Source organism: Aulonocara sp. 'chitande type north' Nkhata Bay, linkage group LG3 (assembly GCF_057382095.1).
Source record: "Aulonocara sp. 'chitande type north' Nkhata Bay isolate Kocher_YH1m ecotype deep benthic linkage group LG3, A_spYH_male_GT1.1, whole genome shotgun sequence".
NCBI lineage: Eukaryota > Metazoa > Chordata > Actinopteri > Cichliformes > Cichlidae > Aulonocara > Aulonocara sp. 'chitande type north' Nkhata Bay.
The window spans coordinates 26658133-26729862 of record NC_141346.1 but is presented as its reverse complement, the minus strand read 5'-3'; the positions used below and the strand labels follow the sequence as shown (position 1 = coordinate 26729862).

General features: G+C 40.5%; 6 protein-coding genes and 1 long non-coding RNA gene across 7 annotated transcripts in view; 1 reads left to right on the top strand and 6 right to left on the bottom strand.

Moving 5' to 3' along the window:
- Positions 1 to 3722, bottom strand: part of LOC147334886 (tripartite motif-containing protein 16-like) — a 4129-nt gene extending 407 nt beyond the window's left edge. The window contains exon 1 of the mRNA XM_086286878.1: positions 1 to 3722. This exon is cut by the window's left edge and continues 407 nt beyond it. Within this exon, the coding sequence (XP_086143004.1) occupies positions 1926 to 3602 (1677 nt within the window). The 5' untranslated portion in view covers positions 3603 to 3722 and the 3' untranslated portion in view covers positions 1 to 1925.
- Positions 3723 to 5854: 2132 nt separating this feature from the next.
- Positions 5855 to 9103, bottom strand: LOC147334885 (uncharacterized). Its single transcript, XR_015128507.1, has 3 exons — positions 8982 to 9103; positions 8640 to 8896; positions 5855 to 8119 (listed from the first exon to the last, which is right to left on the bottom strand). It is a non-coding gene; the product is annotated as an uncharacterized LOC147334885 (long non-coding RNA).
- An 8595-nt stretch (positions 9104 to 17698) lies between these two features.
- Positions 17699 to 20253, bottom strand: LOC147334884 (tripartite motif-containing protein 16-like). The gene has a single exon (XM_086286942.1). It carries the CDS (start codon positions 20251 to 20253, stop codon positions 18850 to 18852), a length of 1404 nt encoding a protein of 467 aa, XP_086143068.1. The 3' UTR covers positions 17699 to 18849.
- An 11032-nt stretch (positions 20254 to 31285) lies between these two features.
- On the bottom strand, positions 31286 to 32816 carry LOC147334883 (tripartite motif-containing protein 16-like). Its single transcript, XM_086286933.1, has 2 exons — positions 32501 to 32816; positions 31286 to 32428 (listed from the first exon to the last, which is right to left on the bottom strand). Exons 1-2 carry the CDS (start codon positions 32814 to 32816, stop codon positions 31293 to 31295), a joined length of 1452 nt encoding a protein of 483 aa, XP_086143059.1. The 3' UTR covers positions 31286 to 31292.
- A 2260-nt stretch (positions 32817 to 35076) lies between these two features.
- LOC147334882 (uncharacterized) lies at positions 35077 to 47361 on the bottom strand. The gene is made up of 3 exons (XM_086286940.1): positions 47041 to 47361; positions 45052 to 45282; positions 35077 to 39400 (listed from the first exon to the last, which is right to left on the bottom strand). Exons 1-3 carry the CDS (start codon positions 47249 to 47251, stop codon positions 38370 to 38372), a joined length of 1473 nt encoding a protein of 490 aa, XP_086143066.1. The 5' UTR covers positions 47252 to 47361; the 3' UTR covers positions 35077 to 38369.
- Positions 47362 to 49767: 2406 nt separating this feature from the next.
- Positions 49768 to 51798, bottom strand: LOC147334881 (tripartite motif-containing protein 16-like). Its single transcript, XM_086286903.1, is given in 2 exon segments — positions 49768 to 49811; positions 50169 to 51798. Coding segments are annotated over 2 exon segments (1674 nt in total).
- Positions 51799 to 68647: 16849 nt separating this feature from the next.
- The window catches only part of LOC147334880 (protein NLRC3-like), a 12112-nt gene continuing 9029 nt past the window's right edge, over positions 68648 to 71730 (top strand). Inside the window, exons 1-4 of the mRNA XM_086286012.1 lie at positions 68648 to 68787; positions 70161 to 70283; positions 70669 to 70735; positions 71601 to 71730. The exon at positions 71601 to 71730 is cut by the window's right edge and continues 90 nt beyond it. Coding sequence (XP_086142138.1) covers positions 68648 to 68787; positions 70161 to 70283; positions 70669 to 70735; positions 71601 to 71730 — 460 coding nt within the window. The remainder of the gene's footprint in view (positions 68788 to 70160; positions 70284 to 70668; positions 70736 to 71600) is intronic.

Below are 71730 nucleotides of genomic sequence, written 5' to 3'. Positions count from 1 at the left end.
GTGTGATGATCTGGGGCTGTGTTGCTGGATCCAGGGTCGATGACTTGTACAGAGTGAGAGGAACCCTGAACCAAAACATAAGTCCAAGCTATGCCAGAACTATTTCAGGAAAAAAGAACAAGTTGGTAAGCTTGAAAATATGCAGTGTCCAGCACAGTATCCAGACTTACCCCACTGAGCAGGTTTGGGATGAACTGGACAGAAGAGAGAAAGCAAAGCAACCTACAAGTGCCACACATTTATCGGAACTTTTGCAACAGATATGGGAAGAACTTTCTGAAGAATGTTTAATTTCTGTTGTAGAAAGAATGCCACAAGTGTGCTCGCCTGTTATGTCTGCTAAAGGTGGCTACTTTTGGCTGGTAGTGTATATATGAGGACACTTTTTGCTACAGCATCAAAAACTACAGCAGATTCTTATGGATATTTTGAATTTGTCCACAAATTCTTTGTATGATAATAAAAACATTATAATAGATGTCCTTATTGTTCCATATTAGGTATATATTAATATACTAGTAATACTAATATATACATATTAGGTATGTATGTGGGGAGAAAACCGTTCAATGAGGTGCCTGAATATTATTCATTTACATTATTCATAATCCAGTAAAAAAAAAAAAAGATAAATGAAATAGACATAAATTACATGTTTATTCTTGTGGGAAAAAATGAAATGTGTTACAGACATACATTGCACAAATTAAAATACATTAAATACATTAAAAACATTAAATATATTAAAATACATTAAAATCACTAGTGTCTTATAATTCTTTTCAAAAACATTCCTGATGACATGATGCACAGTAATATGTGTTTAATACACTGTTAATGTTCTGATTTGATGACAGATTTCACCAGGTGCAGGACAGACACATTTCTGAAATTCTGATGCAGATTACCATGATTAATGACACAATGCACTTTATTATTTAAGCTTTAATCAGCCTGAAAACATAGCAGAATGCAAAACATGTGGACAATCTGAGCTGAGCTACCACTCCATCCCTTTTAGCAGGGTGAAGACACATCTCTTGTGTTATTAATCAGATTTCAGGTTCATCGTGACTTGCTGAACACAGAAATGCATTATTAAAGTCCATTTGTCAATTTTATGGTCAAGGTCAGTTTTGGGATTTTTATGGTCATTCCATTGTATAATTCTATCACATGTTTGCTACACATTTTACTTTTGTATCTTCCCTCATTTCAAACACCACGAAGTCAAAAGCTACTATTTCCACGCAGAAAGAGTCAAAATTGTGTGAGTGCACGATAAATATTTCCATGTACAGCCAAACATTCCAACTTTTAAAACAGAAACTGTTCAAACTTAACCCACTCTGTCTCTGTACAGCAGCTGCACATTCAGTCAGATTAAACTATTTAAAGGACTCAGCTTAGGGCAAATAAACATTTCTATTCTCCACAATATACAGGTCCGTATAATTTGTTTTTATATTTAAAAAGTTTAACTATACTTTGTTTACATTATATAGTTTCCCTTACGCAGTATGATTGGGAGGCATGTCATATTTTCATTGCTATGCAGATGTAACCCATCTTTATCTATCCATAGCACTAGATGGCAAAAACAATTAATTAACTGCAGGAATGCCTTAAAGACATAAAGACATGGATGACCTTGAATTTCTTGGTTCTGAATTGAGATGAAACAGATCTGGCACAATGTCTCAACTTTATTGGAATTGAGGTTGTGCCATGGTTATCAGCCATAAGAACAAATTCAGATTTATATTGATGTAAGGTATATAAATGTAAGTACAGTTTGAATCAGTGCAATATTATTTTCACACATCAATGGACCACTGAACTTCTCAGCTTCTAAAATGTAAAGCCTCATTTAGAAACTACACAAGTACATATAATGGTCAGGGATCAACATGAACCTGTCTTCTCTATTTGACTTTAATCAACTCTGCAGTGTCTCCATCAGAGTGACAAAACCGAATTCCAGCATAGAGCGGCTGAGTGAATGTGGTCTGGACTCTGTGGAGGAGAGTCATGGTTTCAGAGACGCTGTAGAAAGACAGAATACCTGCTCTGTGATCCAGGTACACTCCTACTCTGGAGGACCGAGGACCTGAGAGGACAGTTGGGACTTTGTTGTGCCAAAATTTATAGCTGTTTGTGTCACAACGTAATGCCCAAGATTTGTCATTGTATCCAAGAAAACATTCATTTAGGCCCGTTTTTCTGCTGATATTCTTCAATGTGACTGCTACACAAACTCCTCTCCCTCTCCACTCCACCTCCCAGTAACAACATTCAGTCAGACTCTCTCTACTCAAAACCTGATAACATCCAGTGAATCTGTCTGGATGATCAAAATAAAATTGTTGTTGGTTCATAAATGTTGCTTTTCTGTTCCCCTCAGATAATAACAGATGTGTGTATGCTGTGTTTGGATCCAGTGTGATTTCATGTGAATGTTTTAAGAATCCAGCTCTGGTCTTTGGCTCAGGTGGTGACAGTAAAACATCCTCTTCAGTGACTGTCAGTGAGATGTTTGTCCATTCCTCTCTCAGAATGTCCTGTAGTTTATCTCTGGTCTCTGACACAGCTGCTGTCACATCCTCAAAGTAGCTCAGAGGACGAATATTGATGCTGGATGAGTGTGTAGACTCACTGAGTGCTGACAGTGAGGGGTAGTTGTGTAGAAACTGGTTGTGATCCTCTGTGTGTGAGAGCTGCTCCAGCTCGCCGTCTTTCCTCTTCAGCTCAGCGATCTCCTGCTCCAGCTTCTCCTGAAGCTCTTTGACTCGACTCACTTCAGTTTCCTGCTGGGATCTGACCTGCTGCTTCACATCAGAGCTTCTTTTCTGGATGAGACGGATCAGCTCAGTGAACATCTTCTCACTGTCCTCCACTGCTTTATCAGCAGAGCCATTGATGGCCTCCACCTCCTGTTGAAGCAGCTTCACATCTTTCTCTCGCTCCTGGATTCTCTGCTGGATGTTTAGTCGTCTCACCTCGAGCTCCTTCTGCTTCTCAGTCCTTTCTGCTGCAGCTGGGACTGTTTCATGGCCTTTATGTTCATCCATTGTGCAGAGATAACAGATACTCTGCTGATCAGTACGACAGAAAATCTTCATCACCTCATCATGACGAGAGCAGATGTTCTCCTGGAGCTTCTTGGAGGGGGACACCAGCTTGTGTTTCTTTAATGGAGCTGCATCATAGTGAGGTTGGAGGTGTTTCTCACAGTACGAGATAACACAGACTAAACAGGACTTGATGGCTTTCAGCTTCCTCCCAGTGCAGACATCACAGGCCACATCTTCAGGTCCAGCATAGCAGAGATTAGCTGGAGCAGCTTGGAGTCCAGTCTTCTTCAGCTCCTCCACCAACTCTGCTAACATGATGCTTTTCTCCAGGACAGGCCTCGGTGTGAAAGTCTTCCTGCACTGAGGGCAGCTGTGGATTCCCTTCCTGTCCTCTTCATCAAAGTGGGCTTTAATACAGTTCATGCAGTAGCTGTGTCCACAGGGAATAGTCACCGGATCCTTCAGTAGATCCAAACAGATGGAACAAGAGAAGATTTCTTCATCCAGCTGAACTCCTTTCTGCGCCATTTCTCCTCTCAGTGTCAGTGACTGTGTGAGTTTCACTTCCTTATAACTGAAACTAGTCTGAGCTCTGATCTCAACAACATGTTTCTGCAGTGAATGGAGCCTGTCAGCTCTTACACGTCACCACATGTTGGTTACACCCATCTTCAAAGTGCAGATCTGAGGGGGAGGGAACGAGGAAACACGTGGACAGAGAGGAGGTGCTGTGTTTAAGAGCAGGAAGAAGAGGGAGGGTTATCAGGCTGTGCTTCACTCCAGGAAGAGGAGCAGTTAGAGAGTGAAACTGTGTGTTTAACCATTTTTTATTTACTGCTCACATCAACGTTTAAGCTTGTTAACACTTTCTTCTATATAAATAAACTTCAGTTTAGAAATGTCAGAGTTCTCACTGAAGTTAACAAACAGTCCTTCAGTTTCAGTCAATGCAGGAGGATAATGATCCTAAACATACAGATAAGGCAGCCACTGACATGATGCTTATGTTGCATTTAAGTTTATGTTCATTTCAGTTGTTTCTCTCCCTCAAATACCATCAGAGGTGAAAGGGTGCAGCAGGTGTAGTAGTTGGTATATGAGTCAGTAAACAAATTAAAGTGTTTTCAAACACATTCATCTCCATAAAAATGTGATAAATGTTTGACAGGAATAATAAAAAGAAACCCTGACTCCTTTAAAAATATTTTTCTGTTGTTACAGTTGAGTTGATCACAACTTCTACAATCATTTTTAACAGGAACGTGGCTAAATACAGGTATGTGAGAACCAGTCAAAAGTGGCAAAAGTCTAGACATTCTGTACTTAAGCAGAAGTACAGACACTAGTGTTAAAAAACACTTTACTACAGTAAAAGTTGAAGTACTGGTTCAACTTTTTTACTCAAGTAAAAGTAATTAAGTATAGGCTTTGAAATGTACTCAAAGTAAAAAAAAAGTAAAAAGCAGTTCTTTGCAGGACATTTCTCCCACCTATTTTTTTTTTATAAAGCTAACTGAACCTTGTGCTATAGTAATGTAATAATTCTAATCGTATTCAACTTGAGTCAAAAGAAAAAGAAGGATTTTTTTTTTAAATTGCAATTTTTTTAATGCCATTATTGTACAAAGTGCCTTTGCCTCTTAACAGGAAAATGAGCACAGTCAGAGGTTAAAGTGAGATTCAGCAGGTGGAGAAACCAAAAAGTCAGTTTTAATCGCTCAGTGGTGGGGAAAAAAATCACAAGTTTGCCCGGCCCATCGGAGCCATCCGTGGGGAGGAAGCAACGATCGCGCCGCCGGCCCGGCACCCCATAGCCAGATGTTTGGACTAGTTTACAACTGTTGAGAATACAGGGAGTACAGAATTATTAGGCAAATGAGTGTTTTGTCCACATCATCCTCTACATGCATGTTGTCTTACTCCAAGCTGTATAGGCTCGAAAGCCTACTACCAATTAAGCATATTAGGTGATGTGCATCTCTGTAATGAGAAGGGGTGTGGTCTAATGACATCAACACCCTATATCAGGTGTGCATAATTATTAGGCAACGTCCTTTCCTTTGGCAAAATGGGTCAAAAGAAGAACTTGACAGGCTCAGAAAAGTCAAAAATAGTGAGATATCTTGCAGAGGGATGCAGCAGTTGCAAAGCTTCTGAAGCGTGATCATCGAACAATCAAGCGTTTCATTCAAAATAGTCAACAGGGTCGCAAGAAGCGTGTGGAAAAACCAAGGCGCAAAATAACTGCCCATGAACTGAGAAAAGTCAAGCGTGCAGCTGCCAAGATGCCACTTGCCACCAGTTTGGCCATATTTCAGAGCTGCAACATCACTGGAGTGCCCAAAAGCACAAGGTGTGCAATACTCAGAGACATGGCCAAGGTAAGAAAGGCTGAAAGACGACCACCACTGAACAAGACACACAAGCTGAAACGTCAAGACTGGGCCAAGAAATATCTCAAGACTGGTTTTTCTAAGGTTTTATGGACTGATGAAATGAGAGTGAGTCTTGATGGGCCAGATGGATGGGCCCGTGGCTGGATTGGTAAAGGGCAGAGAGCTCCAGTCCGACTCAGACGCCAGCAAGGTGGAGGTGGAGTACTGGTTTGGGCTGGTATCATCAAAGATGAGCTTGTGGGGCCTTTTCGGGTTGAGGATGGAGTCAAGCTCAACTCCCAGTCCTACTGCCAGTTTCTGGAAGACACCTTCTTCAAGCAGTGGTACAGGAAGAAGTCTGCATCCTTCAAGAAAAACATGATTTTCATGCAGGACAATGCTCCATCACACGCGTCCAAGTACTCCACAGCGTGGCTGGCAAGAAAGGGTGAAAAACTAATGACATGGCCTCCGTGTTCACCTGATCTGAACCCCATTGAGAACCTGTGGTCCATCATCAAATGTGAGATTTACAAGGAGGGAAAACAGTACACCTCTCTGAACAGTGTCTGGGAGGCTGTGGTTGCTGCTGCACGCAATGTTGATGGTGAACAGATCAAAACACTGACAGAATCCATGGATGGCAGGCTTTTGAGTGTCCTTGCAAAGAAAGGTGGCTATATTGGTCGCTGATTTGTTTTTGTTTTGTTTTTGAATGTCAGAAATGTATATTTGTGAATGTGGAGATGTTATATTGGTTTCACTGGTAAAAATAAATAATTGAAATGGGTATATATTTGTTTTTTGTTAAGTTGCCTAATATTTATGCACAGTAATAGTCACCTGCACACATAGATATCCCCCTAAAATGGCTAAAACTAAAAACTACTTCCACAAACATTCAGCTTTGATATTAATGAGTTTTTTGGGTTCATTGAGAACATGGTTGTTGTTCAATAATAAAATTATTCCTCAAAAATACGACTTGCCTAATAATTCTGCACTCCCTGTAGATTCCTTAATATAGATCAGAGTTAAAGAGAATATATTTGGGGATTGGTTGTAATATTACAATATGGCAGTTAATGGGAATACAAAATAGAAAAATGGGCCTGGGATGGGAACAAAGAACTGAGGTGCAGGACAGGAGAACAATCAACACCCACCCCCAGGGAGAAAGCAAGAGTTACTGAGGGTGAGGGGCAGACAAAGGGCAAAAGAGACACTACCTTAAAAGGAGATGGGGGTCAGGGTGTCAGCACCCTTGGCCACTGTACTAGTGTATTTTTGTGCAATACGTTTTCTTTTTATTGTCAATGGTGCAATAGACCTCAATACTTGAAATGTGCAATTTACTTGTATTTTTATTCCTATTTATTCTATTTATCCCCTTCGTATATTTTATTTATATATATATATGTGTGTGTGTGTGTGTGTGTGTGTGTGTGTGTGTGTGTGTGTGTGTATGTATAATATTCTGTAACTCTGTAACTTCTGTCGGTGCTGTGCTTTTGGAAACAGAATTTCCCAGAGGAACCCACCCGAGGGATTAATAAAGTTTTATCTTATCTATTTCCATTGTGGGGGTGTTTACTGTAGGGGGGAAGAGACCAGAAGTTTTAACTGTAACTGTTTTGTGGAGTTCTTTAGATCAGCCTTTAGCATAGGATGCAGTGTGCTGATCTCCAGATGCATCTGTAAGAATAATGGATAATAAAAGGATTGTGTGAAACATGGAAACATCTCAGCGTGATCTCTACCAGGACCAAAAGAATCGCAGAGACCGGCGTTGTCGCAACACAACAGCTTAGTAGCTTGAATAGTGCCTTTGCAAAAACAGCAATTGCATACACTCAAGTGAACAAATACACCCAAGAGCATTTAACCTACATAACATAATGCGATCAGAACTCACCTTCTGGCAATCACACACAGCAACAAACCAAGGGAATAAATATTGCCGGTGTTACAGATTAACTGGTGATGGTCAAACAGATCAGAATCAGAATCGTGTTTATTGGCCAAGTATATGTGCAGACACATACAAGGAATTTGGTTCCGGTAGATGGTGGCTCTCAAGCACAGCAATGTAAATCACACACACACACACACAAAAGATGGCTCTGGACTTTAACATAAACATAATATATTCAGTCCTGTAGAAAGTTACATATTTAAAAACATATGATCCTCTCTGGTTACTTTGGTATGAATAACTCTGAATCACTTTATGGTAAATAACACACTATCTGCAAAAAACTGTGAAAGAATTCCACATGACAAGTTTGTAGTTCAACATACAAGTGACGACCTTTGACCTTCATCAGGTTTTATTTAATTGTTTTAGAGAAAATCTCATATGCTCTTCATGCAGCTGAGTACATCAAGTGTTTAAAACGGAAACTGTGCAGGTCTGAGATCAGCAGCTTTGTGAAACACCAAACTGAGGTCCTGTTAATGCTGATATATAGTGACACAGTTACATGAGTGATTAATCCTTTTGTTTTTTTGTCTTTAACTTTATCAATAAAACAGCTGCAGCTTTCACTGACAGCACATGTGGTACTTTAACCTTTGTACTGTTTTCATCAGTTCATTTTGCAGTTAACATGTTGGATGATCTGTCTGCTGTCACTGGGTGGTGCTGAGGTCTGAATCTGAGGGCAGCTCCTGTAATCACAAAGAGAACAGAACCATCAAACTCAGATATAAATTTTATCCCTCAAAATTGAAATAAAGCTGATTCTTCTGTCCTCACACACTCAGGATCTGAAGTTCTTCTCTTGCATTTTTTTCAGTATTGCAGTACACTACAGTACTTTAATCCATAGTTCCTGATTAATGAGGAGTTACTGAAGTTCAAGCTTTAAAAAAAAATGTTACTGTCTTTACAGATGTGGCAAGAGACTGAAAACATGCTGTTGTTTGCACATATTTAATATTCAGCTGCAGCAGGGTGCAGCCTGCTGTTTTTAAAGTATAACACTTGTAATAAAAGTACAGTGACGTTAATTAATGACTGAGCAGCCTGGGGCGTTTCTCTTGATTTCTTTAGTCAGGGTAAATTCATTCACCTGCACAGATTAGCTAAACGAACCCTGACAGCCGAGTCCTCATCTTAGCTAGCTAGGTCTCAGGACCGAGCTAAGGACGGTAGTTACGGATTAGCTTACAAACACGTTTAACTTACCGAAAAAGTGCAGCAGGGCCTCGGGTCCTTCTGTCGGGGAGTCCAGTTTACTGAAGAACACCTCAGGCTGTCAGGTTAAAACACTCGGTCGTGTCTTCGTAGCGTAAACGCTGGCCCTCCTCTCAGAGCCTACGCTCTATCTGCTATTCCCGAACAGAGATACGCAAGTTTCTCCGTGACTGCAGCTGCCAGTCAAAGCTGCTATGATGACGTCTCACCCCAATTTAACATCACCGCGGTAGGAATTAGAATCAAACCTATGGGAGAGGAGACCCCTTGAACATAAATCAGCGTGATGAGAACCATTGATAACAAAAGAGAATAAATTTATTTTAGTCTGACCCCAGTCTTATCCGCTAACATGGAGGAGGCGGGGTTTATGACGGCGATAGAGACGTTTTGGCTTCATTTTCGGGGAGCTGTCGCGTTGTCCATGTTTTCTACAGTCAATGCTCCCCCCCTCCCCACCCTCACCCACCTTCTCATGCTCAGCACTCACTCACCCCCTCCCTCCTGGCTCACAGCTTCTTCTTCTTCTTCTTCTTCTTCCTGGTGGGAAACCAATGTTAAGGCACATTACCGCCCCCTGGCTCAGTAGACATTTAGATGAGAAAATACATATTCGACACATTTGAGGAAAGTACTAATAAAACCACAAACCAGGCGAGAAATTTGGGTGTAGTGATGGATGCAGACCTAAACTTAGAAAAACACATTAAGACAATAACAAAGTCAGCTTACTATCACCTCAAGAATATTTCAAGGATAAAAGATCTGATGTCTCAACAGGACCTGGAAAAACTAGTCCATGCATTCATCTTTAGTAGGCTTGATTACTGTAACAGCATCTTTACAGGTCTACCTAAAAAATCAGTCAGACAACTACAGCTCATTCAGAACTCTGCTGCTCGAGTCCTCACTAAGACCAAAAAAGTGGACCACATCAGTCCAGCTCTGAGGTCTTTACACTGGCTGCCTGTCCGTCAGAGGATAGACTTTAAAGTTCTGATGCTGGCCTATAAAGCTCTGAATGGTTTAGGACCAAAATACATCAGTGACCTCCTGACCCAGTATGAACCTTCCAGATCCCTCAGGTCATCTGGATCCGGTCTTTTATCAGTTCCCAGAGTCAGAACCAGACACGGAGAAGCTGCATTCAGCTTTTATGCTCCTTATATCTGGAACAAACTCCCAGAAAGCCTCAGATCAGCTGAAACACTCAGTTTATTTAAATCCAGGTTGAAGACTCACCTGTTCTCAGCTGCATTTGAATAAAGCACCAAATCCACACTTTAAGCTTAAATTTCAAAACTAACATTTTAACTACTGATTTTATCTGTTTTGATTTTATATACTGTTTTGTTTGTTTGTTTGTTTGTTTGTTAATTTGTTTGTTTGTTTGTTTGCTTGTTTGTTTGTTAATTAGTTTGTTTGTTTGTTTGCTTGTTCTAATCAGTTTTAAATCATGCTTTTTATTTGTTTTTGTTTCTAATGTCTCTGTAAAGCACTTTGAATCAAATTGTTGTTGAATTGTGCTATATAAATAAACTTGCCTAACTTGCCTTGCCTAAAATAAAATGAAAATAAATCAAATAAATGTTCCCTTTAGAAGTCTTAATCTTTTTGCTCTATAAAAATAGTTGGGTTTTTTTAAATCACTCATCTTAGCAGTAGGATATACATGAAAAGAGAAACAAATTAAGTTTGAGTGAAAATGTACATTTTTTGCACTCTCTGGACAACTGGTTCTGTGACTGAAATGACTCAAACCCGATTCACTTTGGTGAGTGACTCATTCAAACTCGATTCAGTAAAAAGAATCGAATTTACCATCACTAACAGACTGAACCATGCTGAGGTTTATGGTTAAACAAGTTCTCATCCTTTGTAAACCACTAATAATTAGACCAGACAGTAAATAGAGATGTCCTCCTCCTGTTTCTGTACTGTTTTTGCATGCTTATATCATAAAACTTTAGCCTGTCACCTTTGTAAAGCCCAACATTTCTGCTGGATCATATATCCTGTTTCCTGTTTTGATGCTAACCCCATGTTGCTCTCCAAAGCATTCAGAGTGTGAATGCGTATGAATGTTAGACAGTAAGCACTAAACAGTTTTTAAAAAGTGCTTGTGTGAATGGGGTGTGATTGTCACGGTTCTGGGTCAGTTTGACCCAGTAATTTGAGTTCTCTTGTTTTGGTTTGATTTTGTATTTTGTATTGTATTCTGATTCTTGTGCTTTGTTGATCAACAATAGAACTCTAGATCTCTATACAGTCCATTCTCTTTTGAGTCGTTCCAACACAGTGTGTTTGTTTTGATTCGTAGACCCCGAAAATGGTGCCACGCTCCCACAATGCATTGCGACATGACGCCAACTTCAAAGCTCTATACTGGTGACTTGATTGGAATCATTTTTTTTTTCTTTTTCTTTTTTCTTTTTTCTCTTGTTGGCTGTCAACCTTTGCTAGTGTTCTGGAAGAATGAGTTTATTTGAGACCTGAATGAAGTGTTTTGGTAGTTGTAGTGCATTTTGAATGTGAAATGAACTGCTTTGCCAAGCTGACGGTCAGTTAGGAGGATTGTGTGAAGAGTTTTGCAAAAGTGACCTAAGTATTGGGAAATGTGTCCTAGCGTCTGTAAAAAACTGTAAGTTTATTAGATTGATCAGTATTGCTGAACTATGAAATATTTTTTTTTGCATACAGGTATAACAGAATAGCTTTAGTGTAGTTGTTGTTTTAAACTTGAGTATGAACTTATACAAAATGCAGCAAGATATTTTAAAAAACAGTTTTGTTGATTAAAAAACACTATATCGGATTCATATCGGTATCGGCAGATATCCAAATTTATGATATCGGTATCGGTATCGGACATAAAAAAGTGGTATCTTGCCATCTCTAAAGAAGACTAGATTCCAAAAAAATAAATGAATAAAACAAGAAAACAAAAGACCAAAGTGAGACAACACACTGAACATGGACCACGAGACTGTCAAAATAAAACAGGAAACACAGAGACACACGAGCTTGCACAGGAGGAAAGGCAGAAGAGAGAGAGAGACATGACGGGCTGGAGAGACGAGACATCCTGGGTCAAATGAGCCAGAACCATGACAAACTTAAAACAAGATAAATGCAAGAATCCAAAACTAGCTCGGGCAGAAAACCGAGGGACACATTCACTGAGTCGAAGACTTGGAAACGAAGAGAAAAGAAGCACATCCATGTTTCTGTCCTGGTTTCTCTGCCTGTGTATGTGTGTGGGTGGATGTGCCAGAAAACTGTGGGAATCCCAGGATGTGCTTGTGTTGGATAGATGTAAGATATGTTTTCTTGTAGTGTGAACCAGCCTTATCAGAGCTCACCAAAGCTCATCCTTCATGGGAGAAGAAGTCGTATAAGATTCAAACCACATAAGCGTTGCCTCAAACACAGTGTTGAAATAAGGACGAGTTTTTGATGTTTAGCAGTCTGGACTACATCTCAGGCCCAGATGGATTTGCCCTAGACTTGTCTTTGACTCGACACCTGTGACGTCTCTGATGAGTGAGACGGGTAAAAACGATTCAGTCAAAGCTTCTTATGCTTTCATATTTAATCTGAAGACCATCAAAGAACTGTTAATGTCCTGCAGAGCTTGAACAGCAGGTCACAGACAGTGATTAATCAGCTTCTAATATCCGTCACTGATGCATTAATGACTAAATAGCAGGGGAACGCATTATTGAACATTATTATTATTTGTCATGCTAATAATTATGTAAGAACTTAGGAAAGTGGGTATATGGTGAGGCAATTGGATAAGTGGTCCATGCAGATGGCTGCTGATTGCCACACTCCCTCTGTAATGCGTGCGGTTGTCAGTATCTAACCCTCTGATATGAAACTACAATAACTGTTTCTAAGGCCACCAACAAGAGGTGTGGAGGTCTAAATTAAACCCTCCTCCTCCCAATCCTCCCACTCTATTTACTACATTGCTGTGTTTACCACGATCATATGATCCTGGCTGTCCTGAGTTGGCTATTTGCCACAATAAGAACATATTTTCTGTCATGTTCAGCTAGCAGCAATCTCACAAAAGCAAACGCGAATCTTTGAAAGCTGATTTTTAGTGTGCAGTCATAAGATTACATCTTTTTAAACCTTGTTTTGCTTCATATACGAGGAATGTGTCTTTAAAAATACTAATAAGAAGACAGAGCCAATATTGCAGAAGCTATGCAGAGCTAAATGTTAGTAGTAGTGTGCTTTCTACGGCTCCGAGAACCCCTGGCTGTCGGTATTGGGCAAATGCGAGTGGAGTGATGAGGCTGTGGCTGGCAGGGGTTGTATGAAGCTCCGCAGGCCATCTATTTGGTTTGAGCTTTAATCTCTGTGGCAACAAACTGGAGCCCAAGGCCGTCTAAAAATAATTTCTCTCTAGCTTTCCTTTTCTGTCATTCAGAGCATATCTTTTAACATAACCGAAGTTCCTCACTCATTCCCTATTAGTGTCATTCAAACATGCAGCTGGCATCTAGTTGGTAATGAGTTAATGATCGATGTGTGTGTGTGTGTGTGTGTGTGTGTGTGTGTGTGTGTGTGTGTGTGTGTGTGTGTGTGTGTGTGTGTGTTCCCGTCCCGTCTCTTATCATCTGAGAAGATGATAAGAGGGCAAACACAAGTGTATCCAGCCTGAACTCTTGTGTCTCGTGTTGTGACCTACAAATTGCACAGCTCTACATTTCATAGGACATTACATTACACTGACTTACATTACCAAGCAAGTGATACAGTATCAACGTGTGTGTCGTATCCTCAGTGGCAGAGAAGTGAGTAAACGAAGTGAGGTGGGCATTGGTACGAATGGGAACTCATAAGAATTTATCATCATCATTATTATTGTTGTTGTTGTTGTTGTTGTTGTTGTTGTTGTTGTTATTAGCATAATTAAAATCTCTGTTGTTGATAAGGATTTAAAGTGTGACAGCCTTGGCTTTGACCAGGACCTGTTTATCCCTTTGTACTGTCTTGCAGGTTCCTGGTGCGATTAGGAGCACCTGTATTCTCCCCGGAGCGTTTAAGATCTGACTGCCTCACCCTTCATTCACCCAGCATCCATGTTATTTGATTGGTTGGTTTCAGATGTTGTATTAGAAATAACATCTTGCTATAGTTCAGCCTAAAATCTTTAATAAGACTTAATAACATACAAATAACAAGGACTCGATCTGTGTTTGACTCGTTTTTCATGTTGTTATGTCAGAATGAGGTACTGTCTCCGATTCAGTTACACCATAAGTGGCTCTATATCGATTTCATGATGCTTTTTATATTGTCACTAAAAAAAGGGTTTTCTACTCACAGGAAAATGTAAAATGCATCATTTGGTTCGCTCCCTTGATGATTCAGGGCTCACCTCAAAGGCAGCGGATGTGTTATTGCCATTAGCGAGTCCCCTAGGGTTTGATTCGTTTTGCTATTTTTGTAGTCATCCTGTTCTCTCCCTGTGTCAACACGTTTAGGTTTGATGACTGTCAGAACTCTCACCATGTAACTTCATATACCAGTGCTATAATACACAAAAATACCTTTCATAGAACCAGAACAATTAGCACATTACTCATCTTTTTATTAGTTGCAGTTATATACCATCTGTTTGTTGAGATCTTTAAAAAGAAGCTAATTTGCAGTCGGTTTGGTGTTACAAGATTGTTGCAGTCCCTGAAATACATTATATAGACAAAGTGTTGGTCCACTCTTCTTAATCTTTAAATCCAGATATTTGCAGTCTTATTGCCACAGGTGTGCAAAACTAAGCGCATGGCCACGAAGTGTAATTTTACTCACTTTTGAAAGAATGAGTTGTTCTTTTTTTTTTTTTTTTTTTTTTTTTTTGGAAGTGACATCAGAAACAGCAGCATGTGACATCACGTGATGGCGGAGCTTCAGTTCATCCTTTGTCATCCTTTTTTTTTTTTTTTTTTTAATAGGACAGGGGGAAAGAATGAAATCATATATCCTGTTTCCTGTTTTGATGCTAACCCCATGTTGCTCTCCGAAGCATTCAGAGTGTGAATGCGTATGAATGTTAGACAGTAAGCACTAAACAGTTTTAAAAAAGTGCTTGTGTGAATGGGGTGTGATTGTCACGGTTCTGGGTCAGTTTGACCCAGTAATTTGAGTTCTCTTGTTTTGGTTTGATTTTGTATTTTGTATTGTATTCTGATTCTTGTGCTTTGTTGATCAACAATAGAACTCTAGATCTCTATACAGTCCATTCTCTTTTGAGTCGTTCCAACACAGTGTGTTTGTTTAGATTCGTAGACCCCGAAAATGGTGCCACGCTCCCACAATGCATTGCGACATGACGCCAACTTCAAAGCTCTATACTGGTGACTTGATTGGAATCAGGTGTGAAAGCTGATTGGAGTCTCTGCCTGAAGGTGGAGCCCAGCAGAGTGGAAAAACCCCGCACTCACCCGGACCATGACACATGCCTCATTCACACAAGCTTTTTTCCCTCTGCTTTATTGATTTCTATCAAACATTCATAACTTGTATCAAGAATCTTTTGTATGCAGACTGGAGAAGCGAGGGATCAAACTACCAACATTCTGATTAGCAGATGTAAATTAGAAGGTTAGTGCACCCGAGTGGTAGAAGAAATCCTAACTCAATGTTCTTTACAAGAGTGAAGGAAAACGAAAGCATTGATACTGTAAATAAGTGTAGATACAAATCATCTACTGTTATGAAAACTGTCAAGAAGATCAGTGAAGGGATTTCAGAACCACTAACATACATTTCGGGATTATTCAGAACGGTACTTCCAAACTAAATGAAAATAGTTAAAGTTCTGCTGCTGCATAAAACTGAGGATAGCCACCACTTCACAAATTATAGGCCTGTTTCTCAATTTCCAGAGTTCTCCAGAAATCTCAAAAATTTGTTCAATAATTGATGACACAGACATAAATTACTCTCTTAGAGTCAGTAGTTTCAGATCAAACAGTTCGGCATGATTGGCATTAATTACATCGATCGAAGGATTTAGAAACGCAATAGATCAGAAAAAGGATGCAGTTAGAATATTCTTAGATTTTAAAAACCTGTACAGATATCCTGTAAACTACAATGTCATTTATGCCCATGATGATGAGTGGATGTAAGCTTTTTATCACACCTGTACATTTAGACCAGGGGTCTCAAATTCGCGGCCCGGGGGCCACTTGTGGCCCATGTCACCCCTACTTGCGGCCTGTATATTGATGTGAGGAAATATATTGCAATTTGGCCCTTAAAGTTACTTTTTTTGTTAGGGAGTATTTGTTTGTTGTTGAGTACAATGTCAAAATAAGTTTTTATAGATCTTATAGATCCAAAAATTATTTAATATTAAGGCAATATGAGCAGAGAGAGGGATTTGGCTGTGTTATTTCAGTGAGACAGTTATTTGTACTCGCAGTCAAAAACTAATGTGTGCACTTATGTCTGCATTTTTATTTTGTTAAAAATGAACAAAATTATAGCACAAGTGCTGCCATGTGTCTGTCCAGAAAGAGAGTACCAATGTGTTTATTTGGTAGTTCAATGAAAAGTTTCAGTTAAGAGTGAGAGAAAAAATAGCATTCACTTTTGCAGTTTTGTCTTGTTATACAACATTTAACAAACAAAACGCTACATTTTTGGAAATATTTGTGGGTGTTTTCTTGCTGTTTGTTTGTTTGTTTTTTGTACTACTTAAACTAAAGTGGCCCTCCAGTGAGATGACAACGCCAGCAGTGACCTACAGCTCATTTAAGTTTAAGACCCCTGATTTAGACCATTTGTTATCAAACATTTTTTATTGGTGTGCTCCATTTCAAAACTTCTCCCACCACCAAATTTTCATCAGTCATTAAAAAATAAGTCCAACTTCTTTCAAACAACCAACGTCTCATGATAGTGATGTAAAAAATAAAATATAATACAGACTGAGGCAAGTTTATCCAAACAGTCAAAACATCAATTTTTACACTTCTATAAAACATCAGAAATGAAAGAAAAATAAAAACTTGTGTGGGGAAAAAAGGCATTTGAAAGCACTCTGATATGCTGCTTCCATATTTAAGAGATTACACCTGTGGGAATTTGTACATTAATTTTCAATTGTGACATCTCACTGACGCTCTCCTCACAGGTGCTACAAGGATATGCCATTTAAATCATTCTCTGCTGAGCAACGTCTGAAGCATGAAAAAACCTTCCAAAACTGTATACTGCTGTGGATTTTGCCATGAAACATTTAATGAAATAGGTCACCTGCATTTAATGGATGTGTTTTTCTAACGTGTTTATAACATCATTTTTCTATAGAATAACTAATCTTTATAGTGGCAGAGTATGTGACTAACAGATTAGAAGGTAGAAAAAATGTAGAGCGCAGACAGAGTCAGATGCTGACCCGTTTTTTTCTCCCTGAAAGCACAGACAGTTTTTATTGAGATACTTAAATGAGTTAATAGCACAGTATTTCTCTCTCTCTCTGCTAATATGAGTGAATGGAGTTCACCCACTAGTCTCTGTTTATCTCACTTTCTCTTATCTGTGTGGCCATAATTATTCTAATAAGACGTCTACATATTGTTTATATATCTATATAATATTTATTTGATTACATTTTGGATTCTGGTGTTTATGTGATTGGATCATCTATATTGGTCTTCACAATCCACAGCAACAATAATAAGGAGAGAGAGGATATTGCTTTCTTTTACACTTGCATGAGTAATACATAGAAGAGGTAGTTTTAAAAACATCAATTCACTAGTTACAAGTCCCAGGTCAAATCACTCTGTTTAAAAGAAAGTGTAACTGTCTGAGTCGCACACTGCCCAGTACCAGGTACGCCAGCTGCTGAAACTGTGGTGAATTGCACCTAAACCTCGTTTAGTTATGGTCACATGACCTGGGCATTTTGAACCACGCTTTGGAGCAGTGTTTGGAAACATCTGCGCTTCAGAAGCTCCATGTGAACACATGCGTTTTGAAACTTCCAAACTCGATTTGCACACAGGGGCAACAATCCATTTTTTTTTTTTTTTTGCTGTGCTGAGTTCTTCAAGCCTCCAAGACTTTCTATGTCAGTGGCTTTCATCATGCCACTTTAATCTAATCCAATAATTTGCGGAGAGCTGCCTCCTCTGAATTCAAGGCGTAATTTCTCTTACCTCCACTTGAAGAGCATAAACTGAGATGGTCTTAACTGGTCCTAGATAAAACAAACCCACAGTTAAACCTTGACCTGATCAAGGCAACGTGTGCTTGTTACTGTGAAGCCATATCAGTTCAACAACCTTTACCGCTTACACAACTGATAACACAAATAACTGGCTCACACCTCTTTACAAGCCCCAGACATGATCTCTCCTATTCATCAAAATATGTATCCCTCTTTATTTAAAGTGACATGACAAAACAGGAGCATACTAAACTTAAACTGTTTTGAAAATCAACATAATTTTTTTTAGTATATACATTTTTGTGTGTTTGTCACTTCACAGCTTTAAATCCTGTGGGGTATAAGACACTTAATGTTAAAAAATGTTAAGTATAAAATGAAAGAAAAGAAAAAAACACAACGAAACGTTTCAGTGTGAAGTAATTATAAAAGAATCAGTTCTCCAATTATTGACTAATGTCACAGTCCTGGGTCGATGACCCAGTGTTTTGTGTATTGTTATTGTTATTTTATGATTTCTGTGTGGTTTGTGATTTCTAGTGTTAGTATGGGTTCAGTTCAGTGCCAGCAATAAAGCTGAGGTTCTTTGAATTTAAGTTTACGCCTCCACGAGCCTGCATATTGGGTCTGTTTCCTGCCCGCCTGCACGCAGACCATGACAACTAACTGATGAATCACTGCAGCTCCAACATATTGTTGCATTTGACAACCCACTACAGCAACTACAGAATAAAACCACTAACCAGACTGATGACAGATTTCAAACATGCTGAATATGAAGAGTAGTATCATTTAAACTCACATGATTATCAGCCATAAGAACAAATTCAGATTTATATTGATGTAAGGTATATAAATGTAAGTACAGTTTGAATCAGTGCAATATTATTTTCACACATCAATGGACCACTGAACTTCTCAGCTTCTAAAATGTAAAGCCTCATTTAGAAACTACACAAGTACATATAATGGTCAGGGATCAACATGAACCTGTCTTCTCTATTTGACTTTAATCAACTCTGCAGTGTCTCCATCAAAGGAATAAAGGCGAATTCCAGCATAGAGCGGCTGAGTGAATGTGGTCTGGACTCTGTGGAGGAGAGTCATGGTTTCAGAGACGCTGTAGAAAGACAGAATACCTGCTCTGTGATCCAGGTACACTCCTACTCTGGAGGACCGAGGACCTGAGAGGACAGTTTGGACTTTGTTGTGCCAAAATTTATAGCTGTTTGTGTCACAACGTAATGCCCAAGATTTGTCATTCCACCCAAAACCACATTCATAAAACCTCCCTGCTCTTTTGATCTTCTCATATGCAGCGGCTACACGAATTCCTCTCCCTCTCCACTCCACCTCCCAGTAACAACGTCCAGTCAGACTCTCTCTACTCAGGACCTGCCGATAAAAAGTAAATCTGTCTGGATGAACAGAATAAGGCTGTTGTACTTTCATTACTGTTACTTTTCTGTTCCCCTCAGATAATAACAGATATTTATTTGTTGTGTTTGGATCCAGTGTGATTTCACGTGAATATTTTAAGAATCCAGCTCTGGTCTTTGGCTCAGGTGGTGACAGTAAAACATCCTCTTCAGTGACTGTCAGTGAGATGTTTGTCCATTCCTCTCTTGGTGAGGGGTAGTTGTGTAGAAACTGGTTGTGGTCCTCTTTGCTTAAGAGCTGCTCCAGCTCAACATGCATCAGCTGATCAGCAGAGCCATTGATGGCCTCCACCTCCTGTTGAAGCAGCTTCACATCTTTCTCTCGCTCCTGGATTCTCTGCTGGATGTTTAGTCGTCTCACCTCGAGCTCCTTCTGCTTCTCAGTCCTTTCTGCTGCAGCTGGGACTGTTTCATGGCCTTTATGTTCATCCATCAAGCAGAGATAACAGATACTCTGCTGATCAGTACGACAGAAAATCTTCATCACCTCATCATGACGAGAGCAGATGTTCTCCTGGAGCTTCTTGGAGGGGGCCACCAGCTTGTGTTTCTTTAATGGAGCTGCATCATAGTGAGGTTGGAGGTGTTTCTCACAGTAAGAGGCTGGACAAGATAAACAGGACTTGATAGCTTTCAGCTTCCTCCCAGTGCAGACATCACAGGCCACATCTTCAGGTCCAGCATAGCAGTGATCAGCTGGAGCAGCTTGGAGTCCAGTCTTCTTCAGCTGCTCCACTAAAGCTGCTAACATGATGTTTTTCTCCAGGACAGGCCTTGGTATGAAAGTCTTCCTGCACTGAGGGCAGCTGTGGATTCCCTTCCTGTCCTCTTCATCCCAGAAACTTTTAATACAGTTCCTGCAGTAGCTGTGTCCACAGGCTGTAGTCACCGGATCCTTCAGTAGATCCAAACAGATGCAACAAGAGAAGGTTTCTGAATTCAGCTCATTTCTTCTGTGCGCCATTTCTCCTTTCTGTAGCAGCTGCAATGTTTGTACTTTGAACTGTAGTGATTAGACTATTGCCTGAACTGAAAGTGCCAATGGTGAATGTGTGTTGAGAGAAGGGAGTGGTTATCAGTCTTAGTCATACATTCGGTAGTTTGGCAGCATTCATATCTTTATTGACAGAGTTATGGACAAATTGAATTGTGTTTGCATGTTCAGTACTGCTTTGAAACAGTTCAGTTACAGAAAACAGGAAAACAAATCCTGATTGTAAGTTTCTGAATTTAGGAAGCAACACCTATTTGGAAATGTAATGTTACCCCTCTGATAGGGAAGTAACCTGAGGTAGAACGTGAGGTTGAGAAAACCTCTTCGTGTAATTGGGCTAGTCTAGAACTAGAACCAGTCTGCTGGAGAGGCAATGGACTCTGTTTCAGCCTAGAGTTGCCCTTGGTTAGAGGCAGTGGATATCCTAGTATCTCCTCAGCTTGCTGCCTGTACATTGGGGTTTTACTGGTGGACAAGAAGTTTTCTTCCCTGTGCCTCAAAGTGGGATAATGAGTCTTGTGTGTTTTTGCATTTACACACCAAAATGTGTAGTAAGTTCAGAGTACCCAGCCTTCCTGGAATCACTTGGTGGGATGATTCCTTTGTGCCTGATTACCGTTGATCTTCTTTCCGTAATCACTTGAATCTTTCCGGTCAATAGCAGCTGGTATAGTGGCTTGGCAGTGCGTGAGAAGTTTGCAATGTAGGGGCGGGAGTATGACAGGAAACCTAGCATTTTCCTTAGGCCTCCCACAGTCTCAGGTTTGCATTTTTTAGTCCTTGCACTGGTGCCAATTCAGCAGGGTCCATGCAGCCATCTTTGGATACAATCTTTCCCAGGAATTTCACCTTGTCCTTGAACACTTCACACTTTTTGGGGGTCAGCTTCACCCCGTGCGCTTGATAATGGCGCAGGACCTCCCTCAGATCACGCAGGTGGTCCTGAAATGACCTACTGTGGACCAAATTGTCATCCAGATATGGCTGAGATATTTCATCCCTCAAGCCTGCAAGGCACTCTTCCATAACTGCGCTGGAACTCCCGGTAATCAGCGCAGAGACGCAAACTTCCATCCTTTTTGCGCACCCAGACGATGAGTGATGAGTAGGGGGATCGGGATTTCTGAATCCATCCTCTGTTCAACAGGTCCTCCAAATACTCCTTCACCTCCTTATGGAGTGGCTTGGGAACTGAGATGTATGTGCAGCTTACTGGGGTTGTGTCATTCAATCTGATCTTTAACTTCAGGGACGGGATGCATCACACATCGCTCTTATCTTTTGAAAATGCAACACACTCTTCACGTAGCACCTTTTTCACCTGCTCCTGCTGATCTGGGGTCAGGTAATCAACTGACACAGGTGGGTCCCATAAATCTTGGCTGCAACTGCCCACCTCCTTATACTCCCCTTTGTGCCGTTCTGGGGCGCTGGGGTGCTCCCTGTGTTTTCACTAGCACACGTCAACTTGCCCTTGTTTTCAGCACTTACTGGTCTTACGTCTACTGGGTAAATAGCCTTCACTTGCTGTAGTCGTCCCAACACTACATGAGGGAGGAGGGGGATGTCATGGCTGCTGCCATTTGTGACCAGAATAACCACCCTGGACAGGGTTCCCCTCTGCAGGCCAATGACAGTATCATTCAGGTTAACCCCCTCTGGTAGTTTTGAAATGTCCTCTGGTTGAACAAGAACCTCCTGTTTCAGGGGGAGGGGACCTGTCCTCACACTACACTTAACCTCCCTGCTTTGTCCAGCTGGAATCACTATCTTTTGTCTCCCAACTTTCACCACACCCTCTTCATCATTTTTGTGGCAGCGCTGCATGATGTTGATTAGCACTTCTGCTTTCTTACAATCAATCGAGAAGGTTTCCTTTACCACAGCAGGTGTAACATCTGGATGATGCTCCATTCCATCCTTTACAAAATGCTCAATCACATTATAGCCAATGATAGGTGGCTCTGCTACTCCTGGCTCTTTTGAGTCAAGCACGGGGACAACTAACTCTGGCTGCGGATCTCTAGTTGACCCCAGCCTAAATTTGAGCTCAACCCAAACTGCAAAGGGTATGGGTGTTTGGTTCGCTGCTTTACCCACTAGAGCCTCATCCTCAACTAGGAGTTCACTTGTGCTTCTCAGTTGGATATGTGGAAAGCAAGACTTCCTCCAGTTCTCATTAATGATAGTCACCTGTGACCCTGTATCCCACAATGCTTGTGTTTCTACCCCTTCAAAGAAACAATCCACCATACACTTCTTCCCGACCAGGGCTCTCAGCTTAGCCTGACAGTGTAGTGAGAGATGACTGGCATACGTGGCACCCAGTTTCTTTAGCCTTGCCACTTTGCTCTAATTCTGCCTCCAGCTGTCTTATTTGATTCCAAAGCAGTTCATGCAACTTGTCATCTGCTTCTGTGTGGATGGGAATTAATGATTTGGGAGGGGCAATGGTCTGGATTGCCACTTGAGTGCCCTCCGATCTTTCTGCTGCCCAACTTCCTGGCTGGCCACACATGAAGCAATGTTCACACCGATCATCTGTTCCCTGCTCCTGGCATGCCTTACATCCCCTCCTCCCACTGGTTCTTCGTGGGCGAGTGGGGCCTTGAGGGGTGGTGATGCTCCTCCTTAATTCAGCCATATGCTCTCTCAGCAGCCTGACTGTTTCATGCAGCTCTGACTCTCGGGAAGCAGCTACAACAGGTGTTCTGCGGCTCTTGGGTTTCACTACTTCCGCTCTTGAGTCCCCAACCTAGTTTCAGCCACACCCAGACCCAATTGACTGGCTTGCCTTTCCGTCTGGAGTTCATTTACATTTACAGATTTGCTGCCTGTAGTTTTCTTTTGCTTCAATTGCCTTTCTGATTCAACACCAGCTGCTTCATTCATCTTATCAATGAGGGTTTCATCTGTCACCCGCGGGTCATCAAGATAGGGCTTAAGCCGAAACTTGATAAGGTCCCTCAGTGATAAGCCCAGTACTAACCGACCTCAAGAATTTCTTCTGGATGAGCTCAGGGCTGTATTGTTCATCGGACCCTGTGTCTTCCAATGCGAGCAGCAGCCTCTCTTTTAACTCAGTTGCTCTGAAGAGGAAGTTTTGGGGAGACTCACGGCTGTCTTGTGTGACGTTCACTAGTCTGTGATACAAATCTGTGGTGCTGTCTTCTTTAAAATGCCCCTCTAATATGGCCTTCAATTGGGGGAGGGTGAGATCACGTTTTATCTCAAGCATGGCTCTAAGACTCAAACCTGGGCTGACAGACTTCACCACAGCTTCTATAACCTCCGCTTCAGTTTCCGTTGTTCAGACCTCGATCAATCTGATGCATCAAGTTGATGTATGAGAGTCTGTCCTTTTGGCCCTTCTCCCCAATTTGACCACAGATCTTGAATTCCCTCCTTATCGTCACTTCCGAAAGGTGGTTGGCTGCGACAGGCAGCACATTTTGTGGGGTGGTCGGCAGACTTAGTGGTGTCCTCTCCACCCTTTCACTCAGCCTCCTAATTTCTTCCTGCAGTGCTTCGCTGTTTCTCTGGAGCTGTGCGTATCTTTATATTAAATCAACTTATTCCCTTGTTTCCTGAGTTCCCTGTGGCGAGCCTGTTGTAATTCCTACACTTTCTGTGTTTCAGGTGCTCTCTGTCGCTGGGTTGACACTTTCTAACAATTTCTTTAGATAGTAGAGTGCAACATCCTGTTTTTCATCATTAATAGCCTTGTCCATAGATTCTGTGATTAATTTTATTAAAGTTCATCTTGTTGTGACATTTCCACTAGGGATTTTAGCTTCAGCACACACCCCTTTGAGTTGGTCGAGTTGTAGGTTCCAGAGTGTTTGGGACACAGTGTCTGCCAGCTCCTCTAGGTCCATCATGGTTGCTGTAGCCACGTCCCGTCCTTATTTTCATCACGCTGGACACAACGTTAATAATCCCAGCGGTGCCTCCAATATTTGTTGCACACAGTTAGCATATAGTTAGAGATGGATCAGGTGACCCTAAATCATACCTTAGTTAGACTGTGGTGTCTGGTGCATTGTTACGAGCCATTCAGCTCTTGTACAACAATTCCCAATGAGTGTTAGATTCCATCAGTGCTGCGATTTGTTACCAATTCTGTTCATTGTTTTTATAGACACAATATCTAGTTGTTGCCAATAGGTGGCCTCAGATTCTCAACTCTGTTTTTTACAGATGACATAGTTCCGTCAGCTTCATCAAGTGGTGGCTTCCAGCTTTCACTGAAGCGGTTTGTAGCCAAATATGAATCAGTGGGAATGAGAATTGGCACCTCCAAGTCTGAGTCCATGGTCCTCAGCCAAGGTGGCAGAGGAACAATATGAGGACAGCCATACCAACATTGCAGATGGACCAATATTGGTAGAGCCAAAGGATTCAACCCATAATGACAATGTTTAGTTGCTAGTGGAGTATGACCTTTGTGCCGAGTATGACCTCTAAGCCCCAAAGTCAAAGTGGGATATGCTCCCAAGGGGGTTGCCACAGATATCTGGACAGATATATATATATATATATATATATATATATATATATATATATATATGTTTTACTGGAACTAAAACAGATATAGATGTGTTTGCTATACCATATATCAGCAAGAAAAGATACGACCTCTTCCCATGAGTGTGCATGCCAGAACACTCTGGAATGCACACAAAGTCTTTGCAGACAACTTAGGATCGTACATCCTATCACTACACAATCGATTATACACCTCTAAGCATATATGGTTAAATATTTCTAAGCATATATGACAATCAACAATATAACCCTGACAATATCCAATATAAGATTCTGCTCTTCTTTGTGAAAGCACTCAATGACTTGGCACCTCCATATCCTTCAGTCCTTCTTCATACTTCATACAGCTTCTTCCCCACAGCTGTCAGACTCCTGAACTCTGCCTCCTGACATCTGACCCACGTTAAACTCATGGACTGAACATACACACACCCACAATGGATAACTGTACCCTCAAACACACAATAATAACATGGACTGAACACCACTCACAACCACCAGCACTTTATATAGCCTCTGTAGAAACTATCTACACCCTCACTTATCTTAACTGCACTACTGTATAGCTCTGTGTAAATAATCATTCTGTACATTCGATAATCTTTAATCCTACAACTGTTTACAACTTGCATAGTTCCCATTTCTGTATAGCTGTATATCTCAGATGTCTGTATAGTTTTTCATATTTATATCCTGTTCATAGCCTGTACATAGCTTGTACTCACTACAGCCTGTACATACTTATAGTTATAGAATATTCATAACATACTTCATACCGTGTACATTATAACATACTATAATAGACCCATTTTTGTAATATACTCACATATCTATATTATTGCTAATATATATTGTAATATATCTATATCATGGCTTTTTTTCTTCTTCTTTTCTTCTTTTATAAATCATTAAAAGCCCCAAATTACCATGACATTCATGCCCATGATATGTGTATGTAAACCTATAACCGGAACTGTATTTCAGTGTGTAGGTGACAGTGACATGTTAACAGTGACCGTGAGTTTAATTTTAACCATGCTCATTGCCTAATTTGTAATGTTTATACCTTAAAAAACAAGGCAAGTTAAGTGTGGTGGGAATACCAAATTTTAATAACGTTGTCATCTTTACTGTGTTGTCACTAGAGAAAAACACCTATAATCAGTGTTTTTTCTTGAATATAGATATTAAAGTGCCAGTAGTAGTATTTGTTGAGGTATTGAAGTCTAGACCAACTTGGTGGGTCTATGAAATGATATTGCACCCCATTGCGCCATGCCACCAGTTTGGTTATAATTACATCAGTACATCTGTGTTATGCAGTCTGGATACTGGATAAATCCATTTTTCTGTGTAATACAATGCTGCAACAAACAGAATCACTTTGTATTTACATATAAAAAATCGGACCAGTGTTTGCGATGTTATTCTAACATCTGAAAGTTTGGATGATGTCTGGTTTTGGTTTGAACACCGAAAAGAAGCTCCATAGATTCCAGTTCACGTAATGGATTTGTTTTGGGAACGATCCATGTCCTCCTATCAACAGGAGTTCTTTGTTGAAATGTGATGGTACACAACAGAAAGTGCTCCTGCTGGTCTGATAACAAATGATCTGAACTTTTGGCCACACGTTTATATGTCACTGTGGTGCGGACGGATTATGTGATGGGAGTCTGGAGGAGTGGGTTTTTTTTTTTTTTTTGCCTGTCCCGTTTGGCTCTTTTACCATCAGAATTGTTGTCTAAAGGCAAAGAAAGATGCCCAATGGATTTACTTTACCAAATTGACCATCCCAGCCTTGCCGTAATGGGCCATTTGATTCACCTTTTATTGTTTATTTTATTTTCACTTGCTGAATACGGAACAGACTTGACTGGAGGAAAGAAGGGGAGAAAGAAAGAGGGAAAGAGAAACAGCTGAGAAGAGGGACGGGGGAGAAGGGCAAAAAACAAAAACCAACAGAATGGGTAGGAAAAAAAAAGAAAAAGAAATAAAAAATGCATATATCAATCACCTGGATCACCTGTTGAGGAAGAAAAAAGAAAACAAGCAGAAGAGAACAAGAGTAATAGAATAAACAACATCACAATGATATATGGGAATATGACAGTAAATACTAAATATTAAACATTATTGTGCAGCACATAAGATCAACAGAACACAGTGTGCTTTGAGGTAGGAGCCAAAAAGGTTGTAGTTTGTGGGTGTGATCACCCGTGTGTACACCTGTGAGCATGGACGCGCTTGTTTTTTTGTTTTTTTTTAAAGGTTCCTTCATGTAATGATCTGCTAGAGGGTGTGGGGGGGCCACAGCCCCGTCCTCCAGGGCATGAAGCAGGTATGGAGGAGATCAAAACTCCAGACATCCAGAGGCCCCCAGAACACAAGAGACCAAGGAAGACCAACAGAGGGGCAGCTGCGCCACTGTCCCAGAAAGAGCTGAGGAGAGTCCCAGATGAGGGCTCACTCAGCAGCCGCGGAGCAGAAGCCAGGGGGGGTCTATCTATATCATGGCTAAAGCAATGCAAACTGCATTTCGTTGCCCTGTACCTGTGACATGTGCAATGACAATAAAGTTGAATTCTATTCTATTCTATTCTATTCTATTCTATCCTATTCTATTCTATACTTACAGTCCTTTCTGTGCTCAACTGCTTCAACAGCTCAGCTGCTTCAATTACTCTGCTGACCGCTTCCTCATTTTAGACTTAGAATCATTAGTGCCAGAGCCATTAGTCGTGCTACACCTTGTCTTTAGAACTTATAACCCCTTCACCTTCATCAGCTGGACTCCTTGGCACAGCTCAAAACCCCTCTTTTTTCATCAGCATATGAAACATTGTTTTATGTACGTTATAATCATATTATTCCTTGAATTTAAAAACTCTACAAGTATTGTTGTAGTTGTTAATTTTGGTTTGAAACATGACCCTGACCCTTTCCTAATATGCTTTTGGGGTGCATCTTCCTGCAACGCCCTTATCACTTTCAGTCATCAGGAACTAATAGACATCGGCCTCAGCATGAACCCGGACTTCATGTCAGATTGGACTGACAGCATCTCACCTGAGATTGTAAGGCTGTGGGTTATTGTTGGTAACAGCAAGCAACTCAGGCTGCTCAGGCAGAGGAAACAAAAGCGGCGCTGCAGAGCCTGCTATTGCGTTGAGCTGCAAAAACAACAACACAAACCCCTGTTTCCATCCATCTTTTTCACAAATGGCAAATCCCTCGCAAACAAAATAGAGGAGCTACAATCAGAGACTTAATTCAACCGCTTTGTCGGGGAGTTTTGTCTACTGATTGTAACTGACTCCTGGCTTTTAGGGATTCTTAAAATATTCTGATTCTGATTTTGACATCCCAGATGGCACTGAGGCAAACCGTAACAAAACCCTAACAAAGACGCTGGTAAGAAAAGGGGTTGTGAGCTCTGTCCCTATGTACTTCAGGACTGGTGCTATAAAATTAGAACTATAGACAGTCACTGATCACCAGACTTAGAGGCCATGTCCATTCAGTGCAGGCATTACTATCTACCTTGCAATTTACCATTGTTTACATGCCCTCCTACATGCTAACGCTAGCTCAGCACTCAATCACCTCCAACTTATCATCAGCAAACAGCAGAGAGAGCGCCCAGAGGGGATCCATATTGGTCCGGGTTTGCTATGCAAAAACAGCTGGAGATTTTTTGAATGGTATATTGCTTTATTCTCCAGTGGATCATAAATGAAGTTCACGGCGAGACCGTTAAGGCTGGTAGGCCTCCTGTTCTACCTGATGCCAAGCGCCCCCTCGTGGCGGTGGGATGTTTATCGAATAATGGTGGACAGTCCCAGGGAAGCGGCCAAAAAATACACTTTTTAAAGTATGTGTTTCGTTGTATTCACTTATCTAACATTCCCTCAGGTTTCTCTTTCTTTTAAAGCCTTTGACGGTTCAAAGGCTAAGAATATTACAGAGACTGTGGGGATTTTATAGACAGTAATAACGATCCTTAAACAATGATTAAAAACGATTCTTCGTTTAATCCTCGGCTCTGTTGCATTGCAACATTCGGCTCAAGCAGCCCCAGATTTCCAACAACACAACAGCAGCAGTGAATATGATGCTGTCATAGTTCAGCGTGGAGCCAGAGTCTGTCCACAAACGCAGAGAAACACAAAAAGCTGCTGTTACAGTGACGGCGACCTCAGATGGAAAGAAAACTTTTTTTTGTTGTTGTGTCCAAAAGCCGCCCTATATGACAGCAATATCCATTAAAATGAATTATTAACAGGTTCACCATCATAACTCTTTTTGCCCCTCCTACTAATGTAACAAAAGCTTCCAAAAAGATAGAGTGAAGGCTATTTTATTTTATGTCTTAGTTTAGGTTCTTTGTATACCATCTTTTATTTGCAATTGCTGGTAATTATTATTTCTTTTTCAAAAATGTTTTATTTAAAACATATCATTTTATTATGGCACAGAAAGACAAACCATCTCATTAAACTATTAAACACTGCAATTTTTGACATTTAATTCAATGAGCAGTGCATTTTATGAGACTGTGATTTTCTTTTTTTTAAATATTTATTATTGCTCATACACAATGCACAAGTATTTCTTATCAAATGAATCAACAAAAGAATCAATAAAAAGCTTGAAGTAAAATGATTGATAGCTGCTGTCGCCGTTTGGACTCTTTCGACTTGTTTCTCTCTGATGTTTTATGGAGAAACAAGCAGACAGTTCACTTGTTGCACTCAAAGAAAGGAGTTTTATTTACAAGAGTCAAACATTTGACCAGAGCATTCTGATAAAAAAAAATCAACAGTGAAGTTGGAATATCCCAGTTTAATCACGTTATGCTGCAGTTTACATTTATTTAGCTGCCATCCTGAACACAGCCCTGGATAGGAAGACAGGAGGTAAATATGAAACCTCTTATTCTCTTTCTGTGCTGTTTATGCAGTGTTGCTATAACACTGGAGTCTGTCGCTGTTGTTTTAAATACTTTCTGCTGGATTTTGTCTCTGTCCTGTTTCCCTTTAGCTGTTTTTCTCTTTAAATAAAAAGTACAAAGTTTGCATTGTGATTATAAGTTAAAATTGGGTTTAACTTATGAGTTGCTACTACTACTACTACTCATTACTATGAGTAACTAAAGCTTTCAGACAAATATAGTGCTGCTATATATTAAAATAAGTCTATGTGTCTCCTTCTTATATAAAGTATTCATATATTCACTTGAAAAGAAAAACAATTTTCTGAGATGAAGTTGAGCTGAGAAGAAGGCATGATGTGATATGAAATGGAAATAAATGTATGTTAAATTTTCACTGAAGCTTACCATTTGAGTCGAGTTAAATTTCACCACTGATTATTTTTAGTAGAATATTTTTTTAATATATTAATAACATTTTAAGGTCCACTTATATTGTCAAAGTGAAATGAGACTAGTCTCACTGACTGCATTAGCTAAATTTATACAAAATCTCAGAAGACAGAAAAACATGAGAAAAAAGGTGCTTTCATATACTGTATTTGAAATGAAACCTTTATTTAACCTTTAAGAACACACAATCAACATTAATAAACAGCAGAACTACTCAAAGATCCAATAAAACAACAGCATGCTTAACTTTAACCTTCCAGAAAATCAGCATGACAGTCTTTATATATACACATTTCATTTCTTTTTTTAAATGTATGCAACATCCCAGCTTTTATTGAAAAAGTTTTATGAAAAATGTGTTCTGTGAAAGTAGTTAAGGATCTCCATCTAAACTGGTTTTTATGTGTAAACTCTACAGTACAAAATAATGATAAAACAATCAATTCTCTAATCATTGACTAACTGATGAATCACTGCAGCTCCAATATATTGTTGCATTTGACAACCCACTACAGCAACTACAGAATAAAACCACTAACCAGACTGATGACAGATTTCAAACATGCTGAATATGAAGAGTAGTATCATTTAAACTCACATGATTATCAACTATAAGAACAAATTCAGATTTATATTGATGTAATAATAATGGATTGGATTTATATAGCCCTTTTCAAGGCACTTGCATTCACACACACTGGTGGAGGCAAGCTACGGTTGTAGCCACAGATGCCCTGGGGCAGACTGACAGAAGCAAGGCTGCCATATCACGCCATCGGCCCCTCTGGCCAACACCATTAGGGTAAAGTGTCTTGCCCAAGGACACAACAACCAGGACAGAGAGCTCAGGGATCGAACCGGCGACCTTCTGGTTACAGATACGCTTCCCAACGCCCTGAGCCACGGTCGCCCTGGTAAGGTAAGGTATATAAATGTAAGTACAGTTTGAATCAGTGCAATATTATTTTCACACATCAATGGACCACTGAACTTCTCAGCTTCTAAAATGTAAAGCCTCATTTAGAAACTACACAAGTACATATAATGGTCAGGGATCAACATGAACCTGTCTTCTCTATTTGACTTTAATCAACTCTGCAGTAGCTCCAGCTGAAAAATAAAGCCAAAGTCCAGCATAGAGCGGCTGAGTGAATGTGGTCTGGACTCTGTGGAGGAGAGTCATGGTTTCAGAGACGCTGTAGAAAGACAGAATACCTGCTCTGTGATCCAGGTACACTCCTACTCTGGAGGACCGAGGACCTGAGAGGACAGTTCGTACTTTCTTGTGAAAAAATGTATAACTGTTGTTTTCACAAAGTAATGCCCAAGATTTGTTATTGTATCCAAATATACGATCAGCTGACTTTCCTACTCTTCTGATATTCTTGTATGAGACTGCTACTTCTATCCCTCTCCCTCTCCACTCCACCTCCCAGTAGCAACGTCCAGTCAGACTCTCTCTACTCAGGACTTGATCATAAAAGGTGAATCTGTCTGGATGATCAGAATAAGACTGTTGTTGTTTCAACTGTGTTGCTTTTCTGTCCCCTTTAGATAATAACAGCTCTTTGTGTGCTGTGTTTGGATCCAGTGTGATTTCACATGAATATTTTAAGAATCCAGCTCTGGTCTTTGGCTCAGGTGGTGACAGTAAAACATCCTCTTCAGTGACTGTCAGTGAGATGTTTGTCCATTCCTCTCTCAGAATGTCCTGTAGTTTATCTCTGGTCTCTGACACAGCTGCTGTCACATCCTCAAAGTAGCTCAGAGGACGAATATTGATGCTGGATGAGTGTGTAGACTCACTGAGTGCTGACAGTGAGGGGTAGTTGTGTAGAAACTGGTTGTGATCCTCTGTGTGTGAGAGCTGCTCCAGCTCGCCGTCTTTCCTCTTCAGCTCAGCGATCTCCTGCTCCAGCTTCTCCTGAAGCTCTTTGACTCGACTCACTTCAGTTTCCTGCTGGGATCTGACCTGCTGCTTCACATCAGAGCTTCTTTTCTGGATGAGACGGATCAGCTCAGTGAACATCTTCTCACTGTCCTCCACTGCTTTATCAGCAGAGCCATTGATGGCCTCCACCTCCTGTTGAAGCAGCTTCACATCTTTCTCTCGCTCCTGGATTCTCTGCTGGATGTTTAGTCGTCTCACCTCGAGCTCCTTCTGCTTCTCAGTCCTTTCTGCTGCAGCTGGGACTGTTTCATGGCCTTTATGTTCATCCATCGTGCAGAGATAACAGATACTCTGCTGGTCAGTACGACAGAAAATCTTCATCACCTCATCATGACGAGAGCAGATGTTGTCCTGGAGCTTCTTGGAGGGGGCCACCAGCTTGTGTTTCTTTAATGGAGAGACATCATAGTGAGGTTGGAGGTGTTTCTCACAGTAAGAGGCCGGACAAGATAAACAGGACTTGATGGCTTTCAGTTTCCTCCCAGTGCAGACATCACAGGCCACATCTTCAGGTCCAGCATAGCAGTGATCAGCTGGAGCAGCTTGGAGTCCACTCTTCTTCAGCTGCATGATGTTTTTCACCAGGACAGGCCTCGGTGTGAAAGTCTTCCTCGTTTCTCCGTCCAGTTGAACTCCTTTCTGCGCCATTTCTCCTCTCAGTGTCAGTGACTGTGTGAGTTTCTCTTCCTTATAACTGAAATTAGTCTGAGCTCTGACCTCAACAACATGTGTTTTTTTTTTTGCAGTGAATGGAGCCTGTCAGCTCTGAAACGTGGTTACACAAATGTTCAAAGGTCAGATCAGAAGTGAAGGGAATGAGGAAACATCCGAACAAAGGGGACTTCCCTTGTTTAAGAAAAAGAAGATGAAGAACAGGGAGGATTGTATTTCACTCCAGGAAGTGGTTTGTAATTGTTATTGTGTGTTTAAACACTTTTTATTTACTGCTCACCTCAACTTGTAAGCTTTAAATAATTAATTACTGAATTAAGTAATTAACCCTTTAAGACCTACCATAGAACCAAGTCCACCAGAGCTTATATTATATTTTTACATGTTGTAGAGCCATTTTTGGGAGCATTTCAAGTTGCTATACATCAATACAACCATTATAGCCCAGATTTTAATAATATGTCTGCATTAAGTGCATAGTAATTACATAAATTGCAAAAAAGATCAATAAACTACAAAAAAATTGAAAATTGTTTTTGTTTTTTTAACATATATTTCTAGTTAGAGAAATTTAAGAGGCTTATCCCTCAAAACTGTAAATACAAAAAAGTTGCACAAAATAGTTTCCCACCACGGGAAATTTATTTTGAGTGTCTTCATAGTTTTATTTTTGAAATACACCAATTTCTATACACTGCAGGAAAAACGAAAATAAATATTATAGGGCAAATTTGCAAAAAAGCAGCATATGCATCAAAATAAACTATTTCCAGCAGTGCAATATGAGTCCTAAGCATCCCAGAAATGACACAGAAAGTCATAAAGTCAAACATAACTTTTAAAAACACCAGTATAAGCTCATGAGGCCTTGATGGTAAAAAACTACATTTCCGCAAAAATGACGTCACTTCTGGTTTCGGGCAGGTCATGGTGGGCATGCGACAGTTCACGCTGATGGACGTAGGAAGTGTTATGAACAGCTGATCGGATCGGTAAAGCGTGTTTCTCGAATATTATGTTTTTGTTGCTGCAAGCGCTTTTTATGAAGCTTTTGCAAAGCCATATGTGGAAGGAAACTGTGACCTAGGACAAGTTGATGGCATGATGTAAGTACAACTCCTCCAGTTTCACATGCAAAGAAAATTATTGCGCTAGCTTACGTGGTTGCAGTGCTACTGGGATTTAAAAATAGTTACACAAAACGGAGCGTGCCCGCTCTGACCGGCTTTAAAGGGTTAAGTAATTTTAGGGTAAAATCTTGAATTTAGAATGTAATTTAGCCTAAAAGGCATATTTTAACGTTATATTATTTGAAGTTATGTGTTGCAATTCTGAAATCCCACAGGACATTAATGCACCAGATGATTTGGGTGATTTAACAAATTTAGAAACACGAGTTGAACCAAAGTTATTTTGAGGGGAACATTACTATTTGACATTCAAAATATGAAAATAACATAACTGTCATGGTTCCTGAGGCCTCTCAGGCTGGCCTGCCTTTTCTCTCCCTCTCTCCATTGCTTTTCTGTCTTTCTTGTTTTTCTGTCAGTATTTGTATGTGTATGCTTGGGGGTATTTTGTTTAATTTCCTTCAGGTGCTTTCTCCACATTCCTCCAGGTTCCTCACCCATTAGATCATATTTACCTATGGCTCATTGGCTAATCAGGCTGGTTACTTAAGACAGGACTAGATAGTTGTATGTATGGTCAAACCAAGCGCAGTACATGCGTTAGTGAGTACCCTGCAGCAACACCAAAGAAAGTCTGCTCACCTTTTGTTTCCAGGTAAAGGAGGTCTGAGAGAAGTTGTTGGACTATGACCTCAGAGACAGAAATATTGAGTTAATACAACTGTGATATACTGTGGAGCTGATCCATGCAACCCTGAGGTTATGTTGTAATAGTTCGTTTTGTGTTTTGCTGATGAAGAGCTGACCCTGAGGTATCTACACAGCAGCCATAATAAGAGCTCGAGTTAGAATTCTCTAAATACTGAGGAAAGGAGCTTCAATGCTTCAACAAACTGCAAAGATGATAATACAAACATTATTGTGATATAACTACACTTATGTGTGGTGACACATAATAAAAAATAAATAAATTCTGCTCTGTTATTATTGCACAATTGTAAATGTACTTTGAGAGTGCACCTGTACATTTTCAGCAGGTTCCTAAATAGAGGGTCAAGTCTTTCTACTAGAAGATCATATTCCGGTCAATGAATCACAGAATCGTATTACACAAGGCAATATTTTTTTTATTTCCATACAAAAAAAAGAATAAGAGGAAAGTAAAAGGGAACCATAATATAGACTAGGGCAGACCTTCCCAAAGTGTGGGGCCCACCCCCTAGGGAGGGCAGAGAGCCATTGCAGGAGGGGGCGTGGTATGAAAAGGAAAAAACACAACGACAACAATACTTGGACACTGCTATCATGGGGCGCCTACACAAACGCAAAGCAGGAGATGAAGCATAGCTGAATATGTTTCCAAACCAACTTCATTCTAAGCCAAAGACTAGAAAATATGGTGAAGCATATCTTCCCTTTGGCTTCACCTGCACAAGTGCCAAAGTAGTTCTCCCCTGCATAACTGCTTTTCCCTGCGTCGGGAGCACACACTGGGCTCTTCAAATCACGGACAAACAGTATCCCACATTCTTGATTTTTAGTTCACAAACACTTGTCGTAATGACTAACTACTCCTGACATTTTGGAGATGTTAGCTCTTTATACAGTAAAGTTACAGCGGGATACAAATAACATCAGGCTGATCCTGCCACAATTTGTTCCCCCTGTCTAAATCACGGACAAACAGTATCCCACAGCTGTTTATGTTTTTAAACCCATTTTGCACAGAGAGGCATTTTTGAAAAATGTATTGATAGCAATGTTGAGGGTAAAATAATTACACTGTGATGCCTCTACCTTTGTAAATAGAGGGACAGTAACTGCGTGTGTGTGTGTATGTAAGTGTGTAAAACCTGAAGACACAGACAAAATTAGTTAATTAATCTGACTATCTGCAATTCATCTCATGTAAACAATAACGTGGCGCACAGCGTGATGTGACAAAAGGCACATACCTTTGACGTTGTGTGATGAACTCTGTATTCCTCGTCCACACATAAACGCAAAAGAGGAGTTTTAAAAATCTCAGTTTTCGGTGATTCGAAACGCCGTTTACGCGTGGATGAAACAGCTGTGTTTTCAAAAGTAGGTGCGAACGTAGCGTAAAAGAGTTAGTAGTTTGTTTTCTTACTACCTGTAATTTTTTGCAGATTACTTGTATTTGCTCAATTGTTTGCTAAATGTTTGAGGTGTGAAATAAACCGCAATGGAGCAGAATATGGGTGTGCGTGGTTGGAGGATGTGTTAGTGCGTGTGCGTGTGTGTGTGTGTGTGCGCGCGCGGGGGGCGGCATTTTTCTTGTAAAACAAAGGGGGGCCTAGCAAAAAAAAGTTTGGGAACCACTGGACTGGGGTACAAAGTTAAAACACAAGTTTCTAGATTTATATAAAACAACATTAAAGAAACAAGGAAAAACATTTGAATTAAGACAGAAAATTAACTTCAACCATCATGAAATGTAAGATCAGGGTTTCTCTGATACAGTTGTAAGAATTAATGCTGAGAGTTCTTCCCTGGTCAATGCCCTGTTCCAGGAAGCATGTCCAATAAACTCTGAGTTTAAAAAACAAACTCTGAGATGATTAACTCTGTAAGCCTGAGTTTCCTGTTCCCGAACAGTTGATCAAAGTTCAATCAACTCTGAGTTAAGAGTGTGTGTGAGAAGAGAAAGAAAGGTATGGAGCTCAGATACCATAAATCACCATGAGTAAATTAAGAGCTGAACCTCCATTTTGATGGAGTAGTTTGAAAAATACCAACACGTGTCAGCGCTGAAAATAGTTATTTTAAAATAACAGGAGAGGAGAAATTCATTTTCTTGGTCTATTCTGTCATCATCATCATCGGATATTATAAAACTTCATGTAATGTATAGCTACAACTTTTTATACTTCCCATGGTCATTATTTACCCATGAATTAACATATATTACATTAAAATGATCTGAAGTTGAATTTGAAATCTATTCAGGGGTAACCCGATAGCAGCAAAATGACAGAAACTGAAGATAAAAATCGAGATAAACAGATCAGACACAGTTTACTGATGGACGTAGCATCAGATAGCAGCACACAGAGTCAAGTCATTTTATTAAATTACAAAAAATGTTTTTGCCACAATTTGACAATTTCATTTTTTAATGAAATCAAACATTTCAAGCCAGTATTTCATGCATTGATGGGCTGTAGCAACCTCTTTTTTTCTATTGAGATTTCCATAAAAGAAAACAGTAGAGGCAAACGTTATACGCTCGTTTTTAGTGTCATTTTTGTGGTGACCAGGTAGCAGGTATACCAACATCTTAACATCCTCATTTTGTTGTGTCATTTACAAACGCCGTCACGGGAATTTAGGCCACATTGCTATAACGACCCCACCCAGAGTAGGTGGTACTCCAGCGTAATGGAAAAAACACTGAAACCAAGTCGAGTCGAGCAGAGTGGGTACTAGTGAAAAAGGGCTATATGATACCCCAGTGAGATGGATTTGGGTTAGTGTGAATGAAAAATGTGTTTCATTTAAAGTCACAGACTTTAAATCTACCTTACCTTTAAATTTACCTTACCTTTAAAATTACCTTAATTTACCTTTCAAAACATTGTTTGAGATTATTATATGACTGAGTCCTGTGAGTCTGTGAAATTTCAGAATGAAATGTTCAAAACACAGACAGTCTACTGTGTGCATTTCAAACCTGACTTTAAAGTATAGCTAATCCTGTGCTCTATGGGTCTAAAACTTTAAAGAGGACAATGACGTACTACAAAAATACAATAATGTACTCAAAGTTGGCTCTGCTAAGTCAGAGTTGGAAATACAGAAACTAAATTAGTATATGCTACTATATGCTCTTATTCTCAGCTCTTAATAAATCTGCAATAATCGCTGTCCCAATCATGACATTTTTCACTGCACGATTATAAAATCAATCCCAAAAAAACAAAGTTACAAAGCAACATCTAACTGACAATTTGTAAGAACAAACTTCCAGCAGATTAATGTGCGTTGTTAACAACATTATGAAAGAGGAAATTAACTGGAGTGTCAGTTGGCAGGTTCAGGTGCAGCAAATGGGAGGAGTGACTATGAGTTTCTTACACAAATTCATAGTTTGTTTAAGAAAATCTGCTGAAATCTGTTAGGTTCAAAGAGTTTCTTAACCTGGTGAGTGACACCGAGTTAAAGTTAACTCTCTTTCTCTCCCTCATGTCAGGATTAGCAAACTTGCAGTTGTTAGTTAAACCTGCTTCCTGGAATAGAACCCACATAATACTGACCTGAATATGATTCATCTTTTCACTCAGGTGTTGCAGTGGTTTGACTTCTGCTCAGTGTGAGCTCGACAACCAACACTCTATTATGACTAACAGCTGTCCCACATGTTCTAAGCTTTAAACTTTTAATCAGTATGAATTCTCATGTGCTTCTTTAAGTGTGTCGTCTGGCTAAAGGTTTTCCCACACCTGCTACAGCAATGTGGTTTCTCACCTGTGTGAATTCTTGCATGAGACTTCATTCCTGATTTCTGATTGAATTTTTTCCCACAAGTGCTACAAGAATACGGCTTCTCGCCTGTGTGAGTTCTTACATGAGTTTCCAATGCTGATTTCTGACTGAAACTTTTTCCACAGATCCCACAAGAAAATGGTTTCTCACCTGTGTGAAATCTCATGTGTTTTATGAGTCCTGATGAGTCAGCAAATCTTTTCCCACAAGTTTTACAAAAATACGGCTTCTCACCTGTGTGAATTCTTACATGACGTTGCAGCTCTGAATTCTGATTAAATCTTTTCCCACAGGTGATACAAGGATACGGCTTTTCACCTGTATGAATTCTCACATGACGCTCCAAATGAGACTTCTGAACAAATCTTTTCCCGCAAGTGATACAAAGATATGGCTTCTCGCCTGTGTAACGTCTTATATGATTATCCAATGCTGATTTGTGGCTGAATCTTTTCCCACAGGTGCTACAAGAATATGGTTTCTCACCTGTGTGAACTCTAAGATGTGCACTCAGGTGGGATTGGAAGTAAAATGCTTTTCCACATGTGTCACATTTTAGAGACTTTTCCCTTGTGTCAGCAAGTCTGAGACGTCTCCTCCTCTTTAGTGCTATATTTCTAGCTGATCCTGAGACTACATGCTTGCTTTCTACTTCAGGACAGCTGTGAGAAAGGAGCTGCTCACTGTTTGATTCCAGTTCACTGTGGTAACTTTCCTGATAAACAAGGGTGTCCATGAAGGCATCAGCCTCCTGCTTCAGTCCAAGCTGCTGTCCTTCCTGACTGCCGCAGAGTTCCTCCTGTTCATTTTTAATCTGTGGAGGCTCTGGGTCGTCTTGGTCCAGACTAGAGTTCCTCTCCTGGTTACAGACCTGCTGACCTCTGACAACCTTCTCCTCATCACAGACATGCTGCTGTTGGAGGTCTGAATGGACAAATAAAGAAAAAAATAGTAGAAAAACAAAAATTTGAGAAGATATATTATAAGCTGAACCATTAGGAGAACTCTACATACTGAACATGTGGCTAATATAGAGCAGTGAAACTTAAAGTGAATGCACTGATTCAAATTGTTTTTTAGTTTTACACCCTTCAAAGATCAGCTTCGTGGATGTCTGTGATGCTGTATATGAAATATAAAGATGCTTGTGTGTTTTCTGTTAAATGAACGCGGATGTGTGGGTACAATTGTATCCTGCTAAGTAGAGGTGAGAATGACCACAGGCTTCATAATGCTATTTTTATTTACTTTTTGCAACATGAATATTGGATATTGCAATAACATGTATTACAGTTTAACACAGTTTTTCAACTGCGATGTATGTTCTCAAACCTTTTCAGTATCCGTTTTATTCCAAATAAACTCCTCTCACTACAGCTATTATTATTATTATTATTATTATTATTATTATTATTATTTTCTTTCAGCAAAATGAGATTGCCAAGATTACCAACACTGTTACTAAAAGCTGTTATAAATGCTGCCAGACAAAGTCTGTCTTCTATCAGTCTGTGATTGAATGGCGTCAAGTTGACAATTAACTGTGATATATCATTGAAAATCACATGCCTAATCACTGTCTATGCAGACAGCAATTCTTCTTATCCAGGGGAACACTAAGGCATCCTCAAGCCAGCTGTGAGATGTCATCTCTCCAGTGCGTCCTGGGTCTGCCCCAAGACCTCATTCTGGTGGGTCATGCCCAGCTCCTTTTGATGTGGAGGAGTAGCAGCGACTCTATACTAAGCCCCTCCTGGATGGCAAAACTCCTCACCCTATCTCTAGGAGAGAGGTCAGTGACCCTATGGAGAAAACTTATTTCTGCTTGCTTTTATTCGCAATCTCATCTTTTTTGTCAGTACCCAGAGCTCGTGACCATAGGTGAGGGAGGGACATAGAATGACTGTTTTACTGTACGTTCTGCATTTCTTTAGTCTCCCAATCTGTCAATCTCTCGCTTCCCTCATGAACAAGACCATGATATATGTATGAACTCTTCCACTTGGGCCAATAACTTGTGCTCACTCAGGCTGAGGACCATGGCCCCCAGATTTGGAGGTACTAATTTTCATTCTCACAATTTCACATTTGGTTGCGACCCACTCCAGTGACAGCTGGAGGCCACCATCTGATTAAGCCAACAGAACCCCATTATCTGCAAAAAGTGAGATTCTGAAGCGACCAAAGTGGAGGCCTTAAGCCAGCTGGCTATGCTTTTAAATTGTATCCATAATAATTCTGAACAGACTCGGTGACAAAGGGCAGCCCTGGTTTAGTCCAACATCTACCAGAAACGAGTCTGACTCATTACCAGGGGTGCAGATAACTGGTACGCATGTGTGACAAAAATTAAGAAAGCGTAGTGACACTTGTGTTACCAAGTGCCTTTGGCGTACTTGACCATGTCATTTAACCTTACACATTTTGCTTGTCACCACCTAAATGTCCAAAAAACAACAGACAATAAGTAGCTTCTTTGGTGTTTCGCCACCAGCTAAGAAATGCTAACCAGAGCCAGTGCTGAAGAAAATACTTTTTCAGAAAAGTTGCCACTGTGCACTAAAATGTGGTGAAAGATTTGCCTCTCTCATCTACATCTAAGAGACAAATCAGGTGCATTTTTAAAGGCCCAAAGAATTGTAACCATCCTTTATTTGACAAATGTGAAAAGGGCAAGGAGCACATGAATGTGGTGCGAGTCATTGCTAATAAACAAGCCATCCGAGAAGATATGTGCAGTTGCCCCCTTAACAGATGGCAAGACAAGCGAAATGACGAACAGAGGTAAGCCCTGTTTAATATTTTTCTCCTCGCTTCCACAAAGTTTAACACACACATCCTATGTCTTCATATCCTTCTTTATTGAAGCAGCTAGGTGTAAACGTCAGACGTGCATGTCATTCACTTGAAGGGGGCACACAGATCATGCAGAGCATTGCTCACACCATCAGCGGGGAGTTATGAGCCAAATTGGAGTCTGCTGAATTTGGATCTGAGGACATCACAAAAAACGAGAAGGAAATTGTTTACATTGTGTCCGTGTCCAACAACGGAGACTTTCTTGGACTGACTGCACTGGGTGCTGACCGAAAGACACAGGCCATAACAGATGATTTGTGAGACTTTTCCAGGACACAGGCTTGGATGACTGGACAACAAAGTTGGTCGTTGTGTGCACAGGCTGTCAACATGGGTATGTACAACAGCGTCGTGCTAAAACTCTGGCAACTTGCTGCAGTTGCACATACTGGAAAATTGCATAAAATCAGCTGAATACAACGTTCCTTACTGAGAGACATTTAATCGCTCTGTGGTCAAACTGCTGCAGTTTTTAATGCAAAAAGGTGGAGCAAAATACAAAACTGCACTGAAGAAGCTGCGTGACAAAAATGGGATCCCCTTTGTGAAACTGGGCGAGTTTCATAATATCAGGTGGCCTGCATGGACGCATGAAACTGTTAAAAATATTATCAATTGTTAGCCATTAAAATGCAACTGGCTACGAGTGACAACAGTGATTTGTAGCATACATGCTTAACATTGGCAGCATTTTAAAGACCACAACCATTAGGTTTCAGAGGGAAAAGCGGATCATTGGAGAATGTAAGGATGAACTCATCGTGGCCATTGGACAGTTTATCCTTCTGCTTGATAGTGATAGGCCACTATAGGGCACACACTGTTTCTAATGCTCATGCTGACAGACACAAGCAAAGTTACCCGGGGGTAAATCAGATACGACTTCCTCAAGTCATGCAATCATTTCTTAGTATTTGATCCTTCAACATGGCCTTAAGAAAGCAAGTACTCCACAGTTTCAGAAACACAACAGTTTGCAGGATTCTCAAGAAATACGAGGTCACCTTGCAGCTTGACAAAGACACTACTGTAACAGAATGGATGTGATTAAGGCAGGCAGGGAAACGCATGGGAGCCTCTTCTGTGTATGACTTGGTCCATCTCTTGGTCCTTACCTGAGTAGATCACTTGAAAAGTTATCTGCACCCCTGTTTATTACCAGCTAACAGGTGTGCAGGTCCCGTACAGCTTCTAACACGGGCCATTCATCCATATTCCTGAAGCAACCCCCTCAGGACTTTGAGCCGAGTCCCCTCAAGTGGTGCTTATTGACGACGACTCATTCAGACTGACTGCAACATGTTGGCAATCTGTCTGGAGAGTGTCTCTAAGCAAGAACACAGCTTTTACTTGCAAGGGTCCTACAACCTGTGTGAGAGTGACTGCAGTTAGCGCATGTTCAAGGTTTTCTGCATGTTCCAAAAACATCACATCTCTTTGTTTTTTCATTGATTTTTAGGAACGATGTACATCTCAACTTTGTTTCTGAAGATGCCTGAAAACAAGGAGTAAAGGCAACGTTACCCCAGTTGGGGCAGGGATAGCTACTCAGCTACCCCTTAGCTACCCTTGAGTAAGGTACCGTCTCTACAAATCCTTGATTCGCTGAGTGAACGGGTTAAATGCCGAGGACTAAACAATTTCCTACAGGATTAATACAGTATACATTAGGGGTGGGGGAAAAAATCGATACTGTGTAGTATCGTGATATTTTGTTTGCTAATAATGTATCGATACAGGGACAGCAGAAATCGATATGTTGTTACAAAAAAGGTTTTTGTGCTCTGACTTCAGAGCATGTTGATCCTTTTTCTGAGCAAGAATCCTGACATTCCTTACTGTCCAAATGTGTTTAACTTTTTTTTTGGCAGCAATAAACATGACAGTTTACTTATTTTAATTTAAGACATGTTTTATTTTAATTAAGTTTAAAACTTTTTTATTTAATGTAAAATTATATTTTGTTTTAATTTACTTTCAAATTCTTCAGTTGCTGAATGGGCTGCATAGTTTTCATAAATTGCATAGTTCAGAATAGCTATAATTGTACCAGATGGTTGCATTCAGTTAAGTTGGACTAGACTGTAATACAAACCGTTCAGTTTGTCAACAATAAAACTGACTGAAATGAGAGAAAGACTGAGTGCGAGACTTTGATATTAGATAAAATGAATATTGATAAAGTTTACCTTTATGTACAGAATCTGAATATCGCAAAATATTTTAAAAAATTGCAATAATATCGTATTGTGCGTTAAGTATTGTGATAATATCGTATCGTGGGATGTGTGGTGATTCCCACCTCTAGTATACATAGATTTAGAAAAGTAACAACCCTCTCTTGCCAAACAATGTTAGCTCATTATGTTTTTTGCCTTAAAAAAACAAAGTGGATGAAATAAAAATTGATTTCAACTAAATAGAGACAAAACTGAGATTCTCCTGTTTGGAAACAAAGATCCATGATTACAACTTAATTCACATCTTGAATCTATAGGGCACTGAAGACCTCAACCTGGTTGGAAAATTTTGGTGAAATCATAGATGAGGAATTTAGTTTCACTGACTGTATCACAAGGCTGTATCATGGATATAATTTCTGTCTTTTTTCTGTTGTTTTTGGTTTTAATTTAATCTTGTAAACCAACTTGAATAACTTATTTGTATTTGAGAGGTAATATACAAATACATTTCCCATAACAGAAAGAGATACATTCATGCCGCTTATTAAAGTTGGACCTTGAGGAAGAAAGGATGCCCAGGTATAAAATCTTCATGCAGAAGAGATAAGTGGTCCTTCCCAGTTCAAAAGACTGGATCTAAGGCTACGTTCACACTGCAGGTCTTAATGCTCAATTCCGATTTTTTTGATCAAATCCGATTTTTTTGTCTGCTTGTTCACGCTAAAAAAAAAAAAAGTGACATCAAACACGCTCTAGTGTGAACCCTCAAAGCGGCCAGCAAGCGCAAAAGAAGACGTCACACACAACACGCTCTGTTTAGACCCAGAGCAAAAGTATTGTTTGGCTGTTTCGGACTTTACGTTTCCCAATTTTGCTTTAAATTATAAAGTTATTGTGTTATTTACATATCGCCTAATAATGATCCTTATTGCTGTTTTAGAGGAGCGGTGCTTCAAAGGATAGTTGCAGATTTCTGTCAGAATCTGCAGATTATACAGTACAAATAAAATGTTCACGTTTCTCCAACATTGTCTTCCCAACAGTTTCTCTGGATGGGCAGGAAGCGTTCACAATGTCTTCTCCGGTGCTGATAATTGGTATCTGTCTCGTGTCAGTGACGTACAAGACGGATTTCATGCGACATGACCGTTCAAACAGCAGTCGCTTTCTAAAACATCAGATACGTATCGGATTCACAGCCACATATGAAAGTGACCCAGATCGGATTTGAAAATATGATTGGATATGGGTCGCAGAGGGTCAGAAAAGTCGGATTTGATGTGCTTTCGCCTGCAGTGTGAACGTAGCCATAGAGTTCACAGTTGGTAATTCCAGCAGAGACACCAGGGGCATCTGTTTAAAATGTGCTAAACAAATAAATTTCCCTTAACAGAAAGAGATGCATTCATGCTGCTTATTACAGTTGGACCTTCAATTCTTCCTGTGCCTCTAAAAATAAATGTAACTTTAAACTCCAATTAGGATCCTACATGACTCATATTCATTGTTATTACGACAATCAGTTTTACATACCTATTCTGTGTAACTTTATCTCAGGTTTGCAGATGGTCCCCAGCAGTCTAATCTGCTCTTCCCTGGACCAGACGATAATGCCTTCATCTTGCTTCAGTCCAAGCTGCTCTCCCTCCTGACTGCTGCAGAGCTCCTCCTGTTCCTCTTTAATCTGTGGAGGCTCTGGGTCCTCCTGGTCCAGACTGGAGTTCCTCCCCTCCTCTTCATTGCAGTCACGTTGTCGTGGGAAGTCTTAAGCAACAAAGAAGTACAGAGTCAAGGTCACAACTGTGATGAGTTTTCACAAATATTTTACAAATGTGTGTCAAAGCCTGAATAAATAGTGATAATTTAAACACACATTTTTACAGAGACAGTGAGCCAGGGCTCTAGACTAACTTTTTGCCATCGGCGCAGCAGTGCATCTTTAAAAACTTAGGCGCACTGGCACAAAAGTTAGGCGCACTCAAATATTTCAACCACTTAACACCGCAGTTTTACATGTGCACTTTTTGGGGGGGGAAGTTGCAGTCCATACAGACAATATTCATTTCTAAATTATTAACTAACAATCTTGTACTTAAAGTGCTTTGTCAATATTGTAGAAAATGTTAAACTTAATCATCATCTTGGCCTCCTCTGACGACCTGTTTGTTGCTGTCTGCTGCTGAACGGCAGTGGGGAGAGTGGACACTTGGGCAGTGCATTTTTTGCAGCATATAATGTGTTTTCTGGATACACTGTGCTTTTTCAGCGTTCAAAGACAGATGGCACCATGTCAGAGCTGGCTATGAACTTCAGATGGATCAGGCCTTAACTTAACAAAAAAGTTATCAATAGTTCTTTTCATCTTTTCTTATTACCCACAGCTACATCCACTTCTTTCGGGCCTCACTAGGGCTGCGTATTATCACTGATTTTTATGATCCATTGATTCAGGTTCTCAAAGTCCTGATTTGATTCAATTTAGCCTCAGACTGTCAGAAATATTATAATTCTGATCATTTATCAGTACTGATACATGTGACTTCATCAGAATTGTGAACATCACAGCAGATGCTTTTGTGTCAAAGTAACTGAGAATAAAACACAGAAAAACATGAAGGAGATTTTTCTGGCCTGGCTTTTTATAGCAGATAACCTTAAAAATATTCTGTAATTTTGCATAATTTTAAGAAGTTTAAATTTCTTCTGTATTGAACAGCAAAAATTAGGCTTTAAGTGATCGCACCACTGAAAATTTTGGTCGCATTTGCGACCACATTGCTCGCACTCTAGAGCCCTGGGAGCTCAGATCACACCATCACTGGTGTCACAGTTGTGTCAATCAGATTAAATAAAATGTGTAAATATTGAAAAAATATATAGTCTTGTGGTTTCTAGTCAATATGATATCAAGTTTGATTCAACAAGAAGAGGTTTAAATTCACAGCGGTGACCATGAACATGCACCAGTCCAACATAGTCCATCACTGGACACTGAACCACAGCACTGATAAATACCCAGTTTAACATCTTCTAGTAAAGCCACTGTATCTTCAATCGGACCCTGAGCACTTGTTTTCACTTAGGAGACACATTTAGACATCATACTTTGCTTCAGTGATTGTTTTCTTGCTTTTGCTGCAGATGTAAAGACATTATTTATAGAAGTATTTGTAACATGGACAGATTTTGTTCTGATACTTTGGAGAGTCTGTCACTGTGTGTGTTCACTTTGAGGCTGTTATAAAAAATAAATGGAATAAACAGTTGGTGTGGACGCTCATCTTCATCAATGTTAGTCAGCAGACAGTTTTCACACTGTCTCATTAAGAGTGTGTGTGCTCTTCCTCAACTATCACCGTTTGCTCCTCTGAATTCATCACCAAAGTAACAGCTGCCTGCTCTCAGCTAACATCAGCTTAGAGAAATCCTGGAGATGCTGATAAACTTTCAGATTTATCACCAATCAACTAAATACCGAAGAATCTGAGCTTGAACAGCACAGAGTTAAAAACATGTCCATACCTATGATGTGTGAGTTTCTGTCGGGTTTCCGGCTGATATCCAGCAGTCTGTGCTGACGGTTGATCTCCTCCTCATACTGGACGATGGTTTTTTGAACCTCTGAGAAGATTTCTTCACAAACAGCAGTTAGTCTCTCCCTGATGAACTCTCTCAGATACTGAGCTGAACTCATCGCTGCTTCCGCTGAGGCTGAGCGGATCGATACAAGCATCGACACCGGTATCAGATGGATATTAACGTCATAAGATCAGTACTTTAGTTTGTGTTTTTCCTCTAAGTTCAATCAGCTTTATCAAACAGCGGCCATGTTGCGGACGTACTTCTCGCTCCACCCAGGTCCGCCGTGAGTTTGCGCTCGTGCGTCACGTGACTCAGGGAGCCACGCCGATTTGTTGAATGGTAATGCCGCGTTCCAGATGCCTCGGATCTCGGGAGTTACGTCACTCCTGAGTGAGAGCATTCAGATAAAACAGAATCAGTTTAGCAAGGTAGAGCCATTCCAGTGTCGATAGCAGTAAGACCTGATACTTATTTGTTGTGCTTAAAAACACATTCAGTGATAGAGCCTGTTCACTTCTCTGCGTATGACTAATTGAACGAGTTGCAGAGCAGATTGAAAGTTTACAGTTCTAATTTTGTTCACATTCAGTCCCGCCTTCTTGGATTGTTAAATCGTTTATGTTGGTCTACTCTGACTTTCCAAGTGTGAAATCCGATGTAAGGGGCCCTCCACAACACATTTCCGACAGAGAACTCGGGATTTCCGACTTTAAACCTATGCACCATGTCCATTATTATTATTTATTCATCAACAACGGCGGCTCGTGAGTTGTGTCTGCATCCTTCAAATGTCTATTTCGGAAGTGAATTATTAAGTAAGGGATTCCATGTCACTCAGTTATCTAGTTAGTATAAATGTAGCGAAGGGTAAAGCGAGGCTTTGTGAAACACTGTTTCCATTCAACATTAAAAACACGAAACTGTGAATGTAATGAACTGTGTGTTTCAGTAATAATATTTTCCAATGTTGTGTTAACCTAAATGACAGCCACACACACACATACACACTTTGTGGATTTGAATGTCACCTACTTTTAGGTAGGTTAAGCGTAGACCTTAGTAACCTGCTTATGCTTAGGTAAAGTGAATAACAGAAAATTAAGTAAAAATGAATACATTTGTCATATGCAATTTTTTTTTTCAAAAACATTTTTTGGGGGTTGAGCTATTCTACAGTATCTACCTCTACAGTGACATCGGCAGTAGGGTACTCTGGGTTTGGCCTTATTGTTTGTTATTGTTACTGAAAGAACAAACAAATATATTATATATATATTCATGGTTGCAGTTTTCAAAAAGAATGTTATTATTAAGCTTCATTGCAGCACATCAGGCATGACTCATTTGCAGTAGACATTTAAAAATTTGTAACAACTCAAGGATTCAAATTCTTGTGACATTTTTAAAGATTAGACCTCAAAGACATTGCATTTACTTTGAAGATCATAAACGTCAGGGGCAAAAAGTGGTTAAATGGGTTGATCTAGCCTTCAGATTTGTGTCACCAGATGTTTGCACCTCAACCCCACCAGGGCCCTATTTCAGGAAGCTGGTTTAGTGCAAACTCTGAGTAAGTATACCCTGAGTTAACGAAAACTCTGGGTTTTCGGTTTCACAAAGCGAGTTTAGATTAATCCTGAGTGAGTCACTATGACGACACACTCCGTGAAGCTAACCTGCCCCCTAGCAGGTTTACTTCAACTAACCCTGACTTTCTCCGCCTCTGTGTCGGAAACCTGAGTGTAGGAAGTGTCAGACATGGCGTGCCCCTTCCTTGAAGAGCCAGTAGATGTTGAAGCCCAAATTCTCCGCAGAGCTCTCCGCCGGGAGAGAGTGATCAGAGCGCGTTTGGACATTTTATCATTTCCTGATGATTTTCTGTGTGAACGTTACCGTTTTTCAGCACAATCTATAATTTATTTGAATAACATCCTCAGGCCTAATATTGCTCATGTGACACATCGTGGACATCCTCTCAGTTCTGTACATATTATTTGTATTGCACTTCGGTTTTTCTGTATAATATTGGTGACGCTGAGCACGTTTCCAAGGCTACCGTCTGTCGGGCAGTCAGGAATGTTACAGTTGCACTGAAACGTCTCCTGTACTCGTTTGTGGTGTTCCCATTATCACAAATGTGGAAGCCAACTGCTCAGCCTCTGTGGGTGGTGGTGGTGGTGGAGGACCCCCACCTGTTTTTCGGGCCTCCGCTTTTTTTCTAGTGGCCATAACGGCTTTCTAGTGGCCATAAACCGGCTTCCTGAAATAGGGCCCAGATCTGTGAAATGTGTGTGGATTTGTTTGAAAGTGTTCCAAACTTGAAAATTTTTTATTAGCTTATTAAAACCTTATTTACTTTTTGAATTGTATTTTAGATTTTTATAGTAGAGATTATTTGAATATAGAACTTTTTATCTTTTCACGATGAATTAGTACATTTTGAATTTTTTCTTTTTTACCAAGTGCAATAATCACAATATTGTTTTAACATGTTTTTATCTTTTCCCTATTCACCACACTTCCTCAGTATTTTTGTGTGTTTTTGATATCAATTGTATTATAAAAAATGATGATGACTCAAATTCTTGATACTTTTCAAAAGTCCAGACCTCTAAGATGTTCCGTTTAGGGTCATATGTGATCAAGAAAACCAACAATCTTCTCTGTCTATTTGACTTTAATCAACTCTGCAGTAGCTCCAGCAGAGAAATAAAGACAAATAATAATAATAATAATAATAATAATAATAATAATAATAATAATAATAATGGATTGGATTTATATAGCGCTTTTCAAGGCACCCGAAGCGCTTTACAATGCCACTATTCATTCACTCTCACATTCACACACTGGTGGAGGCAAGCTACGGTTGTAGCCACAGCTGCCCTGGGGCAGACTGACAGAAGCGAGGCTGCCATATCGCTCCATCGGCCCCTCTGGCCAACACCAGTAGGCAGTAGGGTAAAGGGTCTTGCCCAAGGACACAACGACCAGGACAGGGAGCCTGGGAATCGAACCGGCGACCTTCCGATTACAGATGCGCTTCCCAACCCCCTGAGCCACGGTCGCCCAAAGTCCAGCATAGAGCGGCTGAGTGAATGTGGTCTGGACTCTGTGGAGGAGAGTCATGGTTTCAGAGACGCTGTAGAAAGACAGAATACCTGCTCTGTGATCCAGGTACACTCCTACTCTGGAGGACCGAGGACCTGAGAGGGGAGTTTGGACTTTGTTGTGATAGAATGAATAACTGGTGTTTTCACAAAGTAATGCCCAAGATTTGTCATTCTATCCAAATACACATTAATTTATACTCCCTGCTCTTTTGATATTCTTGTATGAGACTGCTACTTCTATCCCTCTCCCTCTCCACTCCACCTCCCAGTAGCAACGTCCAGTCAGACTCTCTCTACTCAGGACTTGATCATAAAAGGTGAATCTGTCTGGATGATCAGAATAAGACTGTTGTTGTTTCAACTGTGTTGCTTTTCTGTCCCCTTTAGATAATAACAGATGTGTGTTTGCTGTGTTTGGATCCAGTGTGATTTCACATGAATATTTTAAGAATCCAGCTCTGGTCTTTGGCTCTGCTGGTGACAGTAAAACATCCTCTTCAGTGACTGTCAGTGAGATGTTTGTCCATTCCTCTCTCAGAATGTCCTGTAGTTTATCTCTGGTCTCTGACACAGCTGCTGTCACATCCTCAAAGTAGCTCAGAGGACGAATATTGATGCTGGATGAGTGTGTAGACTCACTGAGTGCTGACAGTGAGGGGTAGTTGTGTAGAAACTGGTTGTGATCCTCTGTGTGTGAGAGCTGCTCCAGCTCACCGTCTTTCCTCTTCAGCTCAGCGATCTCCTGCTCCAGCTTCTCCTGAAGCTCTTTGACTCGACTCACTTCAGTTTCCTGCTGGGATCTGACCTGCTGCTTCACATCAGAGCTTCTTTTCTGGATGAGACGGATCAGCTCAGTGAACATCTTCTCACTGTCCTCCAGTGTTTTATCAGCAGAGCCATTGATGGCCTCCACCTCCTGTTGAAGCAGCTTCACATCTTTCTCTCGCTCCTGGATTCTCTGCTGGATGTTTAGTCGTCTCACCTCGAGCTCCTTCTGCTTCTCAGTCCTTTCTGCTGCAGCTGGGACTGTTTCATGGCCTTTATGTTCATCCATTGTGCAGAGATAACAGATACTCTGCTGATCAGTACGACAGAAAATCTTCATCACCTCATCATGACGAGAGCAGATGTTCTCCTGGAGCTTCTTGGAGGGGGCCACCAGCTTGTGTTTCTTAAACTGAACTACATCATAGTGAGGTTGGAGGTGTTTCTCACAGTAAGAAATTAAACAGACTAAACAGGACTTGATGGCTTTCAGCTTCCTCCCAGTGCAGACATCACAGGCCACATCTTCAGGTCCAGCATAGCAGTGATCAGCTGGAGCAGCTTGGAGTCCAGTCTTCTTCAGCTGCTCCACTAAAGCTGCAAACATGACGTTTTTCTCCACGACAGGCCTCGGTGTGAAAGTCTTCCTGCACTGAGGGCAGCTGTGGATTCCCTTCCTGTCCTCTTCATCCCAGAAACTTTTAATACAGTTCCTGCAGTAGCTGTGTCCACAGGCTGTAGTCACCGGATCCTTCAGTAGATCCAAACAGATGGAACAAGAGAAGGTTTCTCGGTCCAGCTGAACTCCTTTCTGTGCCATTTCTCCTCTCAGTGTCAGTGAGTTGTGTGAGTTTCTCTTCCTTATAACTGAAACTAGTCTGAGCTCTGATCTCAATAACATGTTTCTGCAGTGAATGGAGCCTGTCAACTCTTACACGTCACCACATGTTGGTTACACCCATCTTCAAAGTGCAAATCTGAAGGGGAGGGAATGAGGAAACACGTGGACAGAGAGGAGGTGCTGTGTGCCCTTAAGGTCCCACAGTGACCCAAGGGTCCCCCGACACAAACAGAGTAACATAGTGTACGCTGTTAAGTGCCAGGAAGATTGCCAGGATTTATACATCGGGGAAACCAAACAACCTCTGGCGAAGCGGATGGCACAACACAGAAGAGCTACCTCTTTAGGCCAGGACTCTGCAGTCTATTTACACCTACAGGTCAGTGGACGCTCTTTCAATGATGAGGATGTACACATCCTGGACAGGGAGGAACGCTTGTTTGAGTGCGGAGTCAAGGAGGCCGTTTACGTGAAAAGGGAAAGACCATCTCTGAAACGAGGAGAGGGCCTAAGGGTACTGTTGGGTCTGTTTCCACAAACCCTGCTAATTCTAGAGACTTATTCATCATGAAGAAAACAAGACAGTCGATCGATCCATTACTTGCGCAAGGGAGGCCTCTCATCTGTGTCCAGCACGACAAAGACCCTGATGATGGCCTCCTCTCGCTGCCTTTTATTGACAAACTTCAAACAATAGTTTACAAAACACCTCCCCTTGCAACCCCCTTTGGTTACAAAGACAAGGCACTGTATGTAAATGTATACACTGAGTGTGTGTGTGTGTTATGTGAGAATGTGTGTGCGTGTGTGTGTGTGTGTGTGTGTGTGTGTTAGACCTCCTGCTGACCAAAGGGTCATAAACCCAGGAAGCTTACATCAAAAGAATAGGATGTATCTACAATAAAACATTACAGCCCCCACCAGAACCTCGAGAATCTGGGGGGGAAGGACAGTGGAATTTCTTTCATCAGAGTTAAAACACTGTACAAATGGTAAACATAAAAATGACAAACATTTAACAATTTAACTCTAACATTCCCTCCTGTTATGTTATTTTTATGCTCCAAATTATTTCTATGTAGTATATTCTCAGCCATGCACCTCTTGCTTAACATTTTCAGCGCAGGCATCATGTATACACAGGCTTCTGTCATGTCAGTAATTTCAGTCAATTCATATTGTTATAAAAGTACATAATTAACAAATGTATGGGAAATCATCTTAGTTAGCATTGACCTTATACAAGGTAAAATGCATCCTGTACATAAGCAAATCAATGTCAACAGTTCAAAAACAGGAATTAATATTTTCAAAAGAAGATGCCACCAAGGACCAGACAGTAACCAAGCTATCCAGCCTTGTGGCGGATCTACTCCTGTCGTGCAATTCATTATGTATTTCTTCAAGTAAACAACTGAATGTCAAAGGTCAAACAAGAAGAATCATCATTCTCAAAAATCATATGTCACTACAATCCAACTGTATACAGACATGGGTATTTAAATGCATCAGTTGACTTTATTGTTTGTCCATGTGGCTCTCAGCTAACTTCAAAGCTGCAGCCTAGTCAACACCCGTCTTTATGACTCCTATCAACCCCCCAAATCTTCTCACTGTAGGCATCCTGTGGGGGTTAGAGTCAACTGGTGAATTATCTGCATTTGCAACTCTTCTCCTGTCCTGTTGTCACCACAGAAAAAGCTTTGTAAAGGAAATTGGATCAAGGTGTTTTGATCTTCTTGGCTCAAAACCTCAAGTGTTCATGATGCAAATGTAGACAAAAGGCTTCTCTGTTTACATCCTTCTTGCAAAAGAATAGGTGATGTTGCCATGTTCCATGGTTAATCTCCAACTTGGGCTAATCCATTGTCCTTCATACACATAGGCAATTGGCCTGTTTCCAGTTCGTTTAACTGTATAATGTCCTGCAGCAAGTCATATTCTATGAGTCAGACGAGCAGGTCTGTCCTACCAGAGCAGTTCACCTTCCCAGCTACTGGTGAATCAACCTTCCATTCAGGTTCAGAGCAGTTGAAAAGTTGGCAGTGTTCCTGGATGTGTTGCCAAAGCAACCAAACAAACTGTCTCGCTCTCAGTGATGCTATAGGGCCACAGTCCAGAAGAATGTGTAGCCAGTGGCATCACAAGCATAACCATTGGTCTCGTTGTTTATGTGAGCGGTTGTGTTCTTAAACTGCCACCAGTAGTTGTTGAAAACCCATGCGGGTACTGGGTGTGGTTTGCTCTGTTCCAGTGCGCTCCCTGTCATCCCACTCTGGGTCCACAGGCACAAGAAGATGCACAGCACATTCCCAGCCATTCTGATGAGTACCTGTGGCTCAGTTGGTTTCTTCACCGGATTGAGACGAGGGGCCCTGGAGGCTTTCCCCCCCTTTGTTCCCGGTCTTCCTGCCACTTACTCCGAGCTGGCCTGGATGTGTGTCACCTTCTTGCAGTGCGCTTGATATATCCAAGTGTTCCTTCCAGCAATCTTCACTGCTGTGGTCGTCGTCAGCAGCATCCGATATGGACCTTCCCATCGTGGACTGGACCAGCACTTCCTCTCCATGGCCTTATCAACATCCAATCTCCAGACTTCAGGCTCTGCTCCTGCGAAGAAACAGAATCATCTGGCAGATCATTTGTTCTCATGACTACTTTACTTTTAAACATTTTCAAGCATCTATTCTGCTAATATGCTCTCTCTTCTGCTTTTTTATCATCACTACAGAAGACTAGAACTCTAAATGCTTTAACATGTGTAATCTCAAAGAGTCAGACCATTCTCTGTTGGAGTAATCCTCATGTACTTATTCTATACAGTCTAACCATGTCCTGCCTGTCTTCCTAAATCTTAACTTTACTGTTCCATTAGTTCTCTCTGCCTGCAAAAAAGTTGTTTTTTTTTAAAGTATTTAATAATCCTAGAGTGAGTATAACGACTGCTCATCTCCCTCCTGTTTGAGACATGGTATAGCCAATGGCTCAAAATAGCAGCAGTCTTATACAAATTATTAGGCAGTACTGGTTTGTCACACAGATAAAAAAAAAAATCATCCTGCAAGCTCGCTCCCTCTGTAAGTCACAACTGTTTTCCTGCTGTAGGTGAGTGGGCCTGCATGTCTGCTGATGCTGTACTGATAAAAGGTTAACACCATGTTTAACTACAGCTGCCTCTTTTGCGATCTTATCTGCAAAAACTTTCCCTAATGCAACTGGATCTTTCCCTCACATGTGTGCTGCACATTTACAAACGGCAATTCCACTGGTTAATAACGCTGCATCCAGCAGATTTTGCAAGAGTTTGGTGTGTTCTGCAGGTTTCCCTGTAGAGGTTGTCACACCTTGTCTCACTCACTGCACTACAAAGAAATGTACAGTAGCAAATGTATACTGCCTATCAGTGTATATTGTCTCTCTACAGCTTTACACACTTCCGTTAAAGCTAGCATCTCTGCTGCTCAAGCAAATATGAAACATGCTAGTTGTCCTACATAGATAACTCTCACTGTCGGCTACAGTAAAACGTGTTCTAGTCTGTCCTTCTGCTATTGTAAAACTCAAACTATCAGCAAACCAAACCTTTCCCTCAACGAGTGGCACATCTATTAAGTCATCCCTCAGCTTACACTTCTTCTCCTCGCGCTCTCTACTCTCAGGAGAAGTGCCCTTCCTCCATTGGCAAAAAGGGTTTGACAGATTCAGAATTGTGCACCACTTTATGGTAATATGTGTGGTTGTGAGAGTAACAGTAACATTAAAGACAAGTGTCTTGTAGGTGACAGAAATGTAAGTTTAGTCTGCAATAGTAAACATCTACCTCTTCTGGAACTAACAATGTCAAAAGGTGAAATAAACTATTTCCTGAAACATTGTACAGCTTAAGCTGCTGCACATACTGATCTCACGCATGGAGGTAAAGCACGAGCAACTAGAGCTAATATTTTAGGAAAGTAAGTTACTGGCTTCACTTGTGGAAAAAGTGCCGTTAGTTATTTTACAGTCACCTGGCATTTGTGCTGTTCACAGAACCACAAGTCCATCGCTGGACCTCCTCTGCGCTGTCACTTTTTGGAGCTTGGCGCGCTCCCTCAGGTTCCATTTTCCAACGCTGCTGAAGATTTAAGGCAGAGCACGTCGTACACCTTAGTAGTCTTCCTTCACGTCAACGTCGAAACTCTTTCATCTTATTTAAGATTTGCTGTGCAAAGTCTCCTCGTGACGATCCTTTGGAAGCCCAGTAGCACAGCTCTCTGTGCTGAAGGTGATCTCCCATCCTCCTGAAGACTCTCTCCTGGCCTCAGCTTCCATCTTGTGGGCGATCCCCTCAGTCACTCCTTCTCATTATGGCACCTCACGACATCTACAAATTGAAAAATGACACTCCTCTCGCCACACGGCTTTCGCCACGTGTCAACTCCCCAATGAGACATGTACAAGAGTGTTGCACAGTCTCCCTAAAACAATCTCCAGGGTTTGTCTCTTGGAGCAGCTTCACTCCAAGCTGTAACCCTGTGTAAAAACATTAGTCAGCACTTAAATGTTCAGCTTGTTTAGCTCCCAGCTCCTGTATCACAGAAGACAAAGTGTTAAAATTAAAACAACTTCACATTTGCAACCAACTGTAGATCATAAGAGTAATAAAGTATTCAGCATCACAGAGACAAGTATCATTGCAGGTTTATTCTAAACTCATTAAACTCCTACTTTTTCCCATAATTTGTTCCAAATTATTTAACATCTCAACGTTATTCCACATTGTAATCAGTGAACTTCACTTATAGGCCATCAAAGCCTCATCTGAACATGGATGCACCACTTGCATAGGTTTAATACTTGTAAATAAACAGCTAATCACACAAATCACTGCAACAATAATAGAAAACATTGTTTAATGTTACTTCTGGACCCCAACTCTTGACGCATGGACACTCTCATGCGTCAACTCACCAAACCTGGATCCCTGCCTTAAAAACTGGCTCCACCAGGAGCCTGCATACTCACCATCATGGCCTGGAAAACAAGATCTGGAAGTAAAATCAAACTTCACACTTATAAACAAGGATATCACAAGGGTAACAAGCATTCAGCATCAGCAAGACAAGTGTCATGTGCAGGTTTTCTCAAATCATTAAATCACTATTATTACCATAATTCGCCTCAAACATGGAGCATCCCATGTGCTCAGTTAACATTAACGTAATCGGTGACTTCCCTTAAGCAAGGTCACTCCACTCATATATTACTATGGGCTCAAAGTGGCCAGCTAAGAGCCCATATTCAACTTTTCCATAAACACCGTAATCTCTTATTTGTTTTACTCATGTCACTTGTCCGCTTCTGCCGAATCCTCCACAGCATTCTCAGAGAAACAAACATTAGCAATACCCATTGACTGTGGTCAGACGGAGGTCAGACACAGGTCAACAGGTTCCAGAGGTGCCATAAAAACACCATAAAGTTAGCCATCCCTAGCCGTGGAAAGAATGTCATTCACATATAAACCCAGAAATCCTGTAGTGGGAAAGAACATCAACCAGTTGTCCTGGTATAAATCGCATCATCAATTCACATGAAGAACTGGCATGCTGTAAGAAAAGAAAATGCAAATATTAGCGCTTGTGCAGGCGTATGCATACTTTGTCACAGTTATCTCTGTGAGCAACACAAGCCTATGAATAACACACACATGGTAAATTCACAGACAGAGAATTTAAACTATAAAGGTTAAATTTCACATAGTCATGTGACCCACAGGAGGAATCCTGTGGTCTCCTTCTGCTCCTGCAACAGAGACACACACAGAGATACATCCACACCTTTGTCAGGTGGGGGTTAACTTCACACAATGGTGTTAAGTCAGTCAGTCTTGTCAGCTTTTGTCAGTCAGTCAGTTCCCCATTTATTTTAAAATTCTTACTCATTCACTCAGTGATTCCTTCTTTTGCTAATTGTGGAAATTATCGTCGCATTCGTTTCCACACTCAGCAAAACAACGTCATTTCAAAAAGAAAAATAATTTAGACTGGATTTCCTCGTTGAATCCTTTTGGACAGGAACTTGTTTCCTGATTGTCCCAAATAAGAGCCCATTTTAATTTTGGAGAAGCTCACTTTGCAACAGTTTTCTCGACGACGCTTCGATTCTAATCGTGCAGATCTGCTCAAACAGAGATCATCAAACAAAACTTTCAGTGCACCATGAAAGTAACAAAATCAAAGAAAATAATGGAAAGAAAGGCCTTGTTTAAGTCATGACACGTGTTCTTCATGCCAGGGGGATAAATCGTAACAACCCAATTGGCAGGTTCAACTTTAGTAATAAAAGACAAATCAAACAGCCAGTTTAATCTCAAACATTCATCCAATCAGCCATACACACAACATACAGCTTAACCCTGTTGTCTTAGCACATAAGTTTTAGTTCTCATGTAACTAAATGTGTGCCATGGTAAAACTTCTTCACACACCAGAAACTCACAATCAGCTCACTCAACTCACTCATTTAAGACCTCTCATCAGCATTCTGTTTTCTCCTCTATGATGCAACCATCTGTCCTCCTATAATATTCAGTCCACTAGTCTATGTATCACTTTCATCTTACTAGTGACTTGGACAAGATGACAAACAGAATCTCATGCTTAAGATGCTGTCTGGTCTCATGAGTATCATTGTATGTGTATATGCATGTAGGGTTAGTATAGTTAATGCATTTTCAGTATGTTTTTGTGTTCATCTCTCATCACACTTCCATTATTCTCATCACTGCTTAAAACAACACACATCTCTCTCTGTTTTTTTCTTCTTTAACTGTACTTTTCTCCAAAACAGAAAGTAGCATTACAGCTGTTTCAGACTGAGAAACACCAAACACTCTTCGTGCCATCATTCATCCACACAACTATTTTATTTCTTTTTGTCCACTGGGCAGGTGACCTGCAGAATCACGTCTGCCCCAGCTGGATACCTTTCACACACACCATGACGTCAGACACTCTCACACTCGCAGAATTGATCAGGAGAAAAACTTTCTTCATCTTCACACTCTGTTACAGAAACACCATGTGTTTTTTTTGGGGGGGGTTTTTTGTGTTGTGTCAGGGATGGATATGTAGTTGTAACGTTTGTGTTCCCTAACTTTACTTTCTGTTTCCTACCCTGCCTAGTCTGTCTTGGACTCAATGCTGCTCCTAATGTCTCCCCATACTCAGCCTTTAGTCTCTCCTCCACCTCTGCTCTCTCACGCTCTTCTCTGGCTCTACTTTCTGCTAACATTCTTGCTTCTCTCCTCTTCTGAGTCTGCTCCAGCCACAACTTAGCAACTGCAATTCCTTCCTCTGCTTCGCTTTCCCTGTTTTACCTGCTACACTTACAGCTATTCTTTCTACCAGCATTTTACACTTAACTTCCACTAATGTCCCTTCAAATCCACATTTCTTACACCAGCAACCTACATACTGTGTGCTGCCTGGTAAAACTTTCTGCATAAATTTTAAATCTCCTTCTAAGGCAGACTTACACATTTTATTCTCCATTACAAGACAACAATCAGTCACTCACGCAGACCACATCTGGCCCGCACACACACACACACACACACACAACATAGGCCTATCGCTTGCGTCTGCACGCACAGCTAGCGCTCTCTGTTGAAAACTCTCAAACGCCCCATATGGCGGAGATTCCGGACTCTGAACCTAGGTTCTCTCCACGCCCCAAATGGCGGAGAAGCCTGCGTCTCTCTCACGCGGCTAGCGCGCTCCCGGACTCACGTTTAACGCACAGCCCGTAGCCGCTCTCTATTGTTTTGGGTCCACGTGCGCTCTCGTGACCAGCGCTCCCCCGGACTCAAGCGTTTCACGCAGAATCACGGTGACGCGTTTCTATCTAGGATCCCACATTCATTCACACGGTTATAGAGACGCTCTAAGGCCTTCTGTACTCACTGTTTGTTTACGTTCATGGGAAGAGTCTCTGGATCCTGTCAATCGTCATCCATCCCGAGGGGAGGTCAGGCGCAAACTTCCCGGCCTGGTGGCAAGCCAAAAACACCAGGGCTTTACGTCAATCATCCCAGACGTTGCGGTGGCGTCCTCTCCCTCTCCTCGGTGGATGCAATGTGTTAGGATCCGGCTCGAAGGACCAAATAAATGTTGGGTCTGTGTTTCCACAAACCCTGCTAATTCTAGAGACTTATTCATCATGAAGAAAACAAGACAGTCGATCGATCCATTACTTGCGCAAGGGAGGCCTCTCATCTGTGTCCAGCACGACAAAGACCCTGATGATGGCCTCCTCTCGCTGCCTTTTATTGACAAACTTCAAACAATAGTTTACAAAACACCTCCCCTTGCAACCCCCTTTGGTTACAAAGACAAGGCACTGTATGTAAATGTATACACTGAGTGTGTGTGTGTGTGTGTGTGTGTGTGTGTGTGTGTGTGTTTTAGACCTCCTGCTGACCAAAGGGTCATAAACCCAGGAAGCTTACATCAAAAGAATAGGATGTATCTACAATAAAACATTACAGCCCCCACCAGAACCTCGAGAATCTGGGGGGGGAGGACAGTGGAATATCTTTCATCAGAGTTAAAACACTGTACAAATGGTAAACATAAAAATGACAAACATTTAACAATTTAACTCTAACAGGTACATCTTTCGCCATCTTACAATGCTGTGATTGCAGCCATTCCCCAACTCTCTGTGAATGGTACTCATGGTCATTGATCAGCTGTCTTTGATCAGTGGGTTTTGGTCAGTGGTTGTTGATCAATGGCCACGAGACTTTGCATAATTATGATAATTAGTATGCATGTGGGATTGGGGGGGGGGGGGGGAGAGGGGGTAGAAATGACTGAAAGATTAATTGGCTCTGTTTTGAGTTCTCTTCAAAAAAAAAAAAAAAAAAAAATGAATGACTTCATATAGGGAAAAATATATATCACATGTGCAGGACACCTTAAACTAGTTTTTTTTAAATTAAGCAGCAAGGCAGAACAAAATCAGGGCTGTATCAAGACACGAGGACTAAACCCCAATTCAACCAGACCCAGAACTGATCCGGAATTAAAACAGGACTACAACAGTTCAAAATCAGGACTACTGAGGACTTAACCAGGACAGAACCAGAATCAGAACTAGATGATAATAGCACTAAAAATCATCATAGACCTGCACTACACTTGTTTTTAATTCTACCAAAGTACAATATTTAGATTGAGAAAAGTTTATATAATTATTTAGCCTTGTTGTGCAAACAAGCCTGCAAAACTTAATATAGAATTTGAAAAATAACAAACCTAAAAAGAAACACTAGGTACGAGATACATGAGTACCTATGATACGGTGATACTTTTGGTAAACAACCATTTGACTAACATGTGTGTCTCACCTGCTCTTGTTCCCTCTCTGTTCCTCTCTTTCCCTCTTTGTGCTGACAATCAAGCCAAACACCAACATCATCAAATATACAGTTGAAACCAGATATTTACACTCTTCAGATAAAAACACAAACACTTTTTTAATTGTAACATCAAATCAGACTAAATGTTTATTTATTTTTTTAGATAAATCATATTATCATAAATATTTTAGATAAATATAAAAAAAACATATTTGTTAACTTTAAGAGTAAAGAGAGAAACTATCTGTATTTCTTAATTGTAAATGGCACCAAATTGTATTCAAAATTGAGCCACACAGATGGAGCTCCACAATTCTTTTCCTGGTGTTTTGGTTGATATCTCTTGATTTTCCCATTTTGTCACGGCTGCCGAGGCGAGCCGTGTGGAGTTGGAAGGACCCAAGATGCAGGCAGTGGATGAGATGCTGGTGAGGTTTATTTACAGAGGTGTAGTGGCAAACAAGCAGTGGGACATAACAAATAACTGAAGACACCTAAACTGGGAGAACTAAAAAAATAACAGACCTGGGAGCATACGACAACGGGATGAGACGCGCAGAGACGCAGACAAGGACCAGGACACCGTGGACCACAGGGTGACACAGACGAACCAGCAACAGGCAGGAGAACACACAGGGCTTAAATACACACACCAGTAATCAGGGGATGAGAGACAGGAGGGCAACACAGCTGGGAGGAATCGGAGCTGACGGGACAGGGGAAATGTAAACTGAACACACTCACATCAGACAGAGACCTTCATAATAAAGCAGGAAACTCAAACACGGGGAACCAAGAAAGACAGAACTAAACAGACAGCTTCACAAACAAACGGGTTGACATCATAGACAGACAGAGACACAGACGCAGACTCAAAGGCAGACCAAATATAACACATAGAACTCAAACAATCATCATCAACTAGAAAATGATAACAAACTAAAAGCGCTGGGTCACCGACCCAGGACCATGACACATTTCAAAGAAACAGACTCTGTGTTTTGCCTTATATGCACACAGGTGTGCCACCAGTTTACTCACATGGACTCTACAAACCTATCAGAAGCTTCTCAGCTCAGAATGGAATCGTCTGCAGTTTTCTTATCAATTAACAATAAACTTAGTGTACATGTACTCCTAAATTTGATGAAAGTGATAAAAATAGACAGCTCTTTCTCTCTTTATTCTGACATTTAACTAATTCAAAAGATATTTCAATATTTATTTATCCAAAACAAAACAAGTTTATTCTAAATTGATGTTGTAAAGTAAAAAAATGTTCTTGTGTTTTCCATGAAGTGTAAATATCTGGTTTAAACTGTGAATATCCTGCTGTGTATTGAAATTCCTCTTGTTTTGCATAGAAATATACTGAACAACATACAAAGCATAATATATAAAATAACATCTACCTGAGTTTTTTCTTTGAAAGAAGCCCCTTATGTCCATTCTTGTATATCAGTACATTACTGAAACCGATTTATTTAGCCGTTTATTTATTTATTTAAACACACACGTAAACTAAGACTCTCTAAAGAAACAGCATTGTTGTTGTTCGGCTTTTCATTTCGCCATTTGTTGATTCACTTGAAGAGCAAGTAACGTAATATGGGTCAAGTGATCAGTTTGATATCAATCTTTTGTGATGCACCGTCATATTTACATTATTTGTACAGTACGAATGATTTGCTTTGGTACCTGGTCAAACTTCAGTTCTCCTCTGTCTGCCTGGCTGCGTTACTCCAACAGCGCACTCGCAGGCAGCAGCTGCCCCACCCCCTCGCTTAGTCGCTTAGTGTCTGAGCTCGGATCATACCTGTAGAATGACCACTCAGTAGCTTTCTTATGATGCTGCTTTATTGAACGTGTATCCAGCATGGGTTATAACAGCACAACAATGGGTGTGGCAGCTAAGAGTGCACATAGACAGCCCTGCCACAAAGCATGTCATGGTGACGTAAAGCTGCAACGCCCACCTGCTCAACACAGGCAACCCAGTATATGACCCCCCCCTCCCCCCACCTTTTCATGTTATTTCCAATAACAAACCCCAAATAGAACAGCAACGACACAATGATAACATGTGACACTATAATAGCCTCTGGGCGGATCTCTTAAGGACCAGGCACAATTGGCTTACTGTCAGCCTGAAGAGCAGTGTCCACAAAACAGGACTTATTAAACATGTTAAACCTTTAAGGTAATTAGCTCAACCAGGTAACAGCAGCATTGGTTGCAGCTCAAAACACAAGTGCAAAACAGCAACAATACAACATTCCCACTCCCCAGTCCTTCCTTCCCTCCCATTACCCCAGTGTCTACAGATCCAGCCTCTTGACTGGCTTGCGTACCCGGCTGTACCTCGTACCCTGATCCGGTACGTCGGCGTGAGTGGGTGCAAGGGTTGGGGCCAGACTAGGGGCCAAAGGTGGGGTCTCTGGAGTGGACACACCAGTGCACTGAGATGGCAGCTCCTCAGTGTCCACAGTGGGTGTTGGAAGTGGTTGTGGCATAGCCCGTGGAGATGGTTCGAGGCGGAGATGGCGGCGGTTCCGTCGCAGCACTGCACCTTGGGGTGTGGTGACGAGACCTCGGAGTGACACTCTCCTTGGAGATGATGGCCGGTGTTGCCCAAGCCTTCTCCTGGTCCAGCTTAGTTAGGACAGCATCCCCTGGATGGAGTGGAGGTAGGGGCTTAGTACCATGGCGGTGGTCGTAGTAGAACGCCTGCTTGGCCTTCTGACCAGCAGCCCTTCGTTTAACCTCTCTTTTGTTGGGCCATTTAGGTTGAAGATTATTCTCCAAGGTAGGCAGGGTTGTCCTGATCTTCCTCCCCATAATAAGTTCCACTGGGCTGAAGCCTGTAGTGGTACAGGGAGTAGACCTATATCACATTAGTGCTATCAGTGGGTCATTGTGCCGGAGGATTTCCTTTGCAGTCTGTACTGCCCTCTCTGCGTGACCATTTTGCCCACTAGAACTGAGGGCCATTGTCACTCACCACCTCGTCAGGGATCCCAAACCTAGCAAAGGTCGACTTCAATTTCTGAACAACCTGGCCACTGGTCGTGGATGGTAGGTGCAGCATTTCCATAAAACGTGAGTAGTAGTCCGACACAACAAGGTAATTATTCCGGTTGTGTTCACAGAGATCCAGGGCTATCCTTTGCCATGGACGATCCGGCAAAGGTGTGGAGATGAGCGGCTCCCTTGTCTGTGTTGGCCTCTGTGCACTTTAAATCGTGCTGTGGTTACACACAGTCAACAGTTTCTCTTTGGTTAGTTAAACATTTGAAAGAAAAGTTGAAACAGTTAAAGTAAAGAAGGATTCCTAATGTTAGTGTGATAATGAGATCAAAGTGAAATAATGAATAATAAATGAATAAAAGAAAACTATTTTAAATAGTCTCAAACTCTTCAAACACTGAGTGGAAAAAAGAGGCCTTAATAGAAAAACAACAACAAAACAGGAACAGGTGCAGAGAGAGTGATGGTGTTCAGGATCTTTACACCAATACAGGAAGTCTGGACCAGATCTCAGTTTAAAGGAATCTGATTCTGTGGGTGTTACCCGACAGATGAACAGAAAATAATGCTAATTTGAACAGGTTTAGTTCAGTGTCCTGAGAAAAAGGCTCTTTACGTTGGTAAAGACTTTTACGTCACCCCCGGTGACGGGCCCCTTCTCTATGTGTCCCTGACACCGGGTCTCATGATCCCTGATCGTGGCTCTCCCCGAGAGACTTAAGTAGTTCCCAACTACACTCCATATATACGAAACTGAAAGTATACTCACACGAAGTCGTTCCCAGGTGAGGTCTGCTTCAGAAGTGTGGATCCGTGCCCATCGAGGGGGAGGCAGACGCTATACAACTGGCCCAGCAACAAACCGTACGTCCTGGGACTTCTCAACAGGCCACCTAGGGCCCTGGCTGACGCCCGTGTTTGTGTGACCTCCTGATCACCAAAAGGATCACAAAAGCAGGAAGCTCACTACACAAGAAAACAGATCTTTCAGATAGGATGTGCCTATAATAAAGCCTCCCCCAGCACCAGAGTAGCTGGAGAGGTTGTCAGAGACAAAGGAATGTCTCTGATCCTGTTGCTTGAACGAAGACTTACAAATTTAAGTAACACAATGACAACATTTAACAAATTGACTCCAACAGCACCTCAAACAAAAATCCCCCCTCCCGTGACATCACGTTCCACAGCCCTATAGGGAGTGTGTCCTCCAGTGCTCGTTGTCGTGTTGTTAACATCGGTTCACCCTCATACTGTCTGTTTCCCAGTGAATTCTGAGCCTTGGTTTACCCCAGTTTAGTTTCGTTGTTTTTGTATCACTTCCGAGCCTGCAATAAAGCAGTGTTTAAGTTTACGTTCTGCCTTTGAGTCCAGCGTGTGGGTCCTTTTTCCTGCCTGTGCACAGCTGTTACATGACAAAATGGCTAGCTAAATGGTGGTTTGCTTCTCTCCAGCTTTGCTCCCACAGTGCGAAGCCTTACATGTGGAGTTGGATTGATTTATTTGGTGATTTCAAATTGGCCATAGGTGTGAATGTGAGTGTGAATGGTTGTCTTGTCTCTCTGTGTTGGCCCTGTGACAGACTGGTGAACTGTCCTGCCTCTCTCCCTCTGACAAGTGGGACAGACCCCCTCCCTCAAGATTCAAATATATACATATACACATGCCTTTTATATTTGTCATGTTGAGAAGCTTTCATCTTATCAACACTCATGGGAGTATTTGTTTCACTATTTAATCTTTATATCTGCCGTTACTCACTTCCTCTTCTTGATGGGTTTTCCATCCGCCTGTAGCTGCGCAGCTACATTTATACATGTACTCTGATTAAAGTTTTTCTGTAAATATGAACTCATCTTAGTTACTTAGTTACAGTACACGGGATTTTTTTTCTCCTTTTAGTTTAAAATACACACAAAAGTACTTTTGCTATAAGTTTCTCCTCTATGTGCCACAAATGCTTCACCAATCTGTGCTGATGCAAAGGTGCCTTAAACAAGTGATGAGAGGTATTTTTACTGCTGCCTTCAAACATCATTCATAAAGCCACACAAAATTAATAACTCTGTGTTTCTACAAAGTTACTGAAAACAAACGCAAACAGAGAAATGAACTGAAGCTGAAGTGAACACAGAAAGAGGAACAAACTGATGTAATCTGACCCCCGGTAGCCAGGTGTGGCAGCTGTATTTGCATATACAGTGAAACTACACGTCTGCCAGTTTAATGTAGGTACTGATGAAGCAGACAGGTACCAAGTGAAAGAAGAAGACACAGCAGACGTATGTATTTCATCTTTTCATTTCTTTCATTGTAATTCTGTGTCTTCTTTCCTGTTGCAAAGTGGATGATGGGTCAGCTTGCTTCCTGTTGAAATTAAATAAATATTTTAGTTAGTACATATTATTAAGCTGAGCGAAGACCAAACCAATTGATTATACAGGATAATGTTCACCTCTGTAACGGGGCCCTGACACAAAACATTTAAGAACCTTTGCTCTGGACAGAGAAGACTGAGGGAGACCACCCTGTGCACTGTCTCTGTGTCTGTTGGTTGGACTGAACCATGAATTTGGTCTTTTGTATATTGAGACACGAGTTATTTAAGCATATGATGACTTTACGTGCTTTGACATAACCTGTTAATGCCTCTGGTTGATGAACTCTGTTGGTAATTTATCATGTTTCGGATTCAGAGAGTTCAGTCAGTCCTGGTAGTGAAACAGGACAGGATATTCAAAACTCGTACAGTTCTTAAAACAACTGTTATTATAGATTAATATGCTGCACATCATTTATGTAACTAAATCATCAATATTTTGCAGTTCAAACATTTCACTTGATAAGAAATTAAGTAGCTAGGGGCAGGAAGCTCATCAAAACATTAGAACAAAGCAGTGAGACTTTAAACTTGTTTAACCAGTCGAGCGGTGTAGGCATGTAAAATCATCAATACAGTGAGCACCTGCATTCAAATTATTAGTATCTAAGAGAAAAACAAGGAAGTGAGCTGAAGGATAAAACACGTTGAATGTGGACATTTGGTGAGCTTTAATTTATGTTAATTATATTCATAAAATTATATTATATATATTAATTTTATGTTTCTGTTAAGAATGTGCAGATGAAACTGATTTCTTATTTTTTGGGTATGACAACTTCTTCATTAAATTATTATGTGAAAATGTTTCTTTAAATCGTGCTGTGGTTACACACAGTCAACAGTTTCTCTTTGGTTAGTTAAACATTTGAAAGAAAAGTTGAAACAGTTAAAGTAAAGAAGGATTCCTAATGTTAGTGTGATAATGAGATCAAAGTGAAATAATGAATAATAAATGAATAAAAGAAAACTATTTTAAATAGTCTCAAACTCTTCAAGCAAAGAGAGGCCTTAATAGAAAAACAACAAAACAGGAACAGGTCATATCGTGGTGCAGAGAGAGTGATGGTGTTCAGGATCTTTACGCCAATACAGGAAGTCTGGACCAGATCTCAGTTTAAAGGAATCTGATTCTGTGGGTGTTACCCGACAGATGAACAGAAAATAATGCTAATTTGAACAGGTTTAGTTCAGTGTCCTGAGAAAAAGGCTCTTTGGATCTGTTAATTTTAAAGCCTGGAGGAACCTGTAAGAACAATGAAAGAGATGAAATATTTATTCACAAGTTTAACCTTTACTGTTTTACAAAGAACAAGAAAGACGGTTATGTAAAATTTAGCCTTTTGAATGTATTACTCCAGATCTCTTATTTGACAATTATATTATATTATATTATATTATATTATATTATATTATATTATATTATATTATATTATATTATATTATATTATATTATATTATATTATATTATATTATATTAAACACATCAGTACCTTCATATCAATCAAAAATCTCAATAAACAGAAACGAAGCAGAATTATTCTCACTTTTCTCTTTCATCAGGTGACTGCAGGTGTTAAAAACATGGAAAGGTATCACACTCAACACCTCACATTAGATTCACTGCTACAAGAACAATTACAGAAAATATTTCCTTCATGCAGTAACTATACAACACATCTGTCTACAAGATAATCATCTGTTCTTTCTTATGTTATCAGTTTATTTTAACCCAGCACTGTTAACAAACACTAAATGCTTTTATTTTGTTTAATTTAACACAAGAAGCTGTAATGATAAAATGTTGTACTACAGCGACTCATAGAGATCCAGGCTACATGACAGTAACTGATCCATCCCATCTGAAAGGAGACAAAACTCTGAAAAGTGCAAAGACGGTTTTTACACAGCCTGAAATGTAAAAGTTTAAAACTAGACAGACTAAAGAGGACAGAAATCATTCAGTGTGAAGAGCTTCAGACTTTATAGGCTTGTTGTTATATATATTCCTCTAACTGATGTTATTCCTCAGACCAGACTCTCCCAAACCTGAGCCTGAGCCTGAGCCTGGACTCAGCTCTGTGACTATGAGGGAAAGATCCAGTCCACAGGGAGTCCGTCCTGACTTTAAAAACAGGAAACTGTCTCCTGATGAGAAGTAAGAGTTGCTGAATGTTAAACGTATCTTACAGCTGTCCACTTCAACTTGCCTTCCATGAATAATAAGTGAGAGTTCTTCTTCTTCTTCTGCTTCTTCTTCTGCTTCTTCTTCTTCTTCTTCTTCTTTTTCTTCTTCTTCTTCTTATTATTATTATTATTATTATTATTATCATTATTATTATTATTATTCACCTGGTGATAAAAAGAACAAAAGGCAGCTGAATTAATATCCTAAAGAGGAAGAGCTTCAACCTTTATAGACTTAATGTAATGTTATTCTTGTGACTAGTTCTTAGTCTGTGCACAGTGTTGGGGAGTAACGGAATACATGTACCGCCGTTACGTATTTAAAATACAAAATATGAGTACCTGTATTCCGTTACAGTTACCGTTTAAAAAGGTGGTATTCAGAATACAGTTACTTTGTTGAAATAAATGGATTACACTGCGGTACTTTCCTGTTTCACATTGTCGCGGGTCAGGACTGTTTGGGTTTTGTTTGACAGCTACGTTCTGTTGTTCCAGGCGGCAGCGTTACGGTTGCCATGGTTACAGGGCGATGCTCTCTCTCTCTTTCTGCGACTGTGTGTTTCCTGGGTGAGAGAGCGCCTTTTCGTTGTTGTTGTGCTAAGCTAACAGGCAGAATGCTACAAGCATAGCTCTAAAGAACGTAGCATCATGGGCAGTGTAGTCCGTGTTGCAGGGAGAATGGACACAAAGCTTGTTTTGAAGCCAATGGACTGCTGTTATGTGTATGTGAGCGAGGAGGCAGAAAAAGGGGAGTGGAAAGGTACGAGTTGTCATCGAGCAAAAACGGGAGCTGGAAGCATGTAAATATAATAACCACTTCAGCCAAGAAGAGTGCCTGACGAGCCCAGTTGTAAGTAAGCTATTAAGACTCGACTGTACACCGTGTTCGTGTTTTCCTCCGAAATCAATACGTTTCGTTGGAGCAGCCTTTCAACGCCTCTCTCTGTCTCTCGCAAGAAAAGTTGACCCACACAACAAAGTAAAGCTATTTTTCGGCTACGAGCCGACAGGGACCCCGCCGTATTAGTCAGAGGTCCCTTTACTACAGTTCGGAGTCGTGGACCTTCAGTAATAGTAATAAATCACACAGCAATAGTACATTCACGTTGTTGTAAAAAGCATGATAATATATTAAGTAATCCAAAGTATTCAGAATACGTTACTGTCATTGAGTAACGTAACAGAATACGTTACAGAATACATTTTAGGGCATGTATTCTGTATTCTGTAATGGAATACATTTTAAAAGTAACCTTCCCAACACTGTCTGTGCAGCTTTTGTATCTGATCGCTAAAAATAAAAATTTTTTCTCTCTCATGATGTTTTTCTCTGTTCACCAGGATCAGTGAGACACCAGATGCTCCTGAAGCTGATCCTGGACCCACATGTCTGTCTTTGAAGAGTGATCGGTCAAAGGATGACTTCATCTACTTTAAAGGAACAAAATCTGTTGCTGCTGAGGAGTAAGAAAAATGTCAAATTTACCTTATTACTGTTAATACAACTGCCCTTAGTCCTGAAGTTTAAGAGCTCCTGGACATTTCATTCATTCATTCTTCATTCACTCATTTCTTTTCAAGCTCCTTAGACTATGATGACCTGGATGACTGAGAAGCTTCACAGACATTAATTCATTCACTCAATTTACAGGCTGTGCTAACTTTTCTTTAATTTTTCATTCATTTAATAATGCTGCTGTGGTCTCGTACGCCAAGGCTCTTAATTTAGTGATCAGTGTAATCAGTTTAAAGGATTCAAGCTAAATCAACTTAGTAATAAAATATTCAAAGAAAATCATCTTGTATTTTTGTACAAAATGGTTACAGTTTCTTCACGTTGTCTCCACAGAGCTGATCAGGAGAGTTCAGATGTTTCAAGTCTTCAGCATCAAACTGATCTGGACTCAGTATTTAAGGTTTGTACATGTACACCAAACTCTGTTTGTAATTATTTTAAATTTGCACTTTTTAGAGTATCAACGATATTAACGTGTCTGACAGGAAAAGAAATCCAATACTCGTCATATAATAATGGCAAAATTCAACACAATTCTTGTTAAATTAAAGTTTCAAAGTGCTGAACAATAAGAAAACTTACAATGTAAATTAAAAACAATTTAAAATGCAAAAGAATGAGCAAGAAAGAAAACCCACACACATTATTAAATCCTGAAAAGGATTTGATAAAACCATTAGCAGCTAAATATTCATTTTGGAACAGCTGATTAAAATATAAAGAATAAAGACAGAGTAGAGCCCAGAGCCAGGAGAGAGCAACAGATCATTGAGACCTTGATCAAAGCAATCTCAGGATTATGATGCGAACAGAAGGCAGATTGAAATTTTAAAAAGATCTGATTGTTTCTAATATCATGAACTAAGTGGCAACAGATTGATAAAATTTATACTGTAGAGATAAAATTGGGGGGTCAAAACGGGCTTTCATGAACTCATATGTGAGGCCATTTATGTACACATGCATATAACAATTTATTATCTTTTTTTATTTTTAGAAATGACAAAGAGTGTTATTCAGAATGTTGTAAGGAAAAGTATTTTAAGAAAAATGATGCAGTGATGTTATGAAACAATGAAATGTTGAAATTCTTTTTTTTCTCTGATTGGAGTTTGTTTTAAATTTTGTTTTAAATTGTTACTTGATTATTTTTCTACTCTTTTTTTGTTCAATCGAAAAGAAGCACAAAATATATCTGTAAAAAAATACTTTTACTATGAAAATCAGATTTTTCATTAATTCAGGTTGTGTCATTTATTTTCCAGAGGCTGGAGGAAAACATTATCACTTTTGTGAAGAACGAGCTAAAGAAGCTGCAGAATGATCTGAATCCAGATTATTCAGAGTGTCAGAGGGATAAAGAGGAGGTGTTGGACAGTGAGGAAGAGAAGCAGA

Excerpts from the sequence above, each read along its gene's own strand:
- LOC147334884 (XM_086286942.1), bottom strand. The coding sequence starts at position 20,253 with ATGGCGCACAGAAGAAATGAGCTGAATTCAGAAACCTTCTCTTGTTGC.
- LOC147334883 (XM_086286933.1), bottom strand. The coding sequence starts at position 32,816 with ATGGCGCAGAAAGGAGTTCAACTGGACGGAGAAACGAGGAAGACTTTC. Across the intron at positions 32,429-32,500 it reads GGACAACATCTGCTCTCGTC|ATAAAGGCCATGAAACAGTC; the intron begins ATGATGAGGTGA and ends CGATGGATGAAC.
- LOC147334882 (XM_086286940.1), bottom strand. The coding sequence starts at position 47,251 with ATGCTTGTATCGATCCGCTCAGCCTCAGCGGAAGCAGCGATGAGTTCA. Across the intron at positions 45,283-47,040 it reads CAGAAACTCACACATCATAG|ACTTCCCACGACAACGTGAC; the intron begins GTATGGACATGT and ends TTGTTGCTTAAG. Across the intron at positions 39,401-45,051 it reads GATAAAGTTACACAGAATAG|ACCTCCAACAGCAGCATGTC; the intron begins GTATGTAAAACT and ends TTGTCCATTCAG.